This window comes from Pinus tabuliformis, chromosome X (genome assembly GCF_031772625.1).
Source record: "Pinus tabuliformis cultivar Carrire ecotype Pingquan chromosome X, CPIR1, whole genome shotgun sequence".
NCBI lineage: Eukaryota > Viridiplantae > Streptophyta > Pinopsida > Pinales > Pinaceae > Pinus > Pinus tabuliformis.
In genome coordinates this window covers 1,005,328,421-1,005,400,509 of record NC_142308.1, presented here as the reverse complement: position 1 = coordinate 1,005,400,509, position 72,089 = coordinate 1,005,328,421, and the positions used below count along the sequence as shown (strand labels likewise).

At 39.1% G+C, this 72,089-nt stretch overlaps 1 pseudogene; it reads right to left on the bottom strand.

The window, feature by feature from the left end:
• Positions 1 to 42,055: 42,055 nt before the first annotated feature.
• Positions 42,056 to 55,288, bottom strand: LOC149143149 (potassium transporter 6-like; annotated as a pseudogene).
• Between the last annotated feature and the right edge of the window lie 16,801 nt (positions 55,289 to 72,089).

The window sequence follows — 72,089 nt, the reverse complement described above, 5'->3', positions numbered from 1 at the left end:
AACATCAAACCTTTCTGTTATTACTTCAGCCTATCTAAGTTCATCTCAACCCCCAGCCACCCCTTCCACCCCTCCATCTACCACTCACATTCACATTCTTATCCCTACCCAACCAACTGTCACACCTACCCCTCCAGCCATGGCAAACAGATACGCTCCTTTGCACTTACCTACCAACCCGGGGGCTATGCCCGAAGATTATCAAAGAAAAATCACTCCTTTTGATGGCTCTGGTACTTACACTGTACAACAACATACCAAAAAGATGACAGAGTACTTTGAGATATATGAAGTTGATGCTGATGATGTTAGAATGAGGATATTTGTTCAAAGTTTAACTGGAGATCTTAGAACATGGTGTAGAGCCCTTCTTGCAAACAGTATTAATGACCTACATGCTCTTTATCAGACATTCTTGAACAGATGGGAAAAGGAAAAGGACCCTCTCCATATTTTGTCAGAATACGAAGCCTTGAAGAGGGGAACTCAAGAATATGTACAAGACTACTGTACTAGGTTCAATAATGTTTACAATGCTATCCCTCAAAACCTTAGACCTCCTCCAGATTTGGCATTAATCAAATTCCCTAATGGATTTGATTCAGATATGGCATACCAACTGAGGGAAAGAGCTCCTCGAACCCTAGAAGAAATGCAAAGCATAGTTGTTAGCGTTGAAGCTAACCTAATATCCAAACGAGCTAGGGCTAGAGCTGAAAGGAGGATACCTTTGAAAGAAGAACCTTCAGCCTTTGAACAAAAACTTGATGCTATTATCAAAGGTATGGAGAGATTAGGAGATAGAGTAGAGACAATCGAGAGGAAATACCCCTGGGAAGGACAACCTAGTAACACTGGGAGAAACCCAAATTTCAGGAAAACCCAGAATCAAAATACTGGGAAGACTGGCCTTGGTCAAAATCTTAGGCCCCCTTTCCAAGAAAATTATGATGAAGCCTCCACTTCTGATGAACCAACAGAAGACACCCAGATCAATTTGATGTGACTCAACAATGGAGAACAAGTTTTCTTGAACCAAGACGATCAAGAGGCTTATGTTATGAAACAATTCCAAACTTAGCTAGGTGAATCGTTTGCCTTTAGGGAGGGATATGATACTGCCATTTATGAAGTCCATAAACAATACAATCTGAGGAGCAGAAAAATAGATCTTCCTAAAACTAATAAACAGAAAGCCACCAAGAAGCCTAACAAAGTTAAGGCCAATAATATCCCTGTACATATTCTTTCAAGAACAGATGTTATAGACATTTTTGTGCCTTACATCACTGAGCATGAAATGTCAATAATTAAGCGATCCAAAGTCCCTAAACATGTTGTTCCTACCCCTAGAGGAACAAGGCCAGCAAACCACAGAAGTTTATAAAAGTTCTCCACCTGAAAACACTCAAAAACAAGCAATTTTTGGATCATGTCAACTGCTCCACTGAGCATCTGCGCTGAATGTCAAGTGCTCCACTATGTACCTGCACTGAATGTCAACTGCAAGGAAGGCCACCTGCACTGAGCGTACTTGGACAAGTGGCAGACTCATTCCTCAAGGTGTCAATGCCCAGGAAGCTTCCAAAATGACACTTGGATCAAGGAATTCGACTGGTGATGAGTAAGAGGTTCCAAATCTCCAAGTGGAAGTAAGAATCTCCAAGTGGACTCAAGAACTGAAGTGGGAGAGGACACTAGTCAGCTTCATGCAAGCCTCAAGCTGACTCATCCTTTCTCCAAAACTCCTATATATAGAGCTCTCTCATGAGGTCTAGGGAGGTTGGATTGTATTGTAAAGAATTGCTGTTGGATTGTGGTTGGATCATTGGGTGTTTATGCTTTTGAAAGGGGCTGAAGAAGGAATTCCTTGCTGCTAGGAAGGAGATGCTGGGTTGGAACCCTATGGGTTGTATCTCTTCCTGAACCCTGTTTATCAATCAATAAAGCTTCTTGGTTCTTTCCTATATGCTGGTGTTTATTGTATGATTTGCATTAGTGTATTTGATTTACTTCTAATCCTGAATCATTTATGAATATGTATATTTGCCTTTGTATTGTGTCCTTCTCTTGTTGCATGTAGCTGCTCTCTTGTCACAGGTAGCTGTTCTCTTGTGATCTCGTGGGTGCAAAAGCGAGGAGGAAAGTAGCTGTGGACACACAAGGCGGAGAGGATCTAGATCGAGGGACAACTGAATGATAACGGTAAGTCTACCAATCTCCTCTCTTTCATATTTCATAAAGGAAGAAACCAAAGTAGCTGCATTCGTTTTTTGCTAAGGCACTATCACGCCTTAGGTGGATAGGATCGTCCTGCATAGGCATTTTTCCCCACAACAAATTGGTGACTCCGCTGGGGAAGAACTTTGTTTTAGTCATTTTGTTTGAGCTTGCATCATTGTTTACTTCATAGACTCAACGGCAACAATCGAACTGCTTTGCAAAATAGAATGTTGATGCTTTGATCCTTTACTGGGTTTTTTTGTCTATGATCTTAACAATGGACTCATAAATGACTTGATGATCCTTTGTGATAGTCTTTAGTACCCTTTCAAAGTATCCCTCTGTTTATACCTTGCTTGTGTTTTTGATTTGGCCTGAAACAGTTGATTTTTGAGCATTTTATGACCCGGAAACCAAGAGAGACGAGAGTTTCTCCTTTTAGCGCAGGCACTGTGAAGGCAGTCTGCATTTCAACGCAGGTCCCGTGAAGGCTACCTGCGTTGAATGTCAAACTGACAGTGTTGTACCTGCGCTGAACCAGTGTGGCCTTGTGCAGCTGGGGTTCCTTGCTGTCTTTTGCCTGTTTTGATCTCTGTTTTTGTTGCCTTTAACCAGCATAGGTACCACATCTGTAATCCCTTTTCTTTGCTTGTATTCAGCCTCATTTTTGTACAAAAAGACTGTAAGTGTTTTTATGTGTTTGTGGCGTCATTTACAGTTTTCCTTTGCATTAGCGAAATAGTCATTCTGTAGCCTTGATTCAGATCTGATTGAGTGATTGATTGTGATCTTAGGAGAGAGTTCATTGGCTGTTTGCAGTTTGATCTATCGTTTGCTTTTGCTTATTGGTTTGAATTTGTCATTTTTAAGTGTCGAAACAAGTATTTCTTTCGGAAAATCGCAAAGTGATTGTAATCTCTTCTACCCTTGCTGATTTGGGAAAAAGTAAACTTGTTTATTTTCAGTCATTTAAAAGCAAATTCGAAGTTGTGCAAAAAGCTTTCTTTGTAGGCATTTATACTAAGAAAGTGAAAACAAACACCTGCATTGTGCATTTTGCATTTTTGATACGATTGCATGTTGGATTTAGGAAGAGTGCATTAGAGTGTGCTGATTGCTCTTTGAGAAAAGATAGTCGCTCTCTTTTCCCTTAGTAGCTAGGATTTTCAAAGTTGAAAAATTATAAAGCTTGCTTATCATCTTAGACTGCATTTAGGAATTTGTACCAATACATCTCGTGGTGATCCTGAAAGACAAACTTTAAAAAGATCAACTTAAAATATATTGAATGAACCTAACAATTCTTTGCAACATAACGCTCACAGTAGAGGTCTAGGTAGAGACGTGTTCCGGTGTCGTTAAACGTAGTGACTGTCGATCTCTAAGAAGGTGGGTGATTCCTCCTGAGAGACGATTGCACTAATACGGACTTGTGCTCCCACGTACCGTCGTGTATATATTGGGAGACCCCTATAGGCATATATCCTTTATCCTTAGGAAGCCGTGTTGGCCGCCTTACTGTTCGCAATGCAGTGAACACAGCATTCACGAAGATCGACCACCCGTACCGTAAAACGTATTCTGTGGTTTTGCGAAAGGTTTGGCACACCCTCTGCCTAGATCTCCAGAGCAGTTTCTTTTGGCCTTTTTCAAACTCTATAACAGAAAAAGTCCAACCGAGCATTTGTCACTTCGGGCTCGTTAAAATATCGAAGGAGACTAGAGTCATCTTTAGCTTTTTCTCGACTCTTTAAAACTGAAAAAGCAAGTTGTGTCTAAAAGCGTCTAATAAAATTCATTCAATTCGGAAACATAATTCCCCCTTTTTGTATTTTAGTTGATCGAGTAATCCGCAACCATGGAAGAAAGTCAATTGAAACCCCGTCATTCACGGAGGCTTGCGAGTCAACCGTCTTTGTCTCCTGAATCTAAAACTGTAAGGACAAAGCGAACTCGCTTAACCGGTTCAAAATCTCCCATCAAAGTTAGAACAACTGTTCCAACGACATCTGAGATTCCGGTTACTCCAAGTATTTCTGGAACCCCTGCCTCTATTGAAGAAGTTCAACAGCCACAGAGAGACAGTAGCATTGATCCTGGTCTGAGAACAAGTACTTGCTTAACTGAACCAGTTCCATCTGTAACCGGTCCAGAGAGTATTGTTCCTCAAACAACTGTCGCTGTCGAAACAACCCCTTCTTCGGCACCAGAAATCTTTTACGGACCTGACGGTCTTCCTCTTCCACCTGGTTTGATTGCGATAGAGGAAATCATAGAGGACCCGCAAGCAAGTACTCCAACTCATTTTGGAGTAGGTGTCACTCCTTTTCCTTCAACGTCAGAAGTTTGTCCATCACCAGTGGAAGTTCCTGTAGAATCGCTAGGCAGTCTATTGGATAGACTTAAAATGTCTGAGCAACCGTCGACATCTAGGACTGTTTCGAATGTCACGGCGACGGCAGAACTCCCTGCCGCCACTCCGACGATGTTCGCCAGCGTACCAGTTGTCCCAACTAGCTCTCAACAGCTAGAAGGAGTCCACCCAGGGACTATTTCGACAGTGTGGTCTGTTCCAGTTTGTTCTTCCGGTATAATACCCGGTAATTCGTATGTTGAAAATAGACAAATTGATCCCTATGGAGGTCAATTTGGGCCATCCAGTCCTCAAAGGCAAGCCATACCCTTGAGCTCTGGATTGCTACCGTATGGGGGGCAATATGCCCTTTCATTACCCCCTCCGGGAGGATACCCATATGGCAGTTCTCAACAGTATTCAGGTTTGGCTAGAGTTACGACAAGTGGTTGGGTACCTATGTTACCCCAACAACCAAGAGTTGTATATTCTATGCAACAATGTGTACCTATGTCCAGCATCCCGACGACGCCAGCGATTGTAACCATGTCGCAAGTTCAAACGATGCCTGTTGTATGTCAACCTCAGGTTGTAATGCAACAGCCCCTTGACCCTGCAACACAACCACAATCGCCAACTGCCGGGACGACACAAGTCCAAACGGGGACAATTACCCCGCATCTTGGTCCGTCGGTTAGTATAGCACAGCAGAACATGGCTTCGCAGCCATGGATGGTGCAATACCAACAACCACAATTCCAGCAGGTGTACCAAGGATCTGAGCAACAGATCTTTGCGAATAGTGGGCAACCGTATATTCAAAATGGGTTAAATCAACCACTTTACAGTGGTCAAGTCCACCAGCCATATCAATCATACCAGCATCAATTGCATTATGCCGGTATGCAGAGGCCTACTGCTCAGGCGATTCCATCGTATCCTGGGTACGCCTCGCCAAACCTGAGTCAACAGTTACCATTCGTGGCAACTTTAGAATTACCAGATTTACACCGATTAACGAGCGATCCAATTGCTTATGCCCATTGGTGGCCAGCGATTCCTCACAAGCTTCCATCGGACATTCCTAAATTCAATGGAAATCCTGGCGAAGACCCGTCGAATCATGTGATAACTTTTCATCTGTGGTGTTCGTCGAACACCTTGAACGATGATTCGATAAGGCTTCACCTTTTTCAGAGGACATTGACAGGTCCGGCGGCTAAATGGTATATTGAATTACCTAGAGCCTCTTTCGACAATTTCAGTTCCCTAGCCACGACTTTCTTAACCCATTTTCAGTTACCAATAAGGTACGAAACTGGAATAGAGATCTTAACCAATTTCAAGCAGACAACGGCCACACATATATCCGATCATATACATGAGTGGCGTCGTCATCGCAGAATGGTAAAGACTTATGTTCCAGATCAGCTATTAGCTGAGTGGTTTATAAAGTCTCTTCTTCCTGCTATAACAGAAGATGTGGACAAGGGAGGGGTCGTAACAGAGGAGCAGGTTATTGCTCGTGCCCAATATTTAGACTTAGTATATACTCAGTCTGGCACGCTCTATGACAAGATACCTGACGCCCCCAGACCGGAATTTTCAATTCCTCCTCCTCCTGGATCAAATAGTGACTCTCACGCTGGAGACGGTGTGATTGGCACTGCAAACGCAAAGTCGACAAGGGATTCGAATAAGAAAGCCCATAAGACTTCGAATCAAAAGGCAAATCAAGAAATTCTTGCTTCGGAAATAAATGCCATATCTGCGGATAAAGGCAAAAATTCCAATCAACCAGGAAGCAAGAATAAGCAAAACAAAGGGAAGAAGAAGAAACAGGGTGAGTCATCCCCTCAAAAAACTTCTTCGAACCCTCCTGGAAAGATGAAATATCCTTGTCAGATATGCGATGAGGAGGATCATGGGACAAAGAATTGTCCATACAAAGCTGAACTTAAGAAGTTTTTCAAAAGTTCACACACCTCAGCTGTGTTGACTGATCCATTTCCTAATCCAGGTCAAAATATGGTTGATAGTGGAAATGCTTCCCCGTCGCAAGTGCTAATGTTATCGATCTCTAAGCAACAAAATGATGCTTTGATTTCGACAAGGAGCAAAGATTATGGGAATCCACAGGTGTCGAACGACAAAGGTAAAGATCAACCTAGTGGTTCGACAACAACTTCGGCAGAAGTTGTACCCCCCATCACGCATGAGTTAACAATAAAACCGCCAAAGGGAGTAGTACACAAGTCGACATTTAATCCTCGCGCCAGGGCGGCGCAACATTATAACATAGTGGAAGATTTGGCCCAATCGCCATCTGCTATGTTGACTCTGGAGGTATTACAAAATTTCCCATCCCAAAGGCAGGCCTTGTTATCAGCTATTGGTGGGGTGGATCCTAAGGATTCCAATCTTGTATCCTTTGATCACAAAGGATATGATCCTCAGTTACTAGCTCAACTAGCTTTCCTTATTCAAGTGAAAGCACTCAACAAAACTGTTCACAGAACAATTATTGATGAGGGGGCATCGACATGTATCATGTCGATGAGTTGCTGGAGAACTCTCGGATCTCCAACCTTGTCGCGATCTTCGACGACACTAAAAGCATTCGACGGAAGGACGTACACCCCGTACGGAATCCTAAATAACTTGAAGGTTGAACTAGGAGGAAAAACAGTGGAAATTGATGTTGAAGTCATTGATGGAAATCTTGACTATAACATCCTACTAGGAAGACCATGGATATATGCCATGGCAGCTGTAGTATCGACTTATTTTAGGAAGATCGCATTCCCGTTTGAAGGAGGGATTACGGTCGTCGACCAACATAACTTCCTCCCTAATGGTTCACAAGTTATAGGAAGCATTCCCGTGATCCATGGGAGCGACCATTCAATTCAAGATATCGGAGTAGGCCTATTGAAAGACCCCACAATGATGGGAACTTTCGCGCTGCCACCTCCTATCCACATAGGAAATATACCGTTTGTAGCAACATGCAACATGATATCTTCCACGAAGGTCGCAGAAGACAAAGTCGACATGGATCATTCAATGGTTTTGCCCCCAAGCCCTATAGAAATATTGTAGCAATCAATGTTTCGGGCATGGGAGGCGAACCCAAATCAACGCTCGTCAAGCGTTTGGGTAGATAGGTCTGGAGAATATGGTACCCCATTAGATCCTTGGTCGAAAGTGCATGGGATTGACGAAGGGATCTTACAATCAATGTTGATTGAGGGGGCACCATGGAATGATCACCACCATCGTTCCCTTCTTCCAGAGTGTGAAGAAGATACTCAACACGACCTTTACCACCCTTCAGTTTTTGAATTCCTAACAAATACTGTAAATACGGTGGATTCCGAGCGAAACTTATCCAATATTGAAGAGACTATAGCCATAAATATCTCGACTAAACCGAATGTTGTAGAGAATATTTATGTCGGCAAAGGTTGTTCCCCTTCAGAACTTGAAATATATAACGCTCTTTTTCGCGAGTTCAGAGATGTCTTTGCTTGGTCATATGAAGAAATGCCAGGCATTGACTCGAGTATTGTTGAACATGAAATTAAAATGTATCCTGATGTCAAACCAGTAAGACAACGGCTTCGACAGGTACACCCCAAGAAAGCCGCTGCCATTAAGGCAGAAGTTGAGAAACTTCTCCATGCTGGTTTCATCTACCGGGTTCCTCTAACCGATTGGGTATCGAATATTGTCCCTGTTATGAAGAAACAAGGGACAATTAGAGTGTGTGTCGACTATAGGGATGTAAACCAAGCTTGTCCGAAGGACAACTACCCTACACCCTTCATCGACCAGATAATTGATGAATGCGCCGGATGTGAAATCTTTTCCTTTATGGATGGATTTTCTGGGTATAATCAAATAAATATCCGCCCACAGGACCAGTCAAAGACTGCATTTATTTGTCCGTGGGGCACGTTCGCTTATCGAAAATTACCCTTTGGTTTAAAGAACGCAGGGGCGACGTTTCAGAGGGCAATGAATTATGCCTTCCACGACATCAAGAACATCGTTCAACCATATCTCGATGACCTTCTGGCTCACTCGCGAAAGCGGACTGATCATCCGCAGCATTTAAGAGCGATATTTCTACGTTGCCGACACTACAAGATAAGACTCAATCCACACAAATGTGTGTTTTGCGTCGGTTCTGGTCGTTTAGTTGGCTTTGTAGTCTCTAAAGATGGGATTCGTCTCGACCCTTGCAAGGTTCAGGCAATCATTAATTTGCCTCCACCTTCAAATGTGCTTCAGATTCAGAAACTCCAAGGGAAAGCAAATTTTCTGAGGAGGTTCATTCCAAATTACGCAGAACTTGCTAAAGGTTACACTCGTCTTTTGAAAAAGGAAGTACCTTTTGTCTGGGATCAGGTCGCGCAAGCTTCCTTTGATGCTCTGAAAGATTCTCTAGTAAGAGCATCATTAATGTATGCCCCAGACTATCAAAGAGATTTTAACCTGTATCTGGCTGCGGCGGATACGACCATTGCGATGGTTTTAGTACAAGAAGTCGATGGAATTGAACATCCTATTTATTATTTAAGTAAAAACTTAAATGATACAGAGAGCAAATATTCCTATGTTGAAAAACTAGCGCTTGCAGCTGTTCAAGCAATTCAAAGGTTTCAACATTATGTCCTCTTTCAGAAAACTACCATTTTATCAGATTGTAACCCCATGACATATATACTATCGCGACAGTTTCTGGGGGGCAAATATTCAAAAAGGATAGCAATCCTTCAAGAGTTTGATCTGGAATTTGTAAAATCCAAATCAAAGAAAGCTCTAGTTTTCGCGGAATTATTGTGCGATCTCCCATCGTCGTCCAACGATGAAACATCGGAAGAGTCAATCGTGGATGAAAATTTGTTTATGATATCTACAAGCGATGAGTGGTATGGAGATATCATAGTTTATCTCCAAACCCAAAAGTTCAGGCCTAACACCTCTCACTCTGAACAGAAACGTATACGATACCAAGCTAAAGACTACATGATCGTCGGTGATACGCTTTACCGTCGTGGTATCGCTACAGTTCTGAGGAGGTGCCTTACCCATGAGGAGGCTGAGAAAGCCCTGAATGAGTGTCATTCAGGCGCGTGTGGGGGGCATCAATCTGGATATGCAACAACACAAAAAATCTTACGAGCAGGATACTTCTGGCCAACCATGTTCGAAGATTGCATAATCGCAGTCAGAAGTTGCCATGCATGTCAGATTTTTGATAGCAAAACCAGAAGACCACCCGCACCTTTACAGCCAATAGTTGTTGTTGGGCCTTTCGCCAAATGGGGCATCGATTTCATGCAATGTAACCCCACCTCGACCGGGGGGCATGGGTATATTATAGTCGCCGTTGACTATTTTACCAAATGGGCCGAGGCGATGCCTACATTGGATAACACTGGTGAAAATGGGATAACACTGGTGAAACAGCTGCCCTTTTCTTTTTCAATCATGTAGTCGCTAGGTTCGGCGTACCACAGGCTATAGTTACAGATCATGGATCGCATTTTCGCAATCACATGATGGTTGAATTAGCTGCCAAGCTAGGGCTATCTCACGACAGCTCTACCCCGTATTATCCGCAAGCCAACGGACAAGTTGAAGCAATCAACAAGGTCCTGAAGCGTATGTTGCAAAGGATGATCGGGGTTCACAAAAGAAGGTGGCACCTAATCCTGTACTCAGCCTTGTGGGCTTATCGAACATCGGTAAAAAATGCCACTGGGTTCACACCATTTCAACTGGTGTATGGCCTGGAGGCAGTCTTACCAATCCAGTGTGAAATTTCGTCTCTTAAACTCGCAATTGACCTCCTCCCCGAAACTTCAGAAGAAGAGGCCCGTTTCTTGGAATTAATTCGGTTGGATGAAACCCTTCGTGATGCCGCTCTGGTTAATGAAGCCCATAAGAAACGAGTCAAGGCGCAGTTCGACAAAAATGTCAAACCCTGCGTCTTCTCTGAAGGTGACTTGGTCTTGCTTTACGACCAAGAATCCGACAAATTGGGAGCAGGAAAATTTAATTCTTTATGGATGGGTCCCTATATTATTAAACGAGTGTTAGCAAAAGGAGCCTACGAGTTAATGGATTATGATGGAATACCACTGGCGCAACCCCGCAACGGGTTGTACCTCAAGCGTTACTATGCCTAAGTAGTAACCTGAGTGCTTTTGTTGTATTTTGTTTTCGCTAAAGTGTTTGTTTCGATCGAGTAATCCACCTTTTTCATTTGTTGCAGATGTCGAACTTTTCTGAGACATATGTGGGATATGCCGACGGAGCGAGTCGTAGTTCGCGGAATCTATCCTCCGCAGCCTGGGCCATTTTGATCCAAGCGGCGAGTTAGTGAGTTTCAGAGGTGTGTGTATTGGGCAATCAACAAATAACATTGCTGAGTATAGCGCGTTGATAGAACTCCTCTCTAATACCATCGCCCATGGTATACGCCGACTAATCGTCAGGCTAGACTCACAACTTGTGATACTACAACTCAATGGTATATATTATGTCCGCAATCCAGCTATTTATCGAATGTTTCTAAGGGTTAAGATTTTGGAAAGACAGTTTGATTCAATTCAATACCAGCATATTTCCAGGAACTTAAACACATTAACCGATTCATTAGCAAACTATGTATTAGATAGACATTTACGACATTTATAAAAAAAATGCATCAGTGTTATGCAAGTGGATCACGTAAATCAACCAGAATAAACCTCGAAAATCAAAATATATATAAGCTGTTTATCGTTCATACATAATGTTCTGTAACCAAGACAAAATTGGTCATATGACCCAAAAACTCAAAAATGCTAGGGGTCACCCTAGCCTAGTGGTGCTCATGATAGCACGTCACGGCCTGTGCAATCATGCGCAGGAGACGAGTCCGTCGTCTAGGCACACCAGTAGTATGCCGCTGCAGCTGTAAAGGTAACTCATCGATCCGTACATCCGGAATACCGAGAGTAAGGCTCTCAACATGCTCCTGCACAGCTGTAAGAGTCTCAGTGTCATCAAGGTCGCGAAGAATAACTCTCCTAGCTTGCTCAACTGCCGGGGCAGCAACGGGCGGTCTCGGACGAACTGCTGGACGAACAGGACCAACATCTGCACGCACCCAAGAGTTTGATTAAGATTCTTGATAGAATAAAGCACAACAACATTATGAATAAAAACAGTAAACAGTGATATGGTCAAAGATTTTACCAATAGCGCCCCACTGTTCGCCATCCGGTAGCACCAAATCCGGATCACCTCGGAAATCCATACCCACATATGGATACTCGGAAAAGACCATCTCCTGGCGCTCGAACCACCTGAAGAAGGCATTAGTAAAAGTAATCTGGGGTTGACCAGCATGCCTAGACATGTGATCGACCCACCTCTGCATGCGTGGCTCGGTCGGAGAAGGTAAGTCAAGTACGATATACTGAGGCTGCATCAGTGGGATTTTCTCCAAGGCGAAGGCAGTCAGAATAGAACCAAATCCAAAGTTCTTCAGCTTCCCGTCCTTTACCTTGGTCAATTGACTTTTCATCTGAACAAGTACTGCATCACACCAGTTGAATACTTTTGGTTGGAGACACTCCAAGGCATGCTGCACATGAGACCTGTTGGCAACATGTAGAGATGCGCTACCGGCCATCCTGCCAATAGTATACAGAATGGACCTGAGAGACCTATCAGTGATCTCACGGATAACAACTTTGCCGTCTCTGCTCGGCTGGGAACCTTCCCTGCAGTACTGGCGAACATAGTCTCTCACGGAGTCATTCCCCCAGGCCGAACCTGACAAAGAAATGGGGGCACCCCGCCTTGACAACCCAGTCAAGAAGTAAATGTCTACAATGGTCAAGGGGATGGTTTTTCCCCTAATCTGGAATACTTGGTTAATAGGATCCCAAGCATAAAGCATGTACTGCAGCAAAGTAATTTGTGCTCTCATGCCAGAGATGCGGAAAAACTTCAGCAGGCCATAGTTCCGCAGTGCGTTCACCGTGACTGGGTCATGGAGAGCAATCATATCTTCTTCTTCATGTTCTCGTTCTCGCCATGTAAGGGACATTTTCTCAAAGGTTCCTGCAAAACAAACAAGAGAATGAGTAAGATCCTGAATTTGATGAGAAACTGGCAAAATTTCATCAAAAAATGTGCTGGAAACTCAGTTTTTTGAGATCAACGCAAGTAGGCAGTGTCCTACCTGCGTTGAAGGTCAGGCTGCCTTAAGGCAGCTTGACATTCAACGCAGGTTTCAAATGGGCAACCTGTGGTGAAGTTAGGGCGCCCTGGCAAAACCCCTGAAGCTCAGAAAAGCTGGAAAACAGGCACAGAATAAGAAAAGGAAACCATGAAAAGAAAGAGCTAAGGTTTAGCTCCTACCTGGTCCAGACGGCGCCGAGAATCGTCCACAGAATCTCCCGAAATCAGCTGGTGAAAATCAAGGGGGAAGAGGCACCTCCAAAGCTCCAACAAACCAAATGCAAATGAAATGGTAAAATGAGAGGTAAAAACACTTTTTAATGGCTTTTTACGTAGTTCAAAGCAAAATATTAGGGTTTTTATCTCATGATTATGTATTTCTAACTAAGTTTGATGCAGCAATTGAAAATGCAGTACTATCTTTGAAAAGAGAAAAGCTAGTAATGGTAAAAAATCAAAATTTGACCATATATTCGAGCAGTTTTAGTAGCATAGTTCATGCTCGTTAAAAAATAAACATAAGCTTTGAGCAAGTTTAAGCTCGTTAAAAAATGAACTTCCCGGTAAATAACCATTAAGAATGTAACCTGATCAACCATAAAAAGACCTTGGTCGTGTTTTGTGCACCTTCACCTCCATCGTTCATTTGGCCGATCGTTTACCTCCATATGATTGTTTACCCATTTTGAGGAACAGCTGCGAAGAGTGATTTCACCTAGCCATCCTTGTGACACTTCCGTGATTGGAAAATTCCAACCTGTACCTGGAATCAGCTGCTATCCCTGTTCATCACTCGTTCCTCAAAAGATGAGTCTTCTTTAAGCTCTTTTCAATTGACTCGTAAAATATGAAAAGATTGCTGAGTTTTGGCTTTCCAGCTCGTTAAAGGACAGGAAGAGCTATCCCTCCTCTAGATTTTAATCTTTTTGGACCTGAGGGATTATTGCACAAAAAGATCGAGCGCTTGTTTTGTTTGGCTCGTTAAAACTATCGAAAACTCATCCCTTCTGTATTGTTTTATACTTTTTCGGACTTAAGGGATTAGATGACGAAAAAGGAATTTTGGAGTTGACTTTATGTACCTTTTCAGACTCTCTAAAAATGAAAAGGGCCGAGTTTTCTTTGTCGTTAGACTCGTTAAAATTATTAAATAGTGACAAAGTTGTCTTTAGACAAGAACGAGTTTCCCTATCGCTAGGCTCGTTAAAACATAGCGATGGGCTTGCCCGAAGGGCAGGTTATAGAACAAGCATATGTTATCCTCCTCAAGCTTGACAAAAATAAAGAGGTACTGGTCAGCAATGACTGGGGAAAAATTGGGAAAAATCGAGAAGTCTTTGATGGTAGAAGGTTGCTCTTGAACATGACACTTTTCCTCCGTATCACATCGGGTTGGGTTGTTTCATTCACCGGTCACATCACCATGGTCTTTGCCACACCATCCATATTTGGGGTAATGCTACCGATCCATCACATCAGTGTCACCATATGTTCAAGAGAAGTCGTTCAGAAAGAGTCAACCAGGTCCCATCCACTGCCATACATTATCCTTCATCCATTTCATGACCGCCACCCTGAATCATATATCACAGATTGTTTTCACCTCCACTAAAATCATTAGCTCCGTTCCGTGTCACTGATGTGGGATTCATTAAGGCCCTCCTTTGACGGATCGCTTCTTGTCGACATCAGCTCATCATCCAAGAAGTTGATCTAGGAACAACCCCTTCAGTACTTTGAGGCTTGCATGCCTCAATGGCAAGTTTCTCACTTCCGGCGACAGGTATACATCAATGACCTTCGACCAGAAGATTTCGCGTGGTGTTCGACGCCAAGTCCTTTATTCACACCATGTGAATTGTACTGCAGTACCTTGAGGGTCATTATCATTAGCGGTGATTCCTCTCGCGCTTGTTAACGGTTTACATCATTGACCGGTAATCAAGCGATGTCTTTCCATGTTCGACTTCAGCGCAATTCTCACATGGATCGACTTGTACTTAGAGTGAAGATCGAACGAGTTTGAAGACCCCGGATCTAGTTTCATCCATCCGGGCTGCGATAATATATTCAGGAAAATAAAGACATTTGTTATGTACATCATTACAGCAGATGATCATCCTCCTCAAAGGATGATAGTTTCGCCAGAACTATCAGTCTACCATTAGACAATCATCTGTTCTATGTACCAAAATGTATTTATAAAGCTGAGCATGGGAATACCCGCCTCAGTTAGATCATGAAAGCAGAATGAATCATAATGTATTGTATTGTATCTTATTACAGATCTCCTCCCAGCAAATGGATGAACTTCGGACTCCCCTGGATAAAGCATTTCACCCGATAAACGGCCTCATACTTTAGGGGGCAATTGTTATAGACATTTTTGTGCCTTACATCACTGAGCATGAAATGTCAATAATTAAGGGATCCAAAGTCCCTAAACATGTAGTTCCTACCCCTAGAGGAACAAGGCCAGCAAACCACAAAAGTTTATAAAAGTTCTCCACCTGAAAACACTCAAAAACAAGCAATTTCTGGATCATGTCAACTGCTCCACTGAGCATCTGCGCTGAATGTCAAGTGCTCCACTCTGTACCTGCGCTGAATGTCAACTACAAAGAAGGCCACCTGCGCTGAGCATACTTGGACAAGTGGCAGACTCATTCCTCAAGGTGTCAATGCCCAGGAAGCTTCCAAAATGACACTTGGATCAAGGAATTCGACTGGTGATGAGTAAGAGGTTCCAAATCTCCAAGTGGAAGTAAGAATCTCCAAGTGGACTCAAGAACTAAAGTGGGAGAGGACACTAGTCAGCTTCATGCAAGCCTCAAGCTGACTCATCCTTTCTCCAAAAACTCCTATATATAGAGCTCTCTCAGGAGGTCTAGGGAGGTTGGATTGTATTGTAAAGAATTGTTGTTGGATTGTGGTTGGATCATTGGGTGTTTATGCTTTTGAAAGGGGCTGAAGAAGGAATTCCTTGCTGCTGGGAAGGAGATGCTGGGTTGGAACCCTATGGGTTGTATCTCTTCCTGAACCCTGTTTATCAATCAATAAAGATTCTTGGTTCTTTCCTATATCCTGGTGTTTATTGTATGATTTGCATTAGCGTATTTGATTTACTTCTAATCCTGAATCATTTATGAATATGTATATTTGCCTTTGTATTGTGTCCTTCTCTTGTTGCATGTAGCTGCTCTCTTGTCACAGGTAGCTGTTCTCTTGTGATCTCGTGGGTGCAAAAGCGAGGAGGCAAGTAGCTGTGGACACACAAGGCAGAGAGGATCTAGATCGAGGGACAACCGAAAGATAACGGTAAGTCTACCAATCTCCTCTCTTTCATATTTCATAAAGGAAGAAACCAAAGTAGCTGCATTCGTTTGTTGCTGAGGCACTATCACGCCTTAGGTGGATAGGATCGTCCTGCATAGGCATTTTTCCCCACAACAACAGACCCTAACCCAGCTAACCCAATTATTGAAGATGTATCCGATAGTCAACCCAATAATAGACAACTTTCCACTTCAATTCCCTCTAAAGGAAACGTGGAAGAGCCCCCAGAAGGTGATGTGGAAACAACTTTAGCACATAAAGCCACTCCTGAAAAGGAGAAAAACACAGAGAACTTAAATGAAACTGAGAATATAGCTGTCCGGAATGCAAGAACTCAAATTGAAAATCATTTTAATCTGGAGGCTGAAGTAGGCAAATTAAAGATAGTTGTTCCACTGTCTGAACTAGCTAAACATGATGTCTACAGAAGCCAAATTGACAAGTCACTCAAAATCTCAGTAAATGAAGATTCAGTAAATGTCTTTGATGATCAACCTGAATTAATTTTTGGTCCTGAAGTAAATGGTAAATCAGTAGATGGAGGAGTTCCTCCTTTCTATGTGAGTCTGAACATACATGATAAGATACTTCATAATGCCATGTTTGATTCTGGTGCTTCTCATAACTTAATGCCTAAATCTGTGATGGAGAAATTGGACTTAGACATCACCAGACCGTATAAAGACCTCTTTTCCTTTGATTCAAGTCACATCAGATGTTTAGGTTTAATCAAAGACTTATTTGTGTCACTAGTTCAATATCCTACTAAAACAGTTCTAATCAACATAGTAGTAGCTGACATTCCACCGAAATATGGCATGCTATTGTCTAGGTCTTGGGGTGCAAAACTTCAAGGATCTCTACAACTAGACATGTCTTATGCTATATTTCAGTATTTGGTCAACCCAAGAAGCTTACAGAGAAACCTTAATGAAATACGTTGTAAGTAGTCAGGAGAAACCTCAAAATTTCCCTATCTACTCAGTTCACTCTGACATGGATTCTTTCATCCTGTACAATGCTGAAATTGGTCCTTCAACTAAATCAGAAGTTTTAGTAGAACCAAAAGAAATTGCAAATGACAAATCTAGTGTTCAAATACACAAAATTTCTGAAAACAATGAGACATTAGACACCAAAGAGAAAACAGGAGAAAGCAAAGAAACAAATCTCCCTATTAAACAGATTTCTGAAACTCCTGACACCAATTATGAACATGAGATTCTCTGGCACTTGGAATTTGATGGTTTAGTTTAACAAATTAGGAGCAGAAGCAGGAGTCTGGGTGCATAATCTTGAAAACGACCACGCTGAAGGCCATGCCTACAGATTAAACTTCAGATGCACCAACAATATGGTAGAATATAAATCCCTATTGCTAGGACTTCAACTATTTAAGGAATTAGGAGCAATTAGGGTGTCTGTCTTAGGAGATTCTGAGTTAATAGTTCAATAGATTAAAGGACAATATTCAAGAAATGATCCCAGACTAAAGTATTATAGAGATACAGTGATAAAGATTCTTAACACATTTTTGGAAACTAAGCTTGCCAAAATCCCAAGAAAACACAATTTGCAAGCTCATAGTCTGGCAATGTTTGCCAACACTTGCAAGTTACCATTTGAACCCAATCATCAGTTCACAGCTGAGATTAGACATAGGCCAGCAATACTAGATAATTTGAAGAACTGGCAAGTGTTTGATGGTGATAAGTTGATTAACAACTTCTTAACCTTAGATGAAGAATTTTGTAAGATAAACATAGATGTAGATACAGTAAATGAATTTGATCAAACAAATAAGATAGAAACAAACATTTCAGCAGAAAGTGCAACTCAAATGCTGCATCCAACAAAATTTACCAAACAGGAAATGCAGGAACTTCAAGAGATGGATATTGATGAAATTGTTGAAGGAGAATCTGAAGTAATCAATTTAAAAGACAATCATTTGCCCCAGGGATTAACACCTTTGGAAGATCTTTTTGATTTCAATGATATTCCTAAGAAACCCAAGATGGAACCCTTAAGAGTTGATATTGAGGACTATAATTTGGGAACTGAGGATGATCCTAAAATAGTGAAGTTATCCAAATCCTTGCCCCCTGACCGAAAACTCAAGTACGTTGAGCTAATGAGAGAGTTCCAGGATGTTTTGGCCTGGAGCTATGAAGACCTGATATCTTATGACACCTCCATAATTCAACACACAATACCTCCGAAGGAAAACCAGAAACCATTCAAGAAAAAACTTAGAAGAATCAATCCTGTACTTCTGCCCTTAATTGAAAAGGAAATCAAACGAATGTATGAAGCAGGAATAATTGCTCCTATCAGGTTTTCAGAGTGGGTGTCTAATTTAGTACCCACTAGGAAGAAAACTGGAGAAATCCGATTGTGTGTTGATTTAAGGAATGTTAATAAAGTTTCTCTGAAGGACAACTACCCCTTGCCCAAGATGGATCACATTTTACAGAGGGTGGTAGGAGCTTCTAGGATTTCACTCTTGGATGGGTTCTCAGGCTACAACCAGATTTTGGTTCATCCCGATAACCAAGAAAAAACTCCATTTACAACACCATGAGGTACATTCAAATATGTTAAAATGCCATTCGGACTTAAAAATGCAGGAGAAACCTTTCAGAGAGCAATGGACATAGCATTTGCAAAGGAAAGTCATGATTTTCTGGTTATATATCTAGATGACCTGACGGTTTTTTCTAAATCAGATCAGCAACACTTGGATCATTTGAGACAAGTATCCTTGAAATGTAGAAAATATGGGATTTCCTTAAATCCTAAGAATTCATTGTTTGGTTTAGAAGAAGGCAAACTTTTAGGCCATATCATCTCCAAAGAAGGCATCAGAATTGATCCTGCTAGAATAGAAGCTATTCTACAAATACCCCACCCCAGAAATGTTAAAGAGCTTCAAGCTTTCCTAGGAAAGATCAATTTTTTAAGAAGATTCATCTCCAATTTAGCTGAATTAATTAGATTTCTTAATAATATGTTGAAAAAGGATTCTAGTATTAGTTGGATAGTCGAAGCCAAGCAGCTTTTGAAGAGATTAAAATGGCTTTGACCACAACACCGGTCCTCACAAGTCCAAAGTTTGATAGAGATTTCATAATATTTTCCTTTGCATCACAACACACCATAGTTGTTGTTTTACTACAAAAGGATGATCAAGGATGTGAAAAACCAATAGCATTTTTTAGTAAAGCACTTAGGGATGCACCAATGAAATACAAAATCATGGAAAAACAGGTCTTTGCACTGGTGAAAGCTATTAAAGACTTCAGAGTTTACATCTTGTATTCCCATGTAATAGCCTATGTGCCAAATGCTATTGTCAAAGACATCTTAACTCAAGACGGAATTGAGAGCAAATGAGGTAAATGGATTGCTGCTATATTGGAATATGATATTAAATTGGACCTACAAAGCTCATAAAAGGACAGGGATTGGCTAAACTCATTACTGAAACCAATTGTCAAGCCCTCGATATTAATGAACTGGATAATGAACAAGAGATGACGACTCCTCAAATCAGCCAGGCCTTCCTAGATTCAACATGGTATGCTGATATAACTCATTTATTATCAAAACCTGCAGGCTCCTCCAGGGTTATCCAGGACGAAGAAGAGGTTTTTAAAGCTGAAAGCTGTAATTTTTTTTATTTTAGATAACGGTTTATTTTGGAAAAATCATGAAGGTATTGTATTGAATTTTTTAGTAAAAGAAGAAGCTGACAAGGTTCTCCAAGAATTTCATGCAGGAGACTGTAGTGGACACCTTTACTGGAAGGCAACTGCAGACAAGATCCTGAGGGCAGGATTTTATTGGCCAACCTTATTCACCGATGTAAATAAATTTGTCACTGCTTGCCATAAATGCCAAATTTTTGAGGGCAAGAGAAAACTACTCCCTTTACCCCTGAGACCAATCTCCACTGAGAAACCATTTCAACAATGGGGCTTAGACTTCATTGGAGAAATCCATCCTCCATCTTCTAGCCAACATAAATGGATTCTCACTGCCACATATTATTTCACCAAATGGATAGAAGCCATTCTCTCTAGGAAAGCCAATGATACTGTGATTATAGGATTCTTAGAAACCAACATATTGCCTAGATTTGGCTATCCTGAGAAGATCATAACTGATAATGCTGCTGCCTTTAAATCCAAGAAAATGATAAGTTTCTGTAATAAATACCATATCACTCTAGGCCATTCCATAGCCTATTACCCTCAAGGTAATGGTCTAGCTAAGTATTCCAATAAAATCCTAATTAACATCATTAAGAAATTATTGGAAGAGAACAAAAATAACTGGCACGAGAAACTTACCAATGCATTGTGGGCAGACAGACTCACTACAAAGAAATCCATTGGGACTAGTCCTTATGAATTACTCTATGGTATGGAAGCGATATTTCCTTCATCTTTAGGAGTTCCAGTAATGAAACTACTTTAGGAAGCTCAAGTGGAACCCAATGACATTCAAAGGAGAATAAATCAGACCATCCATTTGCAGTAGACCAGAGAGGAAGTATATCAGAGATCTCAAGTGGTAAAGAGAAGCTTAAGAAAATATTTGATAAAATAACCAAGGCAAAGGATTTCTACATTGGAGACAAAGTTTTGAGATGGGATTCCAAGAGAGAGGACAAGGGAAAACATGGGAAGTTTGACTTCCTATGGAAAGGACCTCTTGCTATCCATGCTTTACAAGGGAACAATACCTACTATCTCAAAAACTTGGATGACACAGAGATAGAAGAAGGACTAGTTAATGGTTAGATGCTGAAGCATTACTATGATCCCACCTTTTAATGTGTTTTGATTTTAACATGTAAATACTATACCATTGGTAATGCCACAGTTTGGATTAGATAATAACTTACTGGATTTAAAGCCCGGAGAGAAGACCCTAAGCTTCAGAAGGATTACTATCATACATACAATAAAGTAACCAGCAGAAGGAGATTTTAGAGCACAGTCAAAGTCATTCAGAAGGCCATCTGATCTACTGTTCTTGACTTTCCACCAGGAAAAGCCCTCCCCAAGTGGAGCCGGTGTTATGCTCCTATACCAATAGGTGTCATATTTCATGATTGACTTGATGAGCTCTGTAATATGTTCACACCTTTCCTTGTTGCAAAGGTTTCCATATTGTGAAAAAATCAAAAAATTTTAAAAATGTAAAGAGGGTATACCCTAAAAGAAAAATCAAAGGGTAAAAAGAATAAAATGGTCAGAAAATGAGGAAAAATGAACCCCAAACAAAAATAGACCAGGAAAGTGTGCAAGTTTAAATGGCACTACTATTTCATGTTCTGTAATAAGTAATTGTGTGCAACTTGTTAATCTTATGCCACAATTGATGAAGGGTCAAATTGTTCAAACTTGGCTCATTCATTTTTCAATTGCATGCTGTAGAGATAGAGAATAAAATCTGGCCAAACAGTTTAATCTTGGCAGATAAGTAGATGGGTAGAGTGAATAAAAGGAGCTCAACAGTTTAATCTGAACCCTTGGATGTAATAAGGTTAGATTTAGATAGATCTCTATATGTAAAAAGAAAAAAAGTGTGATAAGGGTTTTCCAGTCCAAATGTACCCTAATAAAGAAGAAAAAATGTCAGGCTAAAGTAGGTAGGGTAGGTAGATGATGTTGTAGAATGATACTTGTGATGAAAATGCTTCTAAATGCGTTGATCTTTACTTTTCTCACCATTGCAAGGCAAACATTACACTTGATCCCGTTCAAGCAAGGCAAGGTTAAATAACTAAATTCCATTCACATTTTTCCCTAAAGATTTCACTAATTCCCCCTAAAGTATTAAGGACTTTGAAAATCAAAGGGGCTCAAAGCATTTCTCTGACTTCTGGAGGGACCGGACCCTCGGCCCAATGATCTAAAAGCCTAAGTACTTAGAAATAATCCATTCATCATTCATTTCATTTCATAAAGTTTTTCTAAGTAAAAAACTTATTTTGCTTAGAAAATACATAATATTGCTTGGAAAACCACTTTTCCCACTTTAGCCTAAGTTTTAATATAAATGTCTCATATTTTACACTTAGCGCTTATCATTTGTTTCATATTAACTTTAAAAAATATTATATAAATCCCGAAGAATTTACCCATTTCCCGTATTATGTAAATATATTAAAAAACCCCCACATTTTATATAAAATCCCGCCTTGATAATATATAACCATTATATAGTTTAATAAGGGGATTAATGAATTAACCTGTAATTCATTAATAACTCTAACTTCCCGCTGTGCAAAGGGATTAATTAACCATTCAGGTTAATTAATAACCTACCCATCAACTAATAAAAATGCGCCCGATATGATTTAATTTGTGTTAATTATGTTGTGACCCACTGCATAACCCCCCACCATCTCTAAACCCCGTCAGCCATCCGATCATTGCCTTCCCATCCAGCGGTCCTCGACGATATCGCGACCACCCTTCCTACCTTGTTTTAACTCTCAATCACCCGGTGGTTTTCCGTCGTACCCCCGTCACGCGTCACTTGCCAGATATGTTCGCTCGCCCTCCGTTCAATACTGCCTAACCCCAAAAGTAGTGCGACACTTACCGCTTACCAGCTTTCTGCATAACGACAAAACGTCCCATCATGTTGACATCATCCACCTAATAAATGTTAATAAGTCCCGCCAAACCTAAATTTCGTTAGATAAATGATAAAAATGTCATTTCCCCTATTATCCTCTGCGAACTGTTCTCCATGCAAAATAATGTTCAGTCCACTGTACCAGCTTTTCAGCCTACCACCCGGCCAAGAAACTCCAATGTCGAGCTCTGCAACTGTCAATTAACCTACAACTGCACAGTTTTCCTATTTAATCCAGGTATTTATCCATGTTGCCTTGTAACCCTGCAATTTCGTTTTTCACTTAGAATTCTACCAGTGAAATCCAAAATCTGAGGTAAAAACAGTTTGTAATCGCCATAAAAAGACCCTAAGCTTGTTGTTTACTCCATTTCTTCCATAGAAAACCCGAATTCCAGTTTGAATACACAAGAACCAAACACGGAAACTCCCATAGCCCTGAATGTCGCGCATATTAATGCACCCCACAAAGACTTAGATTATCTGCCCCTTGCAGATAAAGATTTTCAAATAAAATATTTATCTAGTGACAAGAACCGTCTTCAAGACTTCTACCAACTCAGAGAAAGCTATCTAAACAAGTCTGACATCTTTTAACTGTGGGAATCTAATCTCCCTATGTATTTCCTCCCGTCAGTCCATGTTTTCCCAAAGTTAATTCATCATTGTTGTGCCAACTATGACCCTATCCATAGAGCAGTTATGTCCCCATCCCAGACTATTCTTTTTCCCATAACTGCTGAGTCCATTAATGAAATGGTATAGCTCCACTCCACTGAGCCCCTTGCTCCTCTTTCCATGGGTTATCTGCTTGAAAAAGCATCTCAATTGCCCACATCAGAGACAAGCCGTATTGCTTAAATCTTCATGGATCCAAAGCACCAACTTAAAGGTCCACCTCCTTATTTGCAGACCTTTTTCACTGACACTGTCAGACTCATTGTTGAAATGATATCCCTGATCATGGGATTCAATTCCAATGAATATTTTGATGATATCACCTTAGTTTTAATGTCAATCTTTACTCCAAGACAGCCCCCTATTGTTAGATATGACTATGCCACTTTCATTACCAACAAAATCCATGATCAATTCATAAGTCTAGATAGGGAAGGAGTCTTCAACTATACATCTTTTATATACCATCTTTTGTTGTATCATAAGCTAGACAACTTTTCTTTTACCATAAGGAAATTGGATTCAAAAGGAAATCGCAGGTCTGTAATCTTTTGGAGTTCCATCTTTCATAAAACCAGTGAGTCCCCTTACACTTATGATGCGTTTATTGACTGGTTTGTACACCCAGAAAACACTTTATTGATAGGAGTTCCCCCTCCTGGGATCACTGGTGACATGAAGAAGATTCTGCATCTCTCTAAACATTACAGGATAGGTGACTGGTACCTGTATCAAAATCACACAGAAATCAGAATGTATGGGTGTGAACTTTTCCCTTTTAAGTTACCTAAATATGTGCCCATGAGATTATTTGCACTAGAATATTTTAGACAACTCATAAATGCAGACATAACCCACTTTTACAATGCAAAGAAAAAGGCTCAGCTAAGAATCAAAAACCAGTTATGCCCTTTTGTCATCAATTCTAGGGATGACTGGCAAGAAGTTGAAAAGATTTTACAAGACCACCTTAGATTAAAGAAAAGTTTCTGGTGGGTGCCATATGACCCAAATAGTTCATAAGTGACAAAAGGGTAAGAAACAGACTGTCAATTTATATACATCATAAGATCCCAGAAATTGAACAATTTGCCAATCAGGCTGAAAGGGTAGAAGGGACTCTAATAGAAGAGATTAGTGAAAAGGAAAAGATGGAAAATACTGTGAGAGATATTGAGAAAACCCTCGACCTAGATTCTTTTGGGCAAGTATTTTCAAGCTATCTCAATGGCCAGAAAAGGGGGCATCCACTGCTGGAACTTCTCAACAGCCTCCACCAGAAGTCAACATACCATCCACAGGAACTTCCAAAGGCAAAGAAGTAGAAATCACAGAGTTGCCTACAATGACTGATCAACCTAGAAATACCAAAGAACAGAGTCATGTACAGATTCCTCCAGCCAAAACGAAAGCAGCAAAAATTCCAGCGTTGCAAACTCCTCTAAATGAGGAAAGAGGCAAAAAGATGAATAGGGAAACCACCACTCTTGCTAGTGGACCCATGGAACAAACTAGGACGAAAAGACAAAGATTGAATCCTCTGTTAGAAGAAGAAATGATGAAAGAAACTACAGACAGCCACAAAGAAGAAAGGGAAGTGAGCCAACAAACTTCTCCATTGGGAGAAACATCTCTTAACTCACAAAGGCAGGAGCTAGAAAGACAACACAGTGTAGAATTATCATCCACCATACCACAAAGCAAATAGGCATCAGACATTAAAAAGACATTTACAGAGATAAAGGCCAGGAATGATCCAGTAAGGCTCCAAATTTATAATCAGTATCTAAATATGGCCCCCTCAAACCAGCAGAGATTGATGTCGGCTTATGATATTAAAGAAGGGAAAATGATAGTGAGTTATTTTAAGCCAAAGTGCAGCAACCCCAGTCAGCAGCATAGTACATTAGAACAAATTTGGAGGTCTTAGCCAAAGATATTCATCCTATCAACCAGATTGAACTTCATAAACAAACTGGGGAATGGTCTACTCCACACTGGCTGATAAAGCAATGCTAGCCCATCAGTTACAAAATTCCTTGGATAATACAGCTGCTCAATTTTATTTGGAAAAAAGCATCCTCCCTAGCCAAGGGTAACATAATCAAATCATTAGAAGAGATCATCATTAGATTTGGACATGATCCCAAATATGCTAAAGGCATATAGGCTTTGATCAAGAAGAAAGAAGAGGACATTGCTGCCCTAAGGAAACATTTGAAGCTACCTCCTTCAAGGCATCCTCAGACAGCAGAAGTTGTACAACAGAAATCAGAAGAAGATATGATGGACCTGCTCCTGAAACTTAATGAAAGATTGAATGATACAGAGCAGGCATTAGAGAAAGCACTGAAGGAAAAGCAGGGAGAGTCGACCTCCCAGCCTCCTGAAGTAATTCCTATAGGTACATCAACAACAGTCCCTTCTGCACTTGGAACAACATTGACTCCAAATGTCCTAGCTGCCACAGCAGGGGTGATTACAGGTACATCAATCGCAGCAACAACAATAGGTAGCAGTACTAATATGACCACTGAAGAATTAATAAAGGCCATGGAAGAAATGAGATTACAAGTCATAGAATTAACACAAGTAAAGGAAAAATTGGCAAAGATAGAAAGTAATTATGATAAATCCAAAATGAGTGTTGCAGAGAAAACAAGGGAGATCAAATCTTTAGAAAATAAAGTTAAAGCATTGGAACAAGAGCTCACTTTTGACAAGCCTCTGATAGAGATCAAGAAAATCCTTTGGGCCAACATCATTCAATCTATAAATGATGTGTGGCCATCTATCGAAGTGATTTATGAACAAATTGATTTAATAAAAGCAACACATGTAGAAATTCAAAGAACAAGAGCAGAGTTAGGACAAATGCCTGAACAGGCCAATAGGCTTATACATTTTTTGAATAATAGGAACAGGTAACAACTGGAAGCACTTGGCATCCCAAACAGGATAGACACCATTCTGGAAATCAAAAGGGTGCTAACCAAAAGAAATTTGATGCAGAATCTAGAGAGAAGATGACAGGACATGCAGGTGGAAATCAATTCTTTTATGGAGAAATTCACAGTTTTGCAGAATAAAGGGCTACCAAGTCCTTTGGTCAATGACAGGTTAATAAAGCACATTAATTATGTAGATAGATTGAATAAGTATGCTAGAGATCAAGGTAGTTCATCAATAAGTGCATCACAAACAAAAGCACTTCCCACAGGCCGAGTTCTCTATGACAACTTGGAGAACTTATTCTATGTTGAACATGAGGTAAAACACTTGTTTCAACTCCAGCCTAATTTTTTCAGATATACAGAAACTGATGAGACTCTGAGGAAACTTCAAAAGCATAGATTGCCAGAGCAACAATGGTGGGAATACATATTGAGAATTTTGTCAATTTACTTTTGGTAAAATGTAAATTTTGGGCTTTTACCATAGCAAGATGAACAAAAATGGAGAGGGGTCAAACAGGTCGAAGTGTACCAGAACAGGTGAAAAGTATTGGTCAAAACAAGGCAACCAACACAAAATTACTAAAGAGGACAACAACAAGCCAAATAAAAGGGCCCGCCTCCAGCACATTCAGCGAGAAAAGGAACAACACATCATCAGTTCACCTTTCTCTTATCTTCGAGACTTAGTGTCTCTATTTTTCTATAAAAATAATTAGTCATCACTAGAATATATCTCACTCTGTTATGAGATATTTTTGTAAAGATTTCTTGTATAAATACCCCCTCAATTGGAGTATTGAGGGTGGATTCTTAGACATTGCTATAATATTGACTATTTTGGAATAAAAGTGTTGTTTGGACCAACTTTGTGGCTTGCTGGATGAAGGATTGGAGCTAAGGACTTTTCTCAGAATTCTTGAATCAAACATCGGATCAATAAGTTCATCTACACCTTGTGTTTTATAGTTTTCCTTGTTTAAAATATCATCTCTGTTTCGCATCTGAATGGTAAATGAAAAAGAATAACTCAGAATCTGCTTAATTGCACTCTATTTTCAATCATTATTGTTCTCAATGTTTTCTTCTGAACTAGTATAAACAACGAATTCTTGATTGCTCCTATTTCCTAGTTTTTTCATTTTAATCATTTAATAAAGAATTCTTAATTGCTCTTTATTGGTGGTTAGTCATGTTCTGTTCTTTTAAAGTATGTTAAATTATTCTTAGTTGCCCTTTAACGCTTTAAGTCTATCTCATTTTTCAGTCTTTGATTGTTCCCTATTTGAATACCTTACTCTTTTAAACCATCCTTTGTGAAGAAACCAAGTCCAGTTAAGTCATTTTCTTTGACTCCATCAGCCCAATGGACTAAGCTACTCGGTCTTACCCATTTGCTATTGAATCTCACCACCCAAACTCAAACAAAACCCCTAAACTCCACAGCTAGCCTAATATCATTCCAAAACAAAGCTAAACTTGAAAGAGAGAGCCCTCTCTGGATGCAGATTGGCTAGAATCTGTGTCTAAAAGGTTGGTTTGTGGTTACCTTGGATTTACTTTCCCCTTTTTACAACTTCTGGGGAAATCTTAGTGATAAAAAGATCAAGACTTCCCATTGAAGTGATCTTTAGGTAGGCCAGGAGAAGCTTTCACTACGCCATTCTCATAATATTCTCCACTTTGACTTCACCCTTGGTGAATTTGAAGAGGGAAGAGGAATCCATTGATCATTTGGTCCTTTCCCAACTGTCTTTGATGATTACTCTTTCACTCTTGCTTGGGATTTGTCTTCACCTGTCTCTGATACCATGTTAATTTTAGGCATGTTCTATGCTTAGAGAAATTTATTTCAATTGTCACGGTTAGCTCAATATCTTTTCCATATTAGCAATCACATCAACATTAAAGTAAACTGCAGATAGAACATAAAAATAAATCACAAAAGACAAGCCAAGACAAGAGGACACAAGATGTGGCGCTAGCCAGGGAGAAACCCCAAAGTGGGGAAACCCTTCATCAATTCTTCTTATATGTTCTTCAATAATTCAACAAAGAGAGAGAGTAAGCGAGAGAGAGAGAGAGAGAGAAAGAGAGAGAAAGATAATACATTTACAACAGAAGTCAACAGTTTGACTTGTCTAGATAAGAGCATACATCATCTCTAAGAAGATGATAGATGAGATCAGTTGAAGACATTCTTCTTCAACTGATTCTCCAAGGTTACTCCTTCACCTATCATTGTGTTGCACCATGCTGCACCCATCATCACAATTTTGGACCTTATGCTGCACTATTTTCCCTTGTGCCATTGTTGCACCATGCTTCCATGATTGTCCCATGTGCCATTGTTGTACCATGCTAGCCACTATTGTGTTATGTGGCATACTATTGTCCTACTATTAGTGACACGGCCATTCCATGTTTGCTTGTCATCCCATTGTTTTGTTCATGTTCCATCACAACTTGCTATACCTTGTTGTTTTCCCATGCATCTTAGCAACACCATGTAACCCAGCTATCCAATTTACTAGCACTAATGTACAATGTCATTGATGTCCCATCATTGTGCTATCCCAGCATGTCAATGTCCCATTGAACATTGTTGTAAAATTTCCTAGGACCCTCATCCATTAGCATCCTCATCACAAAAATACCATTTTCTACATGCTACATCTCATTGTTCAAGGTCCACTCCTATGCTGCCACATAGGCCTACTTAGGGCATCATTACAGTCCCATACCCAGCCTTCAATTCTGTTGTTAAGGATTGTTGTTGCCCTTTGTTAGGAGGCTGATCCTTCTTGCTGTGGTTCTGGGTAGTCTAACCCTCTTTAACAACCCTGACCTACTTGTAATTACTCCGGCACACTACAACTAGATTGTGTAGGGTTATGGCTGCCCTTCCATGGATCTGTACTCCTCCAAAGTTCCCTCAAATCAATCCTATGACTGTGGCTCTTCTAGTAAGGGAACTCAACCCTCCTTCAACCTGAAACAAGCCTTAAAATAACTGTGTTTAGCCTTTAAACTTACCTCAGAGCTACGCTATCCATACATCCCTTCCACGTTGTCTAGGGCAACCTCCTAATATTGCGACTAGATTAGGCTATTATCTTCCTTTACTGCGTCTTTGTAGGGACCAGCATATATGGCTATAGGCCTCCTTCTTGATAACATTAGGGATTCTCTTCATGAATACATCCTCTAGGTTAGGGCAGTGCATTTCTTCTTCTTGACTGCAGATAGGTTTTGCGTAGAAGTTAGGGCTAGGACTACGGCTAGGGCTGATTGTTAAGCCTACTTTCCTCCTGCGTCTTAGGGCTACTTCCTCCTAGATTTCTCTCACACTAAAAGCCAAGACAAGTGGAGAGAAATAAAGAGAGAAGTGTGTGTGAAATGAATCTCAAGTCATCTCCTTTTATACTAAAACTTTGAGCACATGTGTGGGTTATTTGGTTGCTCACTGACCTTGGCGATTTGTCTTATAACACAAATAAATTCATAACTCCATGAATACGTATCAGAATCAGATGATATTTAGATCAGTCCTACACCTCTCGATGAGAGGGATCGAAGAAAAATATTAGTTGCCATAAATAGATGTCCCACATGGAGTTTGGCCCTAGTTGCCACTTTTAACATTATACCAGTCGTGGGGAACTGGGGCACTCTACAGGTCACTTTCTTAGAAGCATCCAACTGTGCTTCTTGAAAGAGGGGGAGGGGGATTGTTTGAATTCACAAAAAGCAATAGTAGTCCAAGACTGGGGCACTATCCAGATTTATTTTATTGCAACAATCCAAGCATGCTTCTTTAATGAGGGAGGAAGTGTGTATAGTTTGATTCATCTTGGTTTGATTCAAAAGGAAAATTGATTCTGATTCAACAAGTCTTCTAATTCAGAAGCAACTTCCAACTTAATATTGATTTCCTGTAAGTTATATTCAAGGTGAGACTTTAGTTCTCTAGATTTAATATTCTTATTAACAATGCTCTCAGTCTCAGGTGGCAATGTTTGCACCGGTTTCTGTAGGTCTCCATCAGTTGAAGCTACTAGATATTGGCATTCATGTTGTGATCCAGGTGGATATTGGTGGCCACCTACCAAGTCCACTTGGACCCCCACCATTTTTTCTTTCGGCTTTTCAGTTTCCTTAATTGTATGACAATTTACTATTTTTAGTAGATTTTCCAGTTTTGAACTTCTGAAGCCATTTTGAGGCCCTAAACGACGTTTTTTGGGAATACTGGGCCCCAAAGTTGTGGTTCTCAGATAGGTCTTTCTAACAAGATGTTGTGCACGTCAAACGGAAATCGCATGCCAAGGTTATGACCCCGGGAAGTTGATGTACCAATTTACCCAAACGAGGCCCACAATTTGGAGTTTCATATTCTAGGGTTAGGTTTTTGGATATTTAGAGCTTTCCATTGTTTCTCAACAATAAATAGGCCTTCAAGCCTCATTGTAACGTAGTTCAGAGGCATGTGGCTGCCACATCTCTTATGAGAGATAAGCTACCATCACCCTAGCTGGTTTATTTCCATATCTGTTGTAACCATATTTCAGTATTTTATATTAATGAAATGAAGTATTATTTCCACTGCATCTTTGTGTATATGGTTATCTCTGTATTTTGTTGCGTTCCTGTTTAAATCCGAATCAGTGGCATCAGAGCGGTCTGCTTTTTCTCTGTTTTTATTTGCATGTCCCCAACGATGTTGGGATATAAGGAGTTAGGGCTTGAACTACCCGAGCCTTTGCAAGACCAGCCTCGCAAATCCCAACGGCCTCCCATGGTGGATGAAAATAAAGATGAGGGGCAGGAGATCCTATCAAAATCTTGCTCGCAGAAGCCATCGAGCAAAAAAGGAACGCAATGATGGATAGCGTTGCTCAAATCCTTCGGCAACTACCCATGGGTGATGCACCGGCTTCCAACAGCTACTCTGGAAACGCCACACCGTTTAAGGTACAAGTTAATTTTGAAATCCCCATATTTGAGGGTCAAATAGATGCAGATGCCGTCGATAAATGGTTAAATCTAGTAGAGGGTTATTTTTCTGTCCATGGTTTTTCCAGCCGGGAAAAGATTATTTTCACTCTTCCCAAAGCAACCCCCCACGTTAAGGACCACTGGAAAACTACTGCGAGTAGAAGGATGAAAGTACAAGCTCACTATTTTCGGTCGCACCCCCTTGGAATTCATTCTAGGATGCCCTCAAGGAGCAGTACTACCCTATCGGAAGCTATAAGGATCAATACATAAAGCAGACCACACTACGGTAGGGAAGGGACCAAGACGTGCAGGAGTTTACCAATATTATACATACCCTTCACACAAAGTTGGGTATCAAGGATTTGGAGCAGCATTTGGTACTCAAATACCGCGGCTGCATGCACAAGTACATCCAGGAAGAAATAGAATTCATGAACATCTCCTCGCTCGAAACTACATACCGATATGCTGTCAGGGTTGAGCAAAAGCTTAAACAGAAGAAGCGAGACTTTGGATTTCTGAATCCGAGGCAAGGGAAAGGTGCCCCCAAACTGTAGAACAAAGGATAAAGCTAAGGCTAGGTGGCCCAAGACAACCCACCAAAGTTGCAAGAAAAGAATAGTGCCGCGAAGCTGAAAAAGGACATGGGAAAGTGGTGTGAGTTCCATAAGAGATCCACTCACAACACAAGTGAGTGTCGGGCCAAGCAGTCACTGGTGGATAAGCTAAAGGTTTTAGAATCAGATGTAGGTTCTGACTCTGAGTCAAAACCTGACAAGAGGAATGACAAAGGGAAGCAGATTATCGATGCGGAGCCCAATGCCACTGTTGGCAGCATGAAGATCCAGAAGGAGGAACCCAAATATCCAGAGGAGGAGGAGCATCTCTTCCACTCCCAAATGTGGGTAAAGGGCCTCATTTCAGTAGAGGTAATGAAGCGGCTGGGCCTACTGACCACAACACATCCACAACCATACACCATCGGGTGGCTTCACCAAGGACGGGATCTTCGCATGAGCCAGCAGTGTCACCTTCCATACAACATCAAGCCCTTCACAGCTGAGGTATTGTGTGAAATTGCTCCCCTTCAAGTTTGTGATGTATTACTAGGACAACTATACTTGTGGAAGTGACATGCTATCTATGAATCAAGGCCCCATGTTATTATTGTTACTTTGGGAAATAAGTTGTAAAGGATACCGGAGGGAGCACCACCTACCACCATCTCTTTGGTTACTGTAAAACAATGCAGTAAGATCATTTCCATAACCGAGAAATTTGTTTTCCTGATGATATGCACTTAAGGAAAGAAGAAGACATTGGCCACGACCTCCAGACAGGACCCCTCCGCATGACAACTACAAATGGACAAGGTCGTGAAGGAGTACGAGGACATCTTCACCTCCCTCGCAGGGGTTCCTCTGCACTGTCAGCTCAAGCACTCCATCGATCTGACCCCGGGTGTGCCACTGCCTAATGGGTAAATCTATCAGCACTTCGTGCTAGAGAACGATGAAATCAAGAGGTAGATTCAGGAACTGCTGCAGAAAGGTCACATCTTTCTGAGTTCATCGCCGTGTGCGAGCCCAATCGTGTTGGTACAAAAGAAGGATGGGACTTAGAGACTCTGTATTGACTATCGGGTGCTGAACGAGATCAATGTTCGTAATAGGTACCCGATCCCATGGATTGATGACCTCCTAGACCAACTGAAGGGAGTGAAATATTTCAGAAAGATTGATTTTAAGTTAGGATATCACCATGTACCAATCAAACCCTCCAATGTGTGGAAGACTTCCTTCGAAGCCAAGGAGGGCATTTTCGAATGGTTGGTTATGCCTTTCAGATTGACAAATGCTCCTACAACCTTCATGAGGCTAATAGATGACATCTCGTGGCCATTCACCAACTCATCTGTTGTGGTATACTTGGATGACATCTTGATCTTCAGCCAGAGTTGGGAAGAGCACCTCCACCACATCTGACATGTTCTCCAAACACTGCGGCAACACATGTTATGTGCTAATTTGAAGAAATGCACTTTTGGCATGACCCAAGTTCAGTAGCTAGGATACATTATTGATGAACAAGGGGTGCATGTGGATCTAGCCAAGATCTAAGTCATTCAGGATTGGTCATCTCTAACCACTCTGACAGAGCTCTGCAGCTTTCTAGGTCTTGCCAACTTCTACTGCAGGTTCGTGTTGGGATTTTCTCATACCACTTGGCCCTCGAGTCAAGTCACCAAGGGAGGAGAGAAAGAAAAAATTTTTTGGTCTAAATCTCAACAGAAGGCATTCATAGAGTTGAAATACCACCTCTGCTCGGCATCGGTGCTCACATTACCAGACTTGCAACAACCATTTGAGGTCGAGATAGATGCCTCTGACTATGCTATTGGGGCAGTCCTTACTCAACACGGGCATCCAGTGGCATATCACAGTGAGACACTTTCAAACACAGTTCGGAAGTATCCCAGTTATGGCAAAGAGATATATTCCATTCTGCAAGCCTAGTGACAATGGAATAATTTCATTTTGGGGAAGGAAATGGTCAACCACACAAACCACCGACCCCTAGAGTTCTTACGGACCTAAGGGAAATTACAGAATGATCGCCATCAGAAGTGGTCCACATACCTGCAACAGTTCCATTTGAATATCAAGTATAAGAAGGGCAACACCAATAATTTTGTAGATTGCCTCAGTCGACCACCGATCATGGCATTAATCACCGTGCTCAACTCTTGTGGGCATGAGACTTATAATCGGCCACTTCTCTACAAAAGCGACCCAAAATTCGGCCACACATACCAGCCACTCTTGGAGGGTCAGCATGTTCCATATTTTCACCTCCAGGTTGCCCTATTATGCCACCTGGGTCACCTTTGTATTCCTTCAAGCGAGCGTGCCATGATGATTTGGGAAGCACACTATAGTCGGGCTACTCGGCATTTCAGGGTCGAGAAGATGGTGGCAGTATTACAAAAGTATTTCTATTGGCTGAATCTTCGACAGGATGTCGGGAAGCACATCAGATCATGCACTTCCTACACAATTGCCAAACCAACCATTAAGAAGCAAGGCCTCTATACCCCACTGCCTACCCCGAGTCAACCATGGGAATCCATCTCCACGGATTACATGTCAGGTGCCCACTAAGCATGGAAATGACTCTGTTTTTATGGTTGTTGATAGGTTCTCGAAGATGGCCATTATGGCGGCCTACAAGAAGAATATCATAGAAGAAGCCACTTCTAAACTCTTCTTTGAATGAGTGTCGGTACACTTTGGGATCCCATAGTCTATCATCTCAGATCGGGATAGCAAGTTCCTTAGTACATTTTGGTCTAGTCTTTGGTCGATGCTGGACTCCAAACTCATTAAATCCACAACCTTCCATTCTCAAACTGATGGCCAGACAGAGGTTGTCAACAGGATGATCATACACATTCTGCACATGTACAACTCAAAGCATCCACGCACATGGGATGAGAGTCTCCCCTATGTTCAACACAGCTATAACCGAGCTCTCCACAGCTTGACTAGCGATAGCCCTTTTCAGATGGGCTTGCAATTCAAGCCACTATGTCCCGTTGATGTGGCCATGCCATTTGCAGCTACTCACACAGATTCAGCTCATGTCTAGTCTAAAACAGATAAGGAAAATAACTTCATTGAGCACATCCAACATATTCGCCAGCAATTTCATGACATTTTAGGGAAATCAAATGCCAAGTACAAGTAGCGACATGTTCAACATTGGGTTCCACACAAGTTTCAGGTGGGCGATAAAGTCTGGTTGCATTTGCAAAAGGAACACCTTACCGGAGCCTATCGGAAACTCAGACCACTCCGATATGGTCCTTACACCATTACCAAGGCTATGGGAGACAATGCATTTGAGCTCAACACTACCCCATTCCTTGGCCTGCACATATTTTTCAATGTGGACTGCCTTCGGCCATACCTTCCACCATTACTAGACACTTCTGACATTGCAGAACTAGAGTTAAATCCAGATTGCATGGAACAAGCTGCAACTGATCGGGTCATGGATGCACAGATTAAGCACACTAGCCAGTAGAATATCCAACTGTATCGAGTTGTCAAAGCAGTCCAACTCCTTCACCAGGGCAAGTGGCTCACCAGGGACCAAGTTTAGCAGAAGTTTCTTCATCTCATGGAGGAACTCAATGCAATGAGGAGCATTGCTTCTTAAGGTGGTAGGAATGATCTAGGTGGATATTGGTGGCCACCTACCAAGTCCACTTAGACCCCCACCATTGTTTCTTTCGGCTTTTCAGTTTCCTTAATTGTATCACAGTTTACATTTTTTAGCAGTTTTGTGAGTCCTGAACTTTCGACGCTGTTTTGAGGACCTAAATGACATTTTTTGGGAAAATTGGGAGCAACATGGGTCCATGGACTGATGCTTCTCTTCCCAAAGTTGTAGTTCTCAGATAGATATTTTTAACAAGATATTGTGTGTGTCAAATGAAGATCATATGCCAAAGTTACAACCTTGGGAAGTTGATGTACAAATTTACCCAAATGGGGCCCACAGTTTGGCATTTCATCTTCTAGGGTTAGGTTTTTGGATGTTTAGGGTTTTTCATTGTTTCTCAATGATAAATTGGCCTTCGGGCCTCATTGTAAGACAATTTAGAGGCATGTAGCCACCACATCTCTTCTCAAAGATAAGCTACCATTTCCCTAGCTGGTTTATTTCCATTTATGTTGTAAGCATATTTCATTATTTTATATTAATGAATTGAAGTATTATTTCCATTGCATCTTTGTGTATATGGTTATCTCTATATTTTGTTGTGTTCCTATTCAAATTGGGATCATGTTGTCTAGCCATAAATTCATCCACATGAATAGATGGTGGCCTACCACCAATAGGCCCTCCACGTTGAACATTAACAACATTGGAGTTGCTACTCATGCCATCATTGTTTCTCTCTCTTGTAGCATAATCATCAACATGCATAGAAGGTGGTCTACTAGTATTAGCTTTGCATTGTTGAAATGTGTCTCTTCTAGTTGGACCAGATGAGGAAACAATTGTACCTCCTATACGAACAAATAAGACAGTGGCTTTGGCTCCTGCCACAACTCTTGAACCAATGCCATCAATTCTCTGATGCCTATTTGGGCCATCCACTTAAGCCAATTTTCTCTTTAATGAAGACACAGGCAATGTAGGCCTATCTGGTGATGAATTTGGGCACTCCCACATAAATTTGTCTACAATACCCCCTACAAAATAAGAATCATCAACTATTTCAATACTCTAGACTCATTCTTTGGTTTTTTCATTGGAGGGTGCTGACTCTTTTGAAATATTCATTAAGATTATTAGATCGATGAGGTGGAAACTCCCGAGATGAAACTACAATCTCAGTTGCAAAATATGGAAGCTCTTTTTTTGGTACTATCTTTAACAACTGAATTATACCTGTAGGTTTCTTTAACAAACAAAGAATTGCTCTGACAGTTGTCTAAGTTTTCCATCATAAACTATTAGTTAGTAGAAAGAAATAAAGACAAGAAAGAACTAGATTAAAATGAAACATGCTTAAAGAAACACATTAGCTTCAAGGTTTGTTACCTACTCTAAGGTAGTCCCTGTGTGCAATGAAACATTTGTGCTATGGTCATTTATTTTCTTTGTATGAACGTCCATCATGGCAAACACATATTTCAACTTTTCTTCAGTTTGATGGTCCAATGACCCAAAATCAAGTCCAAAAAGAGACTTCAAGGCTACAACACCATGTGCAATACATGTTTGGCTAATGGAATTATGGATTATGAGTATCGAGTAATTAGGAAAAAATAGTTAACTTGCTCATGCAAGAATCTACATAGCACATACTACAAATATTAACAATCTATGTGGTATTTTTTATGTAATGGAAAACATGTGATGCAATCCAAATAGCACATATAGTGAGGAGATGCAACAAAAATCATGTGATAGAAATATCAATGTGAAAATTGTCATAGATGAAAAATCTGTATTGCTACATATGCACCTATGAAATAAATAGATTATTGACCAAGGAAGGTGAATATATCAGTTGAAGAAAAGAAATGTAGATGCTACAACTAAATGGCATAGTGAGGATTAGTCAAATATGTTGATTTTTTTGTAGCATGGGAGGTTCGCCATGCCCTAGTGTTCAAGGGTTGGAGGTCAAAGCACCACAAGTAGGCTTGTGGGCTTGAAACCCAAGCTTGGGGGTTTTGCACCCAATTGGGTTTGGGGCAATTCTGAAAGCACATTTCTATATGTGATGACCTAAGACAATAGAGGGTGGAAAGGAGAATCCAACGCATTGAGAATTGTTGAATTCCGATTTGTAGAAGTGGATAAATGAATTTTTGAAGTTGGCAAATAATTATTGGTTTTAAAGTCAAGCGGGATTGATGTAAAAATTAGCCAATAGATGTGTCTCTTCATCTATTCATTGGAGCCCCTCATTTGGCTATAAATAGAGGGTTAATTGGAGTTGTTTTAGCATCCATTTTAGTGCAACATGCTCTCAAGAAAGAGCTTTGATATTTCCCTAGCCGGAGCAAGGAGGAGAGGCCCTAGACAACATGGAGGAGGTCCGAATTTCTGTGATGGAGGCCGAGTGAGCTTCTAGAGTAGCGAACTATCTTTGGGCTGAAAAGAGGGTTGAGACTATTGTTCTAGAGGCCGAGTAGCCTTACTGGGGGGCCAAGCCACTTAGGGTCAAAATGTTGTGTGTTGGAGTGTGTTTGGGCACTTAAAAGGGTGATTGTCTCAAGGTTTAGGGTTGTTGTGCTAGGCCGTAGGCTCTAGCACACAGTTGGAGTTGCATAAAGCGGTGTCAAGGGTGGACTAGTCCCTTAAGAAGGTGGCGTGGGTGAGGAAGAGGCTTCACAGGGCATGCTACAATCGCTTAAGGGATTGTTTGTGAACTGTCATGAGGGTTTACGGCTGAAGCATGTGCCCTAACTAGAACTGTCACAAACGCATAAGAAAATACCATTACAAAAGTGTTTTGGAGGGGTGTTGGGTCCTTGATTTGTGGACCAAAACTTGGATAAATTGATGGGTAGCTTGAGGATAACTTAGGAGTTGTTTGGAGAAGCCCATGAGGACTGTTGGGAAGTCTACCAAGAAGCCAAGGTGATAGCAAACACATCAAGAGAGAGGAAAGAGAACATCAGCAGAAGGAGCTACAAATGACTCTTGTATGACTGATTGTTGGTGTCCTAGGTGAGGATATATTGTTGGAGCCCATATTTGCGTGATAACTCCTCTATTGTAGAGCAAAGGGCAGATTGGTGAAGTCTGTGGGCAACCATGTGTAAGGGTCTCCTAGGTGTGGGGATGCCCTAGCTAGGTGCAGATGTTATAGCATGGATTGGTCTTTCGTGGATTTTGGAGGGCAAGGTGAGAGAATACCAAGTGTGGACGAGATTGGGCACTTATGGTTTGCTAGAGGATAGCATGACAATGTCTAAGTTGGAACCTGGTGAGAAACACCTTGATAGACAAATCTGGTTGTGAGAGCAATAGTTGATGAGCTCAAGGGTCTAATAAACCAGGAGTAGGTTTGTGGAGCCTGAGACTTGTTTGTGAAGAAGGACATCTATAACAGATGATGGGAAGTTCTCCTAGCTCATGTTAATTGTGGGAGATGGACATCTTACAGTGATAGGTGGCAGCCCTCCATGCCCTATACTGATCTTCATTGGAGCAGCACAGGAAGACCATAGTGGGCTGAAGTCCTTGAGTAGTTGAGGAGCAACAGTGGGCAGATTAAGAGTTGCTCACAAGTGGAGCTGTGCACAACTCGATGGGAGTCTCGATGTGTTGTTCACTTGATGGACTAAGGCACAACTAGTGAGTATATTTGATAGCCGAGGTTTAGTGGCCAGATGGACATGGAGCATTGATAGAGGTTGAGTTGGAGATCAAGGGCTGAAGGACCAGGCAGGTATAAGGTACGACCGATAGGAGCTAAGAGAGTCGACTACGTCAGCCAGATGGTCAGTGTATCTTGTATGGGCAAATTGGTTGTTGATGGACTGACACTAAGCCCTAGTTTTGTGTCTTGTATCAGTGGAAGTATGAGGGCCATTATCCCTGGTACAAGAGCCCTAGACTATTGTATTCTATGTTTATTAATATAGCGAATTTGGGATGAAAATTTTAAAACGTTATTTATATTCTATGGATGTGTTATTTACTGTTGTTTATATTCCGTTGTGCAAAGTAGTATCATTTAGATTCTTGGTTTAGTAGCATAAGATATTTTAAGATTCTAACCTAGACCCAAGATTGTGGAAATTCAACATGGTATCAGAGGGTTTCTGAGCTACTTTGAGGGATAGTGAATCAAGGTGTGCACAACGAAGAAACTTAGAGGGAGTTGTCAGTGTTTATATCATGGAGAAGAGGATTCAGTTGAAGACATGGAGATGTGGTCTTAACAAGTTAGATGGTGAGATGGGTTCAGAGTTCTGATGGATTGGTGGAGAGCCTCGAGAACAACAGTTTGTTGTAGTACATGTTGTTGATTGTGGACTTCCCATGACTTGTCATGGATGGTTTGGAAAACTTGAGGACTTCTTTGGCATGGACGAGATTAGGTTGATCAAGATGGCTTCATCTGATGGACTACTAGTTGACAGGCTAGAGTCTTCGTTGGATTGTGATGTTGAATATCTGAGATTGGAGGGATTTGTATGAGTGGTATTTGATCCAAGAGGATGAGTGCTTGTAGGACTGAGCTAGTGGAGATCATGTAGGTTCAAAGGGAGTCTAGACTTAAAGGGAGTAACCTTATGGAGGTTTGGGATCTTTAGGTTTAGATGTGATGAGGCAGAGGCACTACCAAGGTTTTTGGGTTCATTCTAAAGGTTATCCTGTAGTGATGGACACCAGATGGGCTAGTGTAGTCGCAGGACGATGATGGTTACTTCCTAGCCTTGGAAGTACCTCTCTCACTAAGATCGAGTGAGGGATTTTTTGTATCTTGGGAGGTACTCCAAGCCCCCCAGTGTTAGAGGGTTGGAGGTCAAAGCGCCACAATTAGGCTTGTGGGCTTGAAACTGAAGATTGGGGGTTTTGCACCCAATCATGTTTTGGGTAATTACGGAAGCACATTTCTACATGTGATGACATTAGATGATAGAGGGCGGAAAGGAGAATCCAAATCATCGAGAATCGTCGAATTCCAAGTTGTAGAAGTGGGGAAATGAATTTTTGAAGTTGGCAAATAATTACTAGTTTTCAATGCATGTAGGCTTGATGTAAATATTAGCCAATAGATGTGTCTCTTCATCTATTCGTTGGAGCCCCTCATTTGGCTATAAATAGAGGGTGAATTGGAGTTATTTTAGCATCCATTTTAGTGCAACTTCCTCTCAAGAAAGAGCTCTCAGATTGCCCTAGCCATAACGAGGAGGAGAGGCCCTAGACAACGTGGAGGAGGTTCGAGTTTCTGTGATGGAGGCTAAGTGAGCTCCAGGAGAAGTAGACTATCTTTGGGATGAAAAGAGGGCAGAGATTGTTGTTCTAGAGGCTGAGTAGCCTTGCTAGTGGGCCGACTTGCTTAGGGTCAAAACACTGTGTGTTGGAGTGTGTTTGGGCACCGACCTTTGCTATATATGGGGACCTTTGCTATAGAGTGGAAGTCAACACAGACTCTAAGGTTCTTGATAACTCGAATCACAGTCCCTAGTGATGTGTTGATGAGCCCAAACCAAATTGCCAATTTTTCACTATGGTAACAAAGAGCTTGTTCTTTCTGCTCCTCCTCCACATCACTCAAAACAAATTTTGTACTGGGGACATATCCTACTCCTTTCATCTTCCTAGATAATATCTTCAACTCCACATAAATTTGTTCTGTTTGTGGATATAGATAGTGTTAGATCTTCTAACCTAATTAGAAACTAACTTCTAGACATTGTTTTATGATGGTTCTATGTTACTAGAGGGTGTAGGGGAAGACTGTACATTGATTGATCCCTAGAAAAAGCATACCCTTATTTCCTATAGGCCTTGAAAAAGTTCTTGATTTGAAGGTGAAACATTTAAAATTTTTGGTTTGAAAATAATATTATGGGAGGTAAAGAATTCCATCCATTTTCTTTTGCTTCACTTGGATAATTTCCAATCTGAGGTACGAAGCTTGATTACTCAATTTTATGCTTTTAGTATTTTGTCAATTCCTCAATGTAAGATTGTAGTTGTGAACACTCTAGCTAAAGTTGCTTCTAGGATAGCTTCATTAGATAATATGCTACCAACTAATTTCTATTGAAATCCTTTTTAAGCCTTTAATCCCAAACAATGTCACTAACTTGTGGGTGTTCAATGACGATCAATATATTATCCAATTATTTGATTAGTGAGGGCATGTTTAAGCATGTAGTAATAGATGATGAAGAGCATTCAAAAGCTATAGACATTTGTCAAGACAGTATGGAAAATTTAAGACAGAATTCAATCCCCAAAGGAGTAGATCTAGAAAATTTGTAAATGTCAAAAAAAATAATTCTACTATGAATTATCACCCGATTAATTTGGGCACAGAAAAAATATATTTAGAACATCAACCTTGGAACTTGTTGTTAGAGTAGAAGAAACAGACTCCTGGTACTTGAGAAATCTCCATGTTGTCCAAAAATGCATGCAAATCTTTTATCTGCATTTTTCTTTCTAGTTCATATTTGTACTTCTTCTGTCTTCCATGATTCCAAGAGAGAATTATGGAAAGGAATATTTCTGAAATTACAAAGGGCACCCAACCTCCTTGTGGCACTTTATTCAGCATGGCAGTCATGTAGATGCCTTCTACAAGGCCAAAAATAAGGAAGAATGCTACTATAAATAAAATGTGTATGTTCCAAATGACAAGCATGACCAAGGTCACTAAAAATGTTGTAATAAGCATGACCCAAGCCACTACAACCCCTGCAACACAAAATTCCATTAACACTCTTAAAGTGATAGTATAAATAAAATGTGTATGTTCCAAATGACAAGCATGACTAAGATCACTAAACATGTTTTAATAAGCATGACCCAAGCCACATCAACCCCTGCAGCACAAAATTCCATTAACTCTCTTAAAGTTGGAGCCAAAGACGTAGGCATGCTTGTCCTCTTTGCTTTTTATACGTGGGATAATGCCCATTCCTCTAATTTTGCTGGCAATGTAGGCATGCTTGTCCTCTTTTCCTTTTATACGTGGGATAATGCCCATTCCTCTAATTTTGCTGGCAATGTAAGATTGTATAAAGCATTTTTTCTTTGTGCACTAATGAAATACAAGGTACATTTGTTTCAAAAAGAAAGAAACAAAGAAATAAGCACTTACCAAAGGCATTGGTGATTTGTGGCCCACCCCTAAAACCCACCACAATAGCAAGGCAGAGAATCATGAGGACATAGTTAACCTCTGGAGAGTAAATATGACCCTCGCTGTCTTATGAGGTATGAACAATATTGACTCGAGGGAAACACCAAATAGCCATTGAGTGTTTTATAATTGAGAAGGTTGTAGAAATCAATGCTTGACTGATAAAGTGGCAACGATAAAAATTGGCCAATACACAGCATTTGGTATTGACTTTTAGAATGTATCACTTATATGTCCTGGATTCTTGATCAAGTAAGCTGCCTGGCTAGCATATGTGAGAATTAAAGCTGGATAAATCATCAGAGAAAAGGAAATTTGTAGCAAGAAGTAGAAATTTGTTATGATTCTAGTCCAAGAAACACCCATAGAGCTTAGAAGCAGAAATTTCTCATGATTCTAGTTAATGATACACCCATAGAACTTAGATGGAACAATATTTTGACTATGGAAATCATTTGAACCTGAATAGATATCTTATTGAAGTGGCCCAAGTCAGCAAACATGGCCTCCGCATCTGTTTTAAACAGATAAAAGGCCAGCTAAGGTAGTGTCTCTCTTACTAACAAGTGATTAGAGGATATATACTGTGAGATATGAAATTAGTGTTTAACAACATAAGAAAAGATATTTCTTTGACTTGAAAAAGGTAAACAAATTCAAATTTTTAAGGCACACATTATAAAATATCTTGAATTGAGCACAAACCTGTTACACATAAGAAAACAGCTCCTAGCATCACCCATCCTTTCTTATGATTTTCAACAAAGAAATAGAAAATGTAGTGAGGTGACAATGCCTTGAATACACCTGGATAATGTGCTCCAATATTATAGGCCCCAATAATGGTTGTTGAAGAGAACCACATAACCATTATAGGGGAGAATAGGAAGCTCACTTTGGATGTTTCGAACCTTTGAAGCAAGAAGAGAAATACAAGAATTACAGCTAATACCAATACAACAACATCTGCATACAAAAGAGTCAAGAATTTTAGGGATTATAATGTCTAGCAGGGTTTTCAAGGAATCCATAATCAGTAGTATGCAACAAATTATATTTCAGACATACAAATACTTTGTTGTTATTTAATATGTTTGAACAACTCTCTAAATTGAAGGATATAGAATCTAGACAGATGCTATAATTTTGTATGTCAAAGGGTACATTATTGCTCTATATAATACTTACCCTGGCTCATTTTTGGGTTCTTTGACTGGATTCCTTGAATAGCTGAGAGCACTACCCAACTCAAAAATTTGAAATAACAAGAGTAAGATATAGTTGGAATGAAAGCATCAAAGAAATGATTTTATGGTTCACTAAAGTGAATAATAATATTTTTACTGATAATAATATTTAAACCTTGATTTCAAATCCTGTATTCAACACCATAGACTACTTTAGGAAAAGCATTGTGAATAATAATATTTACTGGAAATTTCACTTATTATTTTAAGAGTGTAAATTGGTTTGACGCGAAGTTAAATATAACCATGTGGTTGTTAGGTCGTTAAAGACCTTTCATTATGATCCTAGCTTTTTGAAAGAAAATAGTTAAAGTCTATTAGCTTACTTTGGCATGCACCGAAGAGAGGGCAGGCCCTACCTAGATGGGCTTGGGCTCATTAGTGAATTTCATAAATGGGTTATTGTTGAGACACCAGGCGTCCCTTGTTGGGATTCTCTCTTCTAGACAACATTCCAATTAAGAAATAAGAAAAATACACAACTTCAATGGAATAAACTCACTGTACTGTGAGTCAATTGGGGTTACATATGGTGGTCAGGTAGAATGGTGTTGGAAATAATACTGAGAGGGGGGTGAATCAGTATTATCAGATCAATAATTTTATTTCCCAAACAGATTTATATACGATACTTCAGTGAAGTGAACTAGCATCTACCAGCGAATGTTCTTAAAGAAACCAGTGTATATGCAGAGAACTTGTGATTCAGACAACTTATCATGTGTTGAACTTAAACCAGTATACCAGAGATTTATTATACAGTGTATTAAAAGTAGAATAGAGCATCACACATAAGCAACACACATGAACACCAAGATTTAAGGTGGAAACCCAATGTGGGTAAAAATCACCTGCTGCTGTCATCTCTGTCTTCTTTTAATAATAAGAAAATATGTTTACAATCTTGTACTGATGCAGACTCATACCAGTACGCAGGCTTCTACCCGCGGAAGGTTGCAACCTTTTCTCACTCTCCAGCTTCTACTGGAAGGGAGCTACAACCCCCTAGCTCTTGTACTAGCCAATATGTTTACTAGTACGTAGGTGCCAGCCTACAGATAACTCCACTCTTCCACCAAGGACCACATATCATGAATTTTGAAACTAGATACTCCTGGATCACAACACCACAATCTTAAGGCCACGTTTCATCAAATTTTCACACTGGACCCATCAAAACTTTTAAACTTAAACGGCATCAACCAATATTCAGTTAATCTGAACAATCAGATCATTGACACCAGAACACTATGTTGAACCCAGAACCTTGCATCATCATTCAGAACCAGCTGTAGCCTCAAAAATCATAAATTAGAGTGTATACGCTACTTCGTTGAACCCAACCTGTGTGTATATGCTACTTCCATGAATTAAACCTATGTATACCTTCAAAACTACTGCAAACATAAAATTTTGAATCAAGTCTGTACCAACCATCAATATATTGAATATCTACTGTCAACTTACAGAGCTTTACACGTGTAGGGATAGAGATCACTTATTCTCACTTATAGAATCAATCAATCAAATGACAACCTCCTTATGCATTCATTTTTACATTCAAATCTAAGAAGAGTTCATTGACAGACAACAGTAAAACAATAGAATTTGATCAGATAGATTAGTCAGATCTTAAAAGAAGCTTTTATTTTGTATACACTACTTGAAAGAATCGAACCTATGTGTACACACTCTTTGGCCGAGACGAACCTACGTACAAATCTGAAAATTTTGACTCAGAACTTTGTTGCAATTCCAGACATTAGACAAACACAGATCATGATAGATAACAAATAGAATAGGTGAAAAGCATCAAATCTAGTCTCACCCAATATTAGATCATTCAAGAATAAGTCTTTTAAAGTCTCATGATTCCTGATCCAATATTGAACTCAAGGTGCACATGAATATTTCAGATCTAGTCCCAAACATAACCCTGCAACATAAAATATACTTCAGATAGAAGTATTCCTTCAAATCTTATTTCTTGCACACATGGGCTAATGATCTTCTCTTCCTTATATACTCTTAGGCCTTTCTCAATACCTTGGACCAAAACCACTTAGGACCAATACCTTGGACCAAACAACTAGGATCAATACCTTGGACCAAATACCTCAGATCAAATACCTTGGATCACAATACCTTCAACCAAAAACTTGGTTTTCCAGCATGTACACACTTTTCCTCCTGTAAAAGTGCATGTGTACATTATACGCTTCTTTTTTTTTGTTAACTTGGGTGTATATTCTACTTGGACAAAGTGAACCAGCGTATACACGTCTTCCTTCATTCTTTGGAGTCTAATCTGTAATCCTTTGTTGTTGACCTGCTGCACTGTGAACTGTCATCTGAGTGAGTTTCCATCAAGGACAACACATGTATCATAATTCCAGCAATCTCCCCATTTGGACTTGATGGCAACAACAACACCAAGACACTCTCCCCATTTGACTTCAAGGGCAAAGGGTGGACCAAGATATTCTCTCCCTTTGGCATACATTATGTTGTCCATGCTCCCCCAGAGTACATGCTGAATCTGCAAAAATATTCTTCAAAAGAATAACATGACTCTATAACTCAACTAGGTGAGTATGACCTTCCTATCACCAATGACACATACATACATCCATCTCCCAACCAAGTGGGGATATACCAATTGTTTATACATGACAGAAATAATAAATATTACAACATCCATCCCATGCAAAGTGGGGATACAAATTACGTCATTTGTCCAACAGGACTCATTCAAATGTGTGAGAAGACATATCACACCCTAGACTTTCACATGACTTAAGAAAAAAACGGTATAAATATATGAAGCCATAGCTAGACTCAGCAATCATAATGCCATCAATGCATAATGCATGTGAAGGATAATGCTCCCCTTGAACCTGTGCTACCTGTGCATTGTTAACAAGTCAAAGATCAAGGCATCTTTGTTAGCCAGATAAAAATTAATGAACAAAGCATATCGATAGACTATAATCATCAACATTAGACAAAGCACCCATATCAAAGCCTGCCCCACTATTTTTCCTGTCTGAAAAACATATACACTCCTTGACCCATCAAAACCCACGTGTGTACGCGACTATACTTCATGAAACACGCATATAATAACCTTTCTCTGAAAACAAATTGGATTTAACAGCAGGATGATGCAGCAACTAGTCCCAGCTTTTGTCTGAGATAATCAAATGTTTCTCTAAGTAGTGGTTTAATGAATATATTAGCAACTTGTTCTTTGCAGGGAACATAATCCAATTTGACCTTTTGTTCAAGCACTTGTTCACGTAGAAAATGGTACTTGATGGGTGTGTGCTTGGTCTTGGAGTGCATGACTAGATTCTTTGAAATACTGATGGCACTTGTATTATCACATAGAATGGAGATAGGTGGAGTACATGTGATTTGAATGTCTTGCAAAGTTTGAATCATCCAAAGTATCTATGTGCAGTAAGATGCAGTAGCCACATATTCTGCTTCAGTTGTAGATAAAGCAATTGAACTTTCTTTCTTGCTGAACCAACACACTAACCTAGAACCCATATAGAATGCACCACCACTAGTGCTTTTTCTATCATCAACACTTCCTGCCCAATCTGCATCTATATATGCATGAATAGTAAGATCTGCATCTCTAGGATACCATAAACCAAAGTCCTGAGTTCCTTGAAGATATTTGAAAATTATTTTGACTGCCTGAAGGCGTCATTCCTTTGGATTTGCTTGGAATCTTCCACCTATTCCTACTGCATGCATGATGTTAGGTTGGGTACCTGTTAGATAAAGCAGACTGCTAATCATGGATCTGTAAGTTGGTTGATGTACTGCTATTGATTCATCATTTGAGCTATGACTACATCCTGTTACCCCTGGGGTACATACAGGTTCAGAATCTTCCATTCCATACCTTTTCAAGAACTGTTTGAGATATTTGGTTTGTGATAGAAAAATACCATCTTTAGTTTGTTGAACTTGTAGACCAAGAAAGTACATAAGTTCACCAGATAAAGAAATTTCAAATTCTTACTGCATTACTGAAGAAAAATTTTGACTCATGTATTCTTCATTGCTACCAAAAATGATATCATCGACATAAATAATAATAATTAGCAATTTATCAGTTTCAATCTTTCTATATAGATTGCTATCTGCAGAACCTTTTGTAAAACCTTGTTGGTGTAGATATTTGCCAAGGCAGTAATACTAGGCCCTTGGAGCCTGTTTCAAACCATAGACAGCCTTTTTGAGTCTGCATACAAGTTTTGTATCATTTCCAAGAATAAATCCTTCTGGCTGTTCACTATAAACTTATTCTTCTAAAGCTCCATTAAGGAAGGCTGATTTTACATCCATTTGGTATACTTTGAATTTCTGAAAGCAAGAGCAAGAAACGTCCTTATGGATTCAAGTCTGGCAACAGGTGAAAAGGTTTCTTCAAAATCTATACCTTCTTGTTGAGCATACCCTTTACAAATAGGTCTAGCCTTGTTTCTAGTGACTTCTCCATTTTCATTCAACTTGTTTTTGAATATCCATTTAGTTCCTATAATATTTTTATCATGAGGTCTAGGAACTAATTCCCAAGTATCATTTTTTCCAATTTTCTCAAGTTCTTCATCCATGGCCTTCACCCAACATTCATCTTTGCATGCTTCACTTACATTTTGAGTTTTAGTGGAGGATAGTAATGCTAGATAGCTTGAGGTCCCTACAATAGTTCTTCTTGTCTGTACACTTGCCTCTTTTCCCTCTAAAATTAGAGTTTCTAGATGATTTTTCTGAACATACATGGACGAAGCCTTTTCTTCTACCATTATCTCTACCTCTGGTGCTTCATTGGTTTCTTTTTCAATATCATTTTGATTTGATGTGTGAAAATAATCCCCATCTTCTTCATTGTCATAGTCTTCTGTTGATTTTATCTATTTTGGATTTTTGCATGCTTAATCAACTACAACATCAATGCTTTCAATAATTTTCCCAAGTATTTTATTATAGAATTTATATCCTTTAATTCTGGAAGAATAACCAAGAAGAATACCTTCATCTACTCTGGGTTCAAACTTACCAAGTTTTTCATCAGTCATTTTGATAAAACATTTGCTTCCAAAAACTTTAAAGTATTTTACATTAGGAGTCTTACCATACCAAAGTTCATGTGGATTTTGACTGCTATTTACCTGAACATTTTCTTTGTTGAGAATAGTCATGGCAACGAATGCAGCTTCACCCTAGAAGGTTACAGGAGTTCCAGATTCATATAGCATAGCTCGAGCCATTTTTTGAACTGTTTTGTTCATTCTTTCTACCATACCATTTTGTTGAGGAGTCCTAGTGGTGGAGAATTGCCTTTTTATTCCACTTTGTTCACAAAAGTCAAAGAATTCATCTGATGTAAATTCCCCTCCTAGATCAAATCTGAGGCATTTGATTTTTCGATCTAATTCATTTTCAACCAAAGCTTTGAAGGCTTGGAACTTTTCAAATGCTTCATCTTTATGCTTTAGAAGATCTATCCAACACATTCTGGAAAAATCATCAATCTCCAGGAGGTGGTATTTTTCTTGATGGTCCACATAAATCAGTATGGACAAGTTCAAGAGGCTTACTAGCTGACCCTTCTTTTTCCATAAAGTGAAATCTGGTTTGCTTACCGTCTTGACATGGTTTTCATATTGTATTTTTTGGGATGCTAATATCTGGAATATCATGAACAACCTTGAGTCTGCATGATTTTATTATTTGAGAAAAGATTAGATGTCCCAATCTTCTATGACACAGCCAGTTTTCATCGTTTTTTCTTAGATAACACTGTTGTTGTCCTCCCTTGAGTATGTATCAGTTGTTTGGAGTTCTTGTACCTTTGATCACGGTCTCTCCTGTATCAAGCTCACGAACAACACATCTGTTTGATTGAAACACCACTTCATTTCCTTAATCACACATTTGCTTGAAACTCAATAGGTTATGCTTTAAATCATCTACATACATAACATTTCCAACTTTAACCTTTTCTTTAAAGAAAATAGAGCCTTTACCTTTTATGACAACATGAGTGTCATTTCCAAATGAGACATTCTTTTCCTTTTCTAAGGCATTATATGACTGAAGCTTTTCTTTGTAACTTGTCATGTGTTTTGAACATCCACTGTCGATGTACCACTGATTTTCTTGTCCTTTTGCATACAATTCTATACCACATATTTCTGTTTGAGATTCTTTCCTTCTCCATATCTCGGGATTTAATGGTGTTTTCTTTTTTTGAGATGTTTGCTGAAATTTTCTCCTGCATTCATATTCTTCATGACCAAAGTTGTTACAGATTGAGAATTCTATTTCATTTCCAAGAGGAGAAAAGTTATTATAGCAACTTCTCTTGATCCCTATTACATTCCTTTGATTTCGTGCTTCTCTAGTCATAATTGTTTTGTAAGCAATGCATTAAGCATCTTTGTGCTCAAAATTATGACATGAAAAACATTTCCCATTAAAAAAGTTCCCGCGACAATCAAATCTATTAACCTGGTGATTGTAGTTTCTATTGATATTTATCTTTGGGGAAAATTGAGTATGATTTTCCTGAGGTTGGTTGTGGCTTCTATTCATCCTTGGAGTAGATCGAGTATGATTTACCTAGTGATCTACTTTATGCCTTTGATGACAATTGTCATACTGTTCACTGGTCTTTGCTGCATCAAGATAGCTTTTGTTGGAGGTTGAAAACTTCTATGATTGAGATGCTTCTTCAGTATATCCAAGACTTGTCTTTATCAGAGGAGAATGCTGAAATTTGATAATTTCATTTAAAGTTTCAGATCCTTTAGCAAATCTAAGATTGAGAGATTTTGTTTCCTCAAGATGCTTTCTTATACCCACAATTTCAAATTCTAGTTTTTCATTGTGTTTTTCCTTTTCAGCAAGTTGGTATGTCAAGGTATCTATAATCATATTATTTTCTTCTAAATAGATTTTGAGTTTAGATATTTCTTCACGAAGGTCTTCCTCTTCTAAAGCATCCCAAAAATTATCATTTTCATAAGCCATGAGAAGTCTATAATCATCACTATTAGATAAACCATCATTATCCTCTTCTAAACTATCCCAAAAATCATTGCTCTCATAAGCCATGAGAACTTTGTAATATTGTTCAGTTTCATCTTCATCACTATTAGATAAACCATCACTATCTTCATGAGTATAGTAACTCCTTTTATTCACAACTTGTTTTCTATTCCCTTTTGCATATTCTTAAATTCCTTTTTCATATTTATCTTTATGAGGACATCTAGTAGCATAATGACTAACTCTACCACAAGCAAAGCATTTGAAGGGTAGCCTAGCTCTAAACCTTCCAGAACCCCATCAAAACTTCTTGACAAAGTTTACCTCATCTTCTTCTTCTGAAATATGTCCCGATTCATTGTGTTCTTCCTTTCTTATTGCTGAAGCTTTAAATGTGGCTTCTCTCATATCTTATGGTCCTCCTTTTCTCATCTCGAGGGCACTTAAGATTTCGTGAAGCTGTGTCATAGTGATATTCTACAGATCCTATTTTTCTTTGATGGCAGACACTTTGGATTGAAATTTAGCAGACAAGGATTTCAAAAATTTCTCAACTAAGGTAACTTCCTTTATTTCTTCACCTAGATTCTTCATACAATTAACAAACTCATCTATACATAAGAAGTAACTAGCTATACTTTCATCACTATGCATATTAGGAGTTTCATATTGAATTCTAAGAGTTTGAAGTTTAACACGTTTTACCTGAGAGTCTCCTTCGTAGCTCAGAATGATTTTGTCCAATATTTCTTTGGTTGATTTGAGCTGCATGACTTTGACAAACTCTGATTGTGACAAACTTCCTGATAAAGTATTGACAGCTTTGGCATTGGTTTCATATTCGTTTTTACCTACTGCATCTGTAGGAATTGTTGTTGGAAATGTATATCCTCCTTCCAAAATTTCCAAAACATCCATTCCAAGCAATTGTAGATATGTTGTGGTTCTTATTTTCCAATAAACAAAGTTGCTCCCATCGAGTATTGGCGGTGTGATGGATCCCATGCTCTCTTGATTATTCATGTTGATGGATCTCCCTTCAAGCTATCAAGCTTCTTCTCAAGGACCTGCTCTGATACCAATTGTTGGAAATAATACTGAGAGGGGGGTGAATCAGTATTATCAAATCAATAATTTTATTTCCCAAACAGATTTGTATATGCTACTTCAATGAAGTGAACTAGTGTGTACAAGCGATTGTGCTTAAAAAAACCATTTTATATGCAGAGAACTTGTGAATTAGAAAATTTATCATGTGTTGAGCTTAAACCAGTATATCAGAGATTTATTAGATAGTGAAGTAAAAGCAGAATAAAACATCACACATAAGAAACACACATGAACACCAAGATTTAAGGTGGAAAGCCAATGTTGGTAAAAACCACCTGTTGGTGTCATCTATGTCTTCTTTTAATAATAAGAAAAATTGTTTACAATCTTGTATTGGTGCAGACTCATACGAGTACGCAGGGTTCTACCTACAAAAGGTTACAACTTTCTCTCATTCTCCAGCTTCTACTAGAAGGGAGCTACAACCCCCTAGCTCTTGTACTAGCCAATATGTTTACTAGTACGTAGGTGCCAACCTATAGATAACTCCACTCTTCCACCAGGGACCACATTTCATGAAGTTTCAAACTGGATACTCCTGGATCACAACACCACAATCTGAAGGCCATGTTTCATCAAATTTTCACACTGGACCATCAAAGCTTTTAAACTTAAACTGCATCAACCAATATTTAGTTAATCTTAACAATAAGATCACTGACACGAGAACACTGTGTTGAACCCAAAACCCTGCATCATCATTCAGAACCAGCTGTAACCTCAAAAATCATTCATTAGAGTGTATACACTACTTGGCTGAACCCAACCTGTGTGTATACGCCACTTATGTGAATTAAATCTATGTATACCTTCAAAAGTACTGCAAACATAAACTTCTAAATCAAGTCTATACGAACGATCAATATACTAAATAGCTACTATCAACTTACATAGCTTTACATAGGTAGGGATAGAGATCACTTCTTCTCACTTATACAATCAATCAATCAAATGCCATCCTCCTTATGCATTCAGTTTTACATTTAGATCTAAGAAGACTTCATTGACAGAGAACAATAAAACAACAGAATTTGATCAGATAGATTAGTCAGATCTGGAAGGAAGCTTTTCTTTTGTATACGCTACTTGAAAGAACCAAACCTATGTGTACAAGCTATTTGCTCGAGACAAACCTACGTATAGATCCGCAAATTTTGACTCAGAAATTTGCTGCAATTCCATACTTTAGACAAACCCAGATCATGATAGATAACAAATAGAACAGGTGCAAAACATCAGATCTAGTCTCAACCAATATCAAATCATTCAAGAATAAGTCATTTCAAGTCTCATGATTCCTGATCCAATATTGAACTCAAGGTGCACATGAATATTTCAGATCTAGTCCCAAACATAACCCTGCAACATAAAATATACTTCAGATAGAAGTATTCCTTAGAATCTTATTGCTTGCACACATGGCCAAATGATCTTGTCCTCCTTATATACCCTTAGGACTTTCTCAATACCTTGGACCAAACGCCAATACCTCGGACCAAATACATTAGATCAATACCTTGGATGAAAATACGTTGGACCAAAAACTTGGTTTTCCAACATGTACGTGCTTTTCCTCCTATTAAAGTGCATGTATACATTATATGCTTCTTTTGTTCTATTAACCCACGTGTATATGCTACTTGGACAAAGTGAAGCAACGTATACTTCTCTTTCTTCATTCTTTGGAGTCTGATCTGTAATCCTTTGCTATTGACCTGCTGCACTATGAACTGTCATTTGGCTGAGTTGCCATCAAGGACAACACCTGTATCATAATGCCAACAAATGGTTGTTATCACCCCAACCCAAGTTTAATTTCATGTGAGTGATATGATGATGAGAAATGTTGTGGTAATAGTCACATGCCTATGTATATTGTTGTATTGATCCTCACTCTCACCCTGAAACTTGAGAAAGAGAATGATTTCCCTTAAAATATCATTGTATTTGCACTCCTTAATGAAAGGGATGCCTACCCTAAATATTATGCTCTCATTCAAGTCTTGAATCTTGTGAAGGGTAGTGCTGAATAGGTTTGGTTACACTCTTTCAAAAAAGGGTTCAATGCAGATGGACGAATGAAGTTTTTACAGAGGTAAAAGATGAACCTGATATTGCAGGCATCAGTGCTCCATCTCCAATTACCATGCTAGTGCCAAGCATAACAAAGATTAGAAAAATTCTTTGAGCAGTTGAACTTTTCTCAATTACCATTCTAGTGCCAAGCATAACAAAGATTATCAAAATTATTTGAACAATTGAAATTTCCTCAAGCATTTGCTTTGTCCTGGAGGAAACATCCTGGACATGTCCTTTACTGAAAACTTTCAGCCTTTCATCTGATAGTAAATGGTGAAATTGTTCACCAGTACTTTTCCCAACAATGTTCACATGTTGACATAACAAGGAGTAGATTGCAAAAGTACCACCTGCAAACAGAACCTGGGTAACATATTAAAATTGAATTCAGTGGTGCACAAGAATTATAGCCTACTTGTTGTTCTACTTAATGTTAAAATATAGCCATCTGAACAACTATGAATCTTTCAAATATATTGGATTGGAGTAAGATAAATTTGACCAATTTTGTTCACACAACAACAAAAGAAGTGGGCCTTAAACATTGTTTTCTGAATTATATTAGAAGACCCAAACAAATATATATGTACTTAAAACAGTTTGCATAAAATCCTGCTTAGAGAACAGAGATAACTCAAAATATTGGGCACTGGTTATGGCTGGGGAAAATAGTTTGCATAAAAGCTTGCTTAGAGAACAGAGAAAACTCAAAGCCTTCAATATAGATTGATTGATTGAAGAATGAGGAGAATAACAACTATTCAACCCAACCACCCAAACTAAACTCAATTCATAGAACTTAAAATACTATATAAATAAATAGTTAAAAGGGCCTGAAGTTACCTTCCCCATGATCATCCGCTCGGAGGACAATGAAAACTTACTTGACCAGGCTTATCAATGTTAAAGTTAATCACCTACTTTGTCTCATTTCCTCCAACTCTCCATCTATAGCATCCAATAGTATCTTGATGCACATAAAAGGAGATAAATAACCATTCAATTCTATCCTTACCCCACTGAATCATGTAAACTGTAGCAGAAAATTGTAAAAGTTTAGCCTTTTCAGCATGTGAGTCTGCATGTGATGCCTCTATTAGTGAAAATGGTTGACTTCACAATATACCAAATGCTCTGTCTCCCACTTTAAGCATTCTAGTATTCTACCCTCCCCTTCATCTCCCATTCTTCAGCCTCCACTACTTAGTGTCTCCCCTCGGATTCACTTCACTTCTGTGACCAAATCTTGAAACAAAATTTTTGTGCATTCAACAACATTTTCAACATCCCATAATTTCCACTTGCTGAAGCAATCTGCAATGTTGTTCTACCATCCTCATCAGCATGGTTACAACAATTATGTAATCTAAGTATTTGTTTGACATAATTTACATAACCCTTCACAACTAGATGGTGAAGCAAGAAGTCTCCAATGTAAACAACTTTCAGCTTGGCATGTATAATAAACTGTGTTTTCTGCGATGCAAACTAGTCATTAGACACCTTATTTGGTAAGTCATTTCCATCCATTTTGCAGTTAGGTGCCAATGTAGTATTTATAAGAAATCTATCCTTTGAATGATGGAACTCCTCTGGGATATCCTTCATTGGCTTTAATATTATTTCAAAAGAAAAATAACCAAGTGGGGATATGAAACCATTGGGAGGCTTGACTAGAAATTTATCAGTAGTAGAAGTCTTCACCTTGAATGCAATAGGCATGGTGTCGATCAAACTCTTGAGGTAAATTGTTGTCCTACATTTGCATCCTACTTCAAAATCTATCTTCACCTCATTTTCATGCACTTGAACAAGCCTGTCCATCTTTACATTTGCCCAAACTATCAATGCAGAAATTTTGTTCTACAAGCCTACGAATCCATAAATGAGATTGTCTAGAACATTATGTTCCAAAGAGGGTGAATTTAGGGGGAATCCAACTTAAATGATTATAATAGATCCATTTGAAACTCACAGACTTGGATTCTTCTCAGGCTGGATGAATAGTTCACTTTATGCTAAACATGCAGAGGGGGAGATTTTAAAGTACAGAAAATATGTCTAGATACTATTTAGAAAACCTGTAAGCTCCAAGGAGATGATTGGCATATACCGATATGTTATTGAACAAAATAAGTGTGTCTATGTTACGGGCATAAGTACTTCAGCGGACTATAGAATTTGCCATGACTCACAGATCTGTTTTGGTGTTGGATGCAACATGAAGGCAGGAGGAGACATGGAAAAATTTGTGTTCTTAGGCTGAGAAGACTGAAAATAAAATAGTGGTTCAGATAGGTTAAAAAGGCATACAACCGATGGGATTGTATTGATAGTTGTCATTTGTAAGGGTAAATTCAGAAAATATTGCTAACAAATTTTGACAGTGGACCGACTTGTTGAAGATTTAAAAGGAACAAAATGTGTAAAACATAGTGAAATGGGTGCTAAGATATACCGAAGATGATGAACAACAGTCCTGAATATGCCCAGCTTACAAAAATGCATACAACAAGTACAAAATAAATGACAAAAACCAAACCCTAAAGTAACTACCTGCAACAGACAATTTCATCAAATTTAGAGAATCCCCTAATAGAAATCCTTGATCATAGAGCAACATTCTAGAATACAGACCAAAAAAATACCAAAGTATATTACAATTAGGGCTCAGACTCACACCCTAACCTTATTCGACATCCAAAATTTGAATTAGTGGGCATGGTTGGGACAACTTGTAGGATTGAAATTTGAGATTCCCTTGTACCTGTTAGGCAACTGATAGATTGTGTTGAAGATAATTGGTTCTAATAATTAATGGTATCATATTTATATCTTGATTAGATACAAGATTTATCAAGATATGTTTGGTAAGTATTCCCAGGAATACAACCAAACTCTGGTTTTGTTTTGTTAGTGTCTGGGACTACAATGTGACATCAAATTCTAAATTTTTATATCTAAGGGAAGAAAAAAAGGGAAAAATAACAAACTCAACAACAACAGCTCATTTATTTAACCTACTTGTATGACCTAACAACAAACATATCATAATTTACTGGAAAACGTTGTTCATTTGGGTGTAATAATGATACAAATTAGGAACTAAACATGAAGGAAGTAAACAAGACCAAACCAGAACATGTCACGAGAAGATTGAAGGCAGTGGAATAATAAAATAGAGTCTGCAATGTTTGGAATTATTTGGGTGAACAAAACAACTATGGAACCCGTGATTACTCAGACCTACAATCACAATTCATGTGCAATCAATCAAAAGTAAAAGAAATTCACATGAACTCTCCATCAACTTACAACCTCCAACAATACAATACAATTAATTTTATGTACCCTCCTTCATAAATGTATCAGGACATTATTTTTATCATTAAGGTCATAGAGATAAAACTCATGACACTACCATTTGGCTACTTTGGATTTATGGAGATCTAATAGTAAATACCACCATTATATAGATCCGAGACCATGTTGCAGAGCATCAACAAAACATTTCCATCGTACTAATGAGGAGTCATGAATTGTTAGGAATCACCAGAAATATACATGGAATCTTGTAATCCAAGTGCTGAGGAAAGGTCATGTTGCAATGACCATGTGACTGGTTTGGCACTTCTCACACCACCTTTTTCTGCAAAATACAATGACAACTATTAAAATTGGATCTATGAAGCTCTAAGAGCGTATGATACAAGGATAATCTGGCATGTCATTCCCCTCCAAGAAGATGTCAAACTTGTCTAATAGAAATTTAGAAACGTACATCAAACATCGGAGCAATTGATTTAGAAAGAATTGAAAAACTTTGGATGTGAGTATCATCTTAACATTTTTCATTCTTCCCATATTTTCAATTTAGTTCCAGTCAAGAAGAAACCAAGGGAAATAAAACTATGCTAATTTCCATAATTTAAAAAAAGCTTTGCAACACAGTTGCCGAGCTTGCAGCCTCCATCATGGAAGAGGGCTAGTGGCCAGAGCTCTTGCCCTTCATGTTCCAGTGCGTGAACTGTAAGTCATTAAAGGTCTTATGCGTGAATTAAAGTTAATCACCTACTCTATCTCATTTCCTCCAACTCTCCATTTATATCATCCAATAGTATCCTGAAGCACATAAAAGGAGATAAATAACCATTTAAGTCTATCCTTACCCCACTGAATCATGTAAACTGTAGTATAAAATTGTAAAATGTTTGGCCTTTTTAGCATGTGAGTCAGCATGTGATGCCTCTATTAGTAAAAATGGTTGTCTTCACAATATACCAAATTCTCTGTCTCCCACTTTAAGCATTCTAGTATTCTACCCTCCCCTTCATCTCCCATTATTCAGCCTCCACTGCTTAGTGTCTCCCCTCGGATTCACTTCAATTTGGTGACCAAATCTTGAAACAAAAATTTTGTTTACCTTTTTAATGGGGCTTATGGAAAAACACTTGTTCATTCAATTTCTATTATCTTTGAATCCATTACAATAGCTAAAAAGGTCACTGTGATATTGAATCTAGTGGAATAGAGTTGTTGAAGAATCTAGGGAAATTCATGATTTAGTGATTCTTCCCAAACTTGTTGATAATAGTTTGTGTTGTCTTCTTCAATTAGCTTTATTTTATTAGTGTGTTCTTCAATTCTTCAAACATTTGTCAACATGGACGATCAACAATAAAAACAAGTACAGAAGTTGTTGGCTCCAAGCTAGGGAAAAACCTCTCCTCTTGAGGGTAAAACCCTTGAATCTATTCTTATAGATAGTTAGATGAATACCAAGACCCTTGACAAAATAAAAAGAAGGTTACCTCCATGATAAGTGTCACTATTCTCTGCACTGATTATTCTTTGATTCATTGTCTTGACTTCACTATTCTCCTTCTCCTTATGTCTTCACTAATCAGTCACTGTCTTTGACACCTTCTCTTCTTGACTTTCCACATTCCTTTGATTCCTTGTTGATTACACTAGAGATAAGTTATGCCACCAGATAATGTTATGTTGAGCACTTGTTGTTGTAGTTGTATATGCGCAATCCTTTTATGAGTACTGAAGTACATACATTATAATGAGTGATATATTGCACATCTAAAGGATGTCCCGAGGATACCTTTCAGGCTTATTTTGAGAGGTTTCGAGATATCCTTACAAGATTTTGGAAAGAATACTAAGCTTCACATATAGATATACCAAGACCTTGAGATAAATAGCGAGACTCTGAGATAAACACAAAGACTCTGCCTTTGAGATATGTCCGAGCTTTAGAGACATATGTTGAGACTCTGTCCTTTGAGATATGTTAAAGCTTCTGAGATATATGTCGAGACTCTATCCTTAGAGATATGTCCACTATATATTCGATGACTATAATATGAGATCCGAAGACTTTGACAGATATGCCGAGACAATCTTTCTGAGAGATATCTGAGCTTCACTTACAGACCTCGAGAGATATATAAAGCTTCTCAATATAGAAGTATTGATCTGCAACCATATGACATGACATTATAAAACTTAAATACAAGCATACATACTTCATTTTATCTTTAGGTCATATAGGCTTCTTCCAACAACTTCCTTGATCTCATGTTGATCATGTCAACTTCTTTTACTAGCTTCTTTACCAATATGATGTACCTGCACCACTTAGACATCAAGTACAAACTAATTATGTAGAAGCAAATTGATTATAACAAAACTTTTATAGTAGTGGGAGCATTTATAATTTTTTTTTCATAATCAGTAAGAGATTACACTCTTAATTACTTTAGTCATCTAGACTAGGTTTGATACAAACCCTAAGTCATATTAGCAATTCAATCATGATTAGATAACTTGAGAAACCATATGATATACTATCTACTAGAGTTTTCGGTAAACCCTAGATTTTGTCAACATGAATTGCTTCTACTAGGGTTTGATGTAAACCCTAGATTTTCTATCTATAAATTCTCAGCACACAATTTATAGATTCAGATGAATACACATACTAGAAAATTTAATCATTACTAGGATTTAGTTACAAACCCTAGATTTCAATCATTATCCTAGAACTCTCAAACTTTGACTAGGGCTTCACTATCAAACCCTAGATCCCATAATCTTTATAAAATTTGATAAGCACATATTTCTAGGAGATAGCCATCATGTATAGACACATTATATAGTTAGACAATACATTGACCAAGACTAAGCTAGGAAAGGAAACACGTACCTAGGGTTTCATTCCTAGGAATTTTCATAGCACGACTCTTGCTTGTAGACCTAACCAAAACTTAGGTTTTTGATTCATTGTCAAAGAAAATTCTATCAAAACTTCAAGGGTTCAATATTTCAACCTTAATAGGTTAGAGCTTCCATGATCATATCAAAAACTTGATTATGACATCACCAATAAATCAACTAGTATAGGAATTTCTTCATTGATAGTCCTAAAGACATCAAGAAGAAGTCTTTGACCTATGGTAAACACATCTTGCTCATGAAACCCATGATGCAAGGAATAACAATTTTCTTCATAATATTATCGTTACAAGTCATAATGAAAACTGAACCTAGTTACTTTTCCTTCAACAAGAGCGGCCATGGAATTTAGTGGTATTGAGGACATGAAAACAAAAGAAAACATCTCCATGAATGATATTTGTAGCATTCCTTGTCAGAGAGAAGAACTTCAAAACATTACCTTGCTCACTTCAGAAAACATTAGCTAATTTGAAGTAAAATAGAAACATGCAGAAACCTAGGAGAAATCTGATTGAAAACAAGTGTCTGAAACAAAGTAGATGACTACTTTGAATGTTGTTGTTGTAAGCAAACAATCAAAGTCACAAACACCTACTTTTCTAACATTGAAAATATTTAATTATAGTGTGGAACTGTTCAGTGGACGAAGGAGCATCTTCTAATGTAATGCCCAATACTGTTTGCAAAAACATTAATGCTACTCCTACCAAAAACTATACCCACATTATTCATTTAGACAAGTCAGATGTAAAATTCATGGGTGGATTTAAGGATGTTTTAATGAGAATGATTTCTAATGTAAGAAATCATAGTATTGGTCAGATTCTGTCTTCTAAAAGGGTAGAGTCAATCTTAAAGAGGTTGTGTCATATTTATATGTAGTTCTAGCACTTGGAGGCCAAGAAATTTATCTATTGAGACCACCAATTTCAGAAATGACTGAATTTCCTTGCACAGAACCAAAGAGAGGCCAACTGATATAATTTGTTCCAGATTTGAAGTTACATCCATGGATCGAGCTTTGATGTACATTCATCATCAATTTCACATATGAAGTTGGAAAGTGTTGTAGCATCCTATCAAGTGAGAAGGCCAAAATGCTCCCTGTGCACCCAAGAGGATCATGAAACAGTCAACTCTAATTTTTATATCAGTTTGGACATTTTCTAGGTGTTACATTCCCATTGGCATTGTATATTTGAATTTATGCTCTTAATTATAAATCAGGTTTTCCTCATAGTTTATGGATGTTCTCTGTTTACTTGATGACCCTATAATGCTTGCACATTCGATGTATATATTTATGGGTTTCTATATGGGAGAAATACTAGTTTAAAAGAGGCTATAGCATTCACATTTAAGTGTTAAATGTTATGTAACTGCTTCTCTTGAACTAGGCTATCCATACAAATATATAATTGGTGCTATACTCATTTTTAATGTGATAAAACTCAGAAATACACCTACAATAGTTTATTTACAAACTATTTGACACAATATCTCAATGGGAAACCTCATTTAACTTAGTGAAATCAATGGTGTTTGACGATATCTTCTATAAGGGATATTACACATTGGCGGTGGGTAACACACTGGATAAGTGGAGTTGTCTCCACAGATGATCAACTTTACCCACCAGCCTCATCTAGTATTCTTCCCAATAAGTATTTGGTTTTTAAATTAAAACCCAAATATCTAATACCATTTGACATGTTTTATGAACAAAGGAATAATCCCATTTCGAAATACCAACTGATAACTCCAAAAATCTATCACTTAAATGGCCATTTTTTCTCATTTATGACCATCGCTATTGCCTTCCCATACAATTATAGAACCTCCTTGTTTCTCAAACATTCATTGTTGAATACATGAAGAAAAATAACACATCATCCATAAGAAACAAGTGGAGACCAATCCAAATTCCTTCCAATTCAAACTCCCTGTAGAAATATTTCATTTGTGGCAGCAGAAATTATTCTGCTGAGGGCCTCAATCATCATAAGGAACAAATAAGTGGAAAGTGGGCAGCCTTGGTGCAAACCCCTCAAATATTTGGAGAAGTCTAAGACTGAGTCATTTGTAAGGATTGGAAAGGAATTGGAGGTAAAACAATCCATGATCCATTTCACCATTTCATACGGGAATCCAATATGAATCGACAAGTGCAGGAAAGACCGACACAATCTTTTGTAGGCTTTTAGGAGATCTATTTTTATTACTACTATTGCAATTTTATGAATCTTAATTGAATGTACACCTTCTTGCATCGACCCTATTTCTTCATGAATGTGACAACCTTCTAGAAAACCAATTTTTTCAGCAGAAATATAGTGAGACAGAAATGGATTCAAGTGAACAACAATTATGTTGGAAATGATCTTAATAGTTATATAGACTGAAATTGGTTGTTATTCTCAGGGTAGTTAGTCTTTTCATTCAACACAATAAAATCATGTTGATGCTAATTAGGATCCGCTCCTTGTTGAAATTCGGTGCTACTTTTAGTAAGTCTCGATTGTCTTGGTCTTTAGTTCTCCACACATGCCCCTCATCCAAAAGCAGCTTGGATTTTTGAGCCTTCCAAGAAAGAAGAGAGCATAACTCATCCACATTTAATAAAAAAATGTTCGATGGCTCCAACAAAATAGTACCTTCCGAGATCAATGAAGGTCATCCTAACATAGGGAGTATAGTAGATTCAATGATGCATCCATCGATAGTACTACTATGGCCCCTAACCCCTTTTCCCTACTCATTGGCCAAATGAAAGGTATTTCCCATGAATTCCAGACTGCATGGGTAGGATGCCTCAACAAGAGAAACACTCATCTTGTCCATAAGTCACCATGGGGTATCACAGGGGAAGGTTGAACCATTCACCTTGTACACAACGCACCATTAGTGGAGGGTGAGTCACCGTATGGTTGCTTGTTGCTCCAAGAAGTACCCCAAGCCCCTCGGAGCTCCCAGAGCTTAATGCATGCATCATATAGGACCCTCATAAGAGGGTCTCTCAATGACTCCAAGTCATTTTGGATAGTCACAAATTTGACCTTTCCTCGGGGATTTGATAGAATGTTTGCGACTTGCACATTAGTCCCAATGTGATGGAGCCTTCTTGCTCATCGGTGTAACATATCCCATATAAGGTAGTACCTTATGTATATATGCTGGAGCAAGCTGTTGGCATTATGGTTCAAGTGTTGTCCTTGATGGCAACTCACTCAGTGGATGGTACAGGTGCTCAAAGGTTAGTACAGGTGATGGCAACTCAATCAGAAGACAGATCTCAGTACAGCATGGCAAGAAAGCTCATACACGCTCTTTCGTTAAGCCCAAGTCGCGTGTACACGCAAGTTAGATTCAGAAAAAGCGCGTGTATGTGGAAAGGTTCCTTTGGTTCATGGTGGTTAGACCTTGGAAGTTGTGCCTATGATTTCGGACCATTATGTCTCGACGGGCGTGTCGATCCCTAGTTTTAAAGTTGATGGTATTGTGTTACTATGGTTTTGGCTCTTGGTATTGAGAAAGGCCTAAGGCTATATAAGGAGAAGAAGATCATTAGGCAAAGATTATCTTTGGACAAGGCATGAATATCTAAGAGAGAAAGAGATCTGATATGCAGGTTCTGAGTTGGTTGATCTGAGCTAAGGAGAGATCTCATCGGTTGATGGAGAACTAGATCTAAGGAGAGATCGGGATCAAATGGTTTGAAATGCACTATCATGTTATGGTTGATTATGCGTATTTCTAGATCTGCATATTGTCGCAATGTTACGTTCTGAGTCTAACTAATATCTGGTACAGCTGCAAGTTGAGAAAGTTTATTTTTAGATCTGTACGCAGGTTGGCTTCGGTAAAAGCGCGTGTATACGCGGTTTCTGCTCATTAAAGTAGCGTATATCTTTTGAAGCTTGATTTGGGTTTGCAGTGGGATCTGACTGTTATTACAGAGTTCTGTAGTCTGCTCTGTGTTCTGGTAACTGGTGATTGACAGGGTTCAGTGGTTCAGTGATTCAAAGTTGGTTGTTTTATGCTTCAATGATCTATTGTGAAAATTGAATGAATTGTGGTCTTCAGATTGTAATGTTGTGCTTCAGGAATATCCAAGTCTGAAAATGTATGAAAAGTGATACCTGGAAGAAGGAAGATTGTAGGTCAGCACCTACGTACTAGTATCTTGGCTAGTACAAGAGCAAAAGGGGGTTGGAGCTCCCTTCCAAGGAAGTTTGGAGAACGAGAGAAGGTTGAAGCCTTCTGCAGGTTGTAGCCTGCGTACTGGTATAAGGCTGCACCAGTACAAAAGATTGTAAACTGAAGTTTCATATTAAGAAAGATAGAGACAACTTGCAGCAGGTGGTTTTCACCCACATTGGGTTTCCACCTTATATCTTGGTGTTCATGTGTGTGGCTTTTTATCTGTTCTGTTATACTGCACATGTTTACTGTTAATATGATGAATAATGTCCTGATGCACTTAATTGAAGAATAAGCCAACTAAATTGTGAGTTTTCTGCTTATACGCTGTTTTACTTCGTCACAGTAGCGTGTACACGCTGGTTCACTTAACTGAAGTAGCGTATATGTTTTGGGCATTTGAAAAGTTTGATTAATCTGATAATACTGATTCACACCCCCTCTCAGTATTATTTCCAACAATTGGTATCAGAGCAGGTCCTTCAGAGAAGCTTGATCGCTTGAAGGAAGATCATTCATCATGAGCAACTACGAGAAAGAAGCATCAATCAGGCCACCGGTTTTTGATGGAACAAATTTCAATTATTGGAAGGTAAGAGTTACTGCATATCTTCAATCTCTTGGTACAGAAGTTTGGGACATTGTAGAAAAAGGCTATGCTTTTCCTTCAGCTACTCCTACAGATCCAGATGAAAAAAAGGCATATGAAACAAATGCAAAAGCAGTCGCTACCCTATTAGGAAGTATATCTCAAACAGAATTCATGAAGGTCATGCACTTCAAATCAGCAAAAGAAATATGGGACAAAATGATCACTAGCTATGAAGGAGATGAACAGGTAAAGGAAGCTAAACTTCAAACACTCAGGATTCAATATGAGACTCTCAGGATGTATAATGATGAAAGTGTGGCTAATTATTTTCTCCGGGTAGATGAGATTGTTAATTGTATGAAAAACTTGGGTGAAGAAATAAGAGAAACTATAGTAGTTCAAAAGGTTCTAAGATCTTTATCCCCCAAGTTTGAATCTAAAGTATCTGCAATAGAAGAAAAAGAAAATCTCCGTGTTCTCACTATGTCTCAGCTACATGGAATTCTAACCGCTTATGAAATGAGAAAGGGAGGTCCATCTGACAGAAGGGAAGCTGCTTTTAAGGCATCAGGAAAAGAAGATTACTATGAAGCAAGCCATGTTCCAGAAGAAGAGGAAGAAGAATCAAACTTTGTCAGAAATCTTCAAAGGGGTTCTGGAAGGTTCAGAGGTAAGCTACCTTTCAAATGTTTTGCTTGTGGGAAAGTAGGTCATTATGCTGCAAAATGTCCTTATAAGGATAAAGGAAAAGAACCTGCTAGATGGAACAAGAAACAAAGTGCAAATAGGAAAAGCTACTACACCCATGAAGATAGTGATGGCTTATCAAACAGTGATGAAGATGAACAAGGTAATAAATATAAGCTGTTAATGGCATTTGAAGATGATGATTATGAGGATGCTATAGATGTGGATAATCTCTATAATGAAATCACTAGACTCAAGAGAAGCATAGAAGAAAGGAATGTGATTATTGATACTTTGCAATTTCAAATTGATGAAAAGGAAAAACATCTTGAAAAACTAGAAGGTGAAATTGTTGGTCTCAGAAAAGAAATTGAGAAAACAAAAACTATTAATCTTAAATTTGTCAAAGGATCTGAAACCTTGGATGAGATTATTAGTGTGCAGCGGTCTCCTCTAAACAAAACAGGTTTGGGCTATAATGGAGAAACCTCTCAAGCATCCACCTCAAAAAGTTATCTTGATGCAGCAAGAGGAAATGAGCGGAAGAACAATGAAGATAATCAGGTAAAGCAAGGACGAGTTACAAACAGAAACTATCAGGGACAATCCTCCTTAAGGATGAACAAAAGCTACAACCAACCACAGGTAAAATCTTCTCAGTTTGGCTCAAGAATAGATGAAAATAGAAATTACAATCAGTTGGCTGGTAGATTCAATAACCGCAGAAGCTTCTTCAATGGACAATGCTTTTCTTGCCACAACTTTGGTCACAGAGCAGCTCAATGTGTTGCATATAAAACAATCATGACTAGGGAAGCTCAAAAACAAAGAAGTATGACAGGGATTACAAAAAGGACCTATAACAACTTTTCGGTGCTTGAAAATGAAGTTGAATGTTCTATTTGCAATAATTTTGGTCATAAAGACTCTGAATGCAGGAGCAGGTTTCAGGAGAAAAAGGAACAAGCCACAAGCACCAAAACATGGAGAATAAAGGAACCTCAAACAGAAAGATGTGGGATAGCATTTTATGCAGAAGGACAGGAAAATCTATGGTACATTGACAGTGGATGTTCGAAACATATGACAGGTGATAAAGAAAAACTTGAATCTTATTCTACTTTAGAAAAGGGAAAGAAAGTCTCTTTTGGAAATGATACTCCTGCTACTATAAAAGGAAAAGGTATTGCTCCTTTAAAAGAAAAGGTCAAGGCTGGAAATGTTTTGTATGTTGATGGATTGAAACATAATCTTCTAAGTGTCAGCCAGATGTGTGATCAAAAAACAGAGGTTATTTTCAGATCGAATGGATGTCTTGTTCGTGATCTTGATACAGGTAAAACAGTTCTCAAAGGCAAAAGAACTCCAAATAATCTGTACATATTTGAAGAAGAACAACAACAATGCTATCTTAGCAAGGATGAAGAGCACTGGTTATGGCATCGAAGGTTGGGACATCTAAGCTTCTCACAAATAAGGAAAGCATGCAAATATCAGGCAGTTCGCGATCTTCCAGATATCAAAATTCCAGACAACACCATATGCAAATCTTGTCAGTTTGGAAAGCAGACCAGAACTAACTTTCCAGAGAAGGAAGGGTCAGCTAGCTTGCCTCTTGAGCTAGTCCATACAGATGTATGTGGTCCATTTAGAAAAAGGTCACCTCGAGGAGAAGAATATCTGATATTATTCATTGATGATTTCTCAAGGTTTGTTTGGTTAGGGCTTATGAAGCACAAAGATGAAGCATTCGAAAAATTCAAATCCTTCAAAGCATTGGCCGAAAATGAATCAGGACACAAAATCAAGTGCCTCAGATCTGACAGAGGTGGGGAGTTCACATCAAATGAATTTTTTGATTTCTGCGATGAACATGGGATAAGAAGAGAATTCTCTACAGCTAGAACTCCTCAGCAAAATGGGGTTGTGGAAAGAATGAACAGAACTATCCAACAAATGGCTCGTGCTATGCTCGATGAATCAGGTACTCCTGCAACCTTCTGGGGAGAAGCCGCACATGCTGCTGTTATCATTCTTAACAAAACAAATGTCCGAGTAAACAGCACTCAAACACCTCATGAGCTTTGGAGTGGTAAAACTCCTTCCGTAAAGCATTTCAAAATCTTTGGGAGCAAATGTTATATTAAGAACACTGATGAGCAACTTGGCAAACTTGAACCTAGAGCAGATGAGGGCATTCTTCTTGGTTATTCTCCACATAGCAAAGCATACAAGTGCTACAATAAAAGACTTGGCAGAATTGTTGACAGTATTGATATAGTGGTTGATGAGAAGGGATATATTCCTAGGCAAGTTCATCATGAAGAAGATGAAGGTTACTCTCAAAGGCGAAATGATGAAGAAGAAGAACCTCAAGAAGAAGAAGAATCTCAAGAAGAACCAGAGGAGCAGACAAGAATAGAAGAAAGACTCCATCCAGATATGTCCAAAAGAATCATCCAGAAACTCAGATTGTGGGGCAGAAAGAAGCAGGAGTACAAACAAGAAGGACACTTGCAGAAGCTTCAAGCTACTTGGCTCTACTCTCCTCCATTGAACCACAAAATGTGAAAGAAGCATGCAAAGATGAATGTTGGGTCAAAGCAATGGATGAAGAACTTGAGCAAATCGAAAGGAACAACACTTGGGAATTGGTTCCTAGACCTAAAGATAAGAATGTAATAGGAACAAAATGGGTCTTCAAGAATAAGTTAAATGAAAATGGAGAAGTAATTAGAAACAAGGCCAGACTTGTTTGTAAAGGGTATGCACAGCAAGAAGGAATAGATTTTGAAGAGACCTTTGCTCCTGTGGCAAGACTAGAGGCCATCCGAATGTTCCTTGCTCTCTCAAGCTTTCAAAACTTCAAGGTATTTCAAATGGACGTGAAATCAGCCTTCCTGAATGGAGACTTAGAAGAAGAAGTATATATTGAGCAGCCAGATGGGTTCATTCTTGGGAATGATCCAAACCTTGTATGCAGATTGAAAAAGGCTCTCTATGGGCTCAAACAAGCTCCAAGGGCTTGGTACTATCGGTTGGACAAATATCTTCACCAACAAGGCTTTTCAAAAGGATCAGCAGATAGCAATCTCTATATAAAAGTTGAAAATAACAAATTGCTAATTCTTGTTGTTTATGTAGATGATATTATTTTTGGCAGCAATGAAGAGACTATGAGTCAAAACTTTGCCTTGGTTATGCAGAAAGAATTCGAAATGTCACTTCTTGGAGAATTGACATATTTTCTTGGATTGCAAATCCAACAAAATGAAGGAGGTATCTTCTTGTCTCAAACCAAATACCTCAAGCAGATCTTGAAGAAGTATGGCATGGAAGAGTCAAAACCAATATGTACACCCATGGTTACAGGATGCAGCCTCAGTGCAAATGATGAATCAGCAGCAGTCCACCAACCCACTTATAGATCCATGATTGGGAGTTTGCTTTATTTGACAGGTACTCGACCAGATATTACACATGCAGTAGGAATGGTTGGAAGATTTCAAGCCAACCCAAAGGAAACTCATCTTCAGGCAGTCAAAAGAATCTTCAAATATCTTCAAGGGACCCAAAACTATGGCTTATGGTATCCTAGAAATACTGATCTCACTCTTCATGCTTACACAGATGCAGATTGGGCTGGAAGTGTGGATGATAGGAAAAGCACAAGTGGAGGTGCTTTCTTCATGGGTTCCAGATTAGTATCTTGGTTCAGCAAGAAACAAAGTTCGATTGCCTTATCTACAGCTGAAGCAGAATATGTAGCTGCAGCATCTTGTTGCACACAACTTCTTTGGATGATGCAGACCTTGCAGGACTTTCAAATCACTTGCACTCCACCTGTCTCTATCTTATGTGATAATACAAGTGCAATCAGCATTTCAAAGAATCCAGTCATGCACTCGAAGACCAAGCACATACCAATCAAGTACCATTTTCTTCGGGAACAAGTGCTTGAGCAGAAGGTCAAATTGGAGTATGTTCCTTCTAAGGAGCAAGTTGCTGATATTCTCACAAAACCACTGCCCAGGGAAACTTTTGAATATCTCAGACAAAAGCTGGGAGTAGTTGATGCTTCATCCTGTTGTTGAAATTTGTTTGTTCGACAGAAAAGTTTGTATACGCAGGTTACGGAAGGGATATGAGCGTATACACGCGGATTTATGTTGAGTAAGTCGCGTGTATGCTGGACGCTTGTTGCAGAAAGAATATCCGCGTACATACGCTGCTTTATACAGGATAAAACGCGTATATGAAGTTCTGAACAGCAAAGGAAAACTCTAAAGTTCTGAACAGCAATAGGAATGTCAGAAGTATTCAGGCACAGTTTCAGGGAGTGCAACAGGCACAGGTTCAGGGGGAGCAGCTCAAAAGTCTCATAAAGCATTGTTGGCATTCAGATGTTTTGGTTGATTGGTTTAAGAAGGAGCTCAGAAAGAAATTCTCGTTGCTGATCTAACAAGATGTTTATCAGATGCTGCTGGTGTCTTTCCTAAGTCTTGGTCTAGATCTGTTGTCTCTATGTCATGTATCTCTCTTGTCTCTTTTATGGTGTCAAGGTCATGTAACGGCCTTTGTTGGTTTCCCCACTATGCCTGGGATGAATGATGAAATGTTCATGTATTATCATGGTTGGGTGGATGAGTCATTTTTTTTGTATATCCTCACTTAGTTGAGAAATGGATGTATGTATGAGTCTTTGGTGATAGGAAGGTCTTTTATGATGTATAGAGTCATGTTCTTCTTGAAGAACATCTTTTGCAGATCTTGCCTACAGTCAAGGGGAGCATGAACAGCACTTGGTGAGCAGGATGGATAGATTGTTACGAGCACACTTGGAGATTTCAGCATGTACTCAGGGGGAGTATGGACAGCAGTATGGACAGCAGAAGGATTACCAAGGAAGAGAATATCTTGGTCCTCCCTTTGCCCTTGATGTCAAAGGGGGAGAGTGACTTGGTGTGGTGGTTGCCATCAAGTCCAAAGGGGGAGATTGTTGGCATTATGGTTCAAGTGTTGTCCTTGATGGCAACTCACTCAGTGGATGGTACAGGTGCTCAAAGGTTAGTACAGGTGATGGCAACTCAATCAGAAGACAGATCTCAGTACAGCATGGCAAGAAAGCTCATACACGCTCTTTCGTTAAGCCCAAGTCGCGTGTACACGCAAGTTAGATTCAGAAAAAGCGCGTGTATGTGGAAAGGTTCCTTTGGTTCATGGTGGTTAGACCTTGGAAGTTGTGCCTATGATTTCGGACCATTATGTCTCGACGGGCGTGTCGATCCCTAGTTTTAAAGTTGATGGTATTGTGTTACTATGGTTTTGGCTCTTGGTATTGAGAAAGGCCTAAGGCTATATAAGGAGAAGAAGATCATTAGGCAAAGATTATCTTTGGACAAGGCATGAATATCTAAGAGAGAAAGAGATCTGATATGCAGGTTCTGAGTTGGTTGATCTGAGCTAAGGAGAGATCTCATCGGTTGATGGAGAACTAGATCTAAGGAGAGATCGGGATCAAATGGTTCGAAATGCACTATCATGTTATGGTTGATTATGCGTATTTCTAGATCTGCATATTGTCGCAATGTTACGTTCTGAGTCTAACTAATATCTGGTACAGCTGCAAGTTGAGAAAGTTTATTTTTAGATCTGTACGCAGGTTGGCTTCGGTAAAAGCGCGTGTATACGCGGTTTCTGCTCATTAAAGTAGCGTATATCTTTTGAAGCTTGATTTGGGTTTACAGTGGGATCTGACTGTTATTACAGAGTTCTGTAGTCTGCTCTGTGTTCTGGTAACTGGTGATTGACAGGGTTCAGTGGTTCAGTGATTCAAAGTTGGTTGTTTTATGCTTCAATGATCTATTGTGAAAATTGAATGAATTGTGGTCTTCAGATTGTAATGTTGTGCTTCAGGAATATCCAAGTCTGAAAATGTATGAAAAGTGATACCTGGAAGAAGGAAGATTGTAGGTCAGCACCTACG